Genomic DNA, 72089 nt, shown 5'->3' on the forward strand with positions numbered 1-72089 from the left:
TGATTTTAATTGAATAAAAAAAATTTCTGAATACCTCAAGTGCACTAACGAGTTAACTAATAATCTTACTTTAGGAAAGGATCCTCTAACAAGGAATCTCCTCCCGAATCAATCTAATTATTTAAACAAGAAGACAAAAGAGCAGGTTCAACCTCTAATTAAGGAAGTTAAGGACGTTGACCTCGGAACAAAAAAATAATTTCTAAGAAATTCAGATTAGAACTGACTTATCCCCAGAAGAACACGAGGAGATGATGAATCTATTCAGAAAACTCAAAAGACTTGTTCGTGTGGTCCTATAAGGATATGTTGGGTAAGCTTGGGTGTTGTCCAAATAGATACTTACTCTATGAAATAGAAACATCACATATTAAGCCAGAATAGAATCACATAATTGGAAGATAAGTTACGTTGGAATAGCAAGGTACCCAGAGTGGATTACTATTGAGGCAACTAACAAGAATTTTGAAACCATTATCATGAAAACGTATGAGGCACATCGAGATTGGCATGAGAAATTATCGTTCACACCCTCTACATGTCAAACTTCGACTCGATTTTCTATGTGGATTACTCAGGGTTTTATGTTATGTGGCATGAAAGGAAGTTTGAAATGGAAAGTTCATTTCTTAAAGTGTGAATAAAAAATCAATCGTCAGAAGTGAATTTGATTTATGGCAATGAATCATTTGTGTTTTGATAGGAAACCGAAAATGCGGGACATACACGTTGAAGATTAAGCCTTTAAAGAAAATTGCAAATCCAACAAGGAAGGTCATCTCGTTACTAAGATAAGACTATTTGGAATAGCTGTCAAACTTCAAAGATCATCATGACGCCAAAATGCTAGAAGCAATCAACCTTGACCAGATAAAACGGTACTGCATTTAAGGAGGCAATCTTTGGCCGAACCAATTTTCCTGTTACCCAGTTAAATATCTCCTTTCTCAGACCCTCGCAGTCCTTTTCAAAAAAATATATAAATAAAAATCTTGCATTTTTCTTTCTCAACCTGATCATCCAACCTAGGGGAGGGAATATACTTGAACTACGTTTTGGTCTGATCCCAAAAACAATTGGGGTACGTAGGCAACCTGAGAAGTTACTTCAGGCACGACCATATCAAAATAAAAAATGGATTCCCCCACAAAGAAAAAATCCAAAAAGAAAAAATTTTAAAAAGGATACTATCAAAATGGGAAAAAAATTCAAAGAAAAAGAAAATAAATTAAAAAAAATACCACACAAGGGGCATTTGGGTTTTGAGCCTCAAAATTCCTTTCTTTTATGCCCAGTCCTAAGCTTACCTATGAAAGTCCTCTTAAGTACCGTGTGAAAAAGTCAAGGAAGGAAGCAAAGCATGATTAGACAATAACTCCAAAAGTTCAAAAGGAAAGAAAATGGAAAATAAAGCCTGCTAAATTGAAAATCCGAAAGGACGACTTAAGCAAAAATCAAGGCAACCTCACAAGGTTGAAAATGAAAAAGGATGGCTTTGGCAACAATTAGAGCAAAGAGAAAAAAAAATAAAAGAAAAATGGTAAGCTCGCTAGATCAAAAACTTGGAAAGGCGATTTAGGCAAAAATTAGAGCATGCTCGCTAGATTGAAAATCTGTAAGGACAATCAAGGTAAAAATCAGAGCAATCAAGGGAAAATCTCAGTCAAGTTGAGAATCTAAAAAACGGTCTGAGACAAAATCTTGAAAGTCTGAAGGGCCAACTGCATCGACTTTGGGACAAACAATTAATCATCGTACAATCAATACCCAGTTTGAACCAAATACAAACTCAATGGATACAAGTGTCTCATCTACGATTGATTTAAAGAGCTTCATGTCCCAAAGTGAACCGATGGAAAGAAAGAACAGATTCTGTGATGAATTTCAAAAATAAATATTTTTTTCCAATTTCTTCGAGCCTGACTCAAAATCTTCAATATAAAAAGTCAAAATTAAAAGTTAAAATTTTATTGCGCTTGCGGTAATCAAAGATTTCAAACTTTCATAACAGGGGCACTTTTTTTTCTAAAGAGTATAATTCCTCACTTATACAAGGGGCATTTCTTTCAAACGTGTTCGATTATCCCCAATGCAACATTTCCTATCAAACTAGGGACATTTTGTTTTGAAGTCTGATCAATTTCGATCCCAAAGGATAAGGTTAATCATGAATTAAAAAGTATCCTTTTGATAGTAACTTTGAAAACCCCTGAGGTTCAAAGAAAGTTAAAATGTTGACCGGACCTTCATAAAACCCAACTCTTTCCGAAAGTGTTGTTGATTTCTTGTTTGTTTTGCCCAGACAAATAATTCATTACTCTTTCACCCCGAGTAGGTGGAGAGGGACTCCAAGACAAAATAGTTCATTACTCTTCTACCCCGAGTAGGTAGAGTAGAACTCTTAGATAAACAGTTCATTACTCTTTCATCCCGAGTAGGTAGAGTAGAACTCCTAGAAAATAGTTCATTACTCTTCCACCTCGAGTAGGTAGAGTAAGACTCCCAGACAATAATTCATTACTTTTTCACCACGAGTAGGTAGAGTAGAACTCCCAGAAAATCGTTCATTACTCTTCCACCCCGAGTAGGTAGAGTAGGACTCCCAAATAAACAGTTCATTACTCTATCACCCCGAGTAGGTAGAGTAGAACTCCCATAAAATCGTTCATTACTCTTCCACCCCGAGTAGGTAGAGTAGGACTCCCAGACAATAGTTCATTACTCTTTTACCCCGAGTAGGTAAAGTAGAACTCCCAGAAAATAGTTCATTACTCTTTCATCCCGAGTAGGTAGAGTAGAACTCTTAGAAAATAGTTCATTACTCTTCTACCCCAAGTAGGTAGAGTAGGGCTCTCAGACAACAGTTCATTACTTTTTCACCCCGAGTAGGTAGAGTAGAACTCCCAGAAAATTATTCATTACTCTTCCACCCCGAGTAGGTAGAGTAGGACTCCCAGATAAACAATTCATTACTCTTTCACCCCGAGTAGGTAGAGTAGAACTCCCAGAAAATCATTCATTACTCTTTCACCCCGAGTAGGTAGAGTAGGACTCCCAGACAACAGTTCATTACTCTTTCACCTCGAGTAGGTAGAGTAGAACTCCTAGAAAATCGTTCATTATTCTTCCACCCCGAGTAGGTAGAGCAGGACTCCCAAACAACAGTTCATTACTCTTTCACCCTGAGTAAGTAGAGTGGAACTTCCAGAAAATAGTTCATTACTCTTCCACCCCGAGTAGGTAGAGTCGGACTCCCAGACAAATCGTTCATTACTCTTTCACCTCGGGTAGGTAGAGTAGGACTCCCAAAAATATCGTTAATTACTTTTCCACCCCGAGTAGGTAGAGTAGGACTCTCAGACAAATCGTTCATTACTCTTCCACCCCGAGTAGGTAGAGTAGGATTCCCAAACAAATCTTTCATTACTTTTTCACCCAGGGTAGGTAGAGTAGGACATTCAACTTTTGATCAGATTATGCTCAAACTATGCTTAGATTACGCTCAGACCTTATACTCAGTTATGCTCACTGTACGCTCATATTTTACTCAATTTTTAATTCATAATTTCCTCAGGTTTTCCTCAGATTTTATTACACAGTTTTCTATCAATAAGTTTGTTATCATCTCATCATGAATACGCTGAATAGAGATGTGCCTTTTCAAAAATCATCACTACACTATTGCCCACACATGCACTTGCATCAATCAAGGAGAATTCTTAAAATTCAAGGATTTGACATTTTTAGTCCAATGAGAGGTTACCCTCAAGGATCTGGACATTTCAACAAATTACCGAATCAGGCTGTAAAATGAGCTATCACTGGCTTTGGCATTCGGATGTCGCAAGATATATCACAATAGATTGGCCATCTAATTTTCTTCCACCCTCTGCCAAAGAGAGGCATCTGTAGACACCCCATTTTTGCATCTGTTTAATTCGACAATTCGTCACCTGGTTACCATGAATTCTAATGATGATCACAAAGAACTCGAAAGCTTATGAGTATTGTCCCTAATTCCTTTCATTTCCACTCTTTTTATCTCCCCTATTCGTTACGACTCGACATAGAAATTTACACACGCTTAGGATCGCTACACCTTACACTCGATTTAACAAGCACGTACACTTTAGGTTCGATACACAGTTCGATAACTTAGAGAACTTGCTATGCTAGGAAAATATGACTTTGAAACTTAGAAATAATCACATTGGAACTAAAAGAAATCTCACGTTAGAATTCATAAAAATCCACAAAAATTGACAAAATGATAAAAATACCATTCATAAATTTTGGACCTCCGAAAGACCTCGAAAGTACCTCCAATGCACTCAGAACATGATTTCGAGTCTAACAGGACCCAAATCGACGAAAACTTTAGGAAAAATCCTAAAAATGACCGAAATGCCCTTCAACCTCCAAATTCAACTTAGAGATCCCGATCCTTCAGAAAATGTAATAAAAATTGAAATCCAATTAAAAATCCAATCTAACTAAAAATAAAACTCAAATTAAAAATTAAACAATTCAAATTCAAACGATTGAAATTAAAAATTAAACAATTAAACAGTTAAAATTAAAATCAAGCAACAATTAAATTAAAATTAAAACGCAATTAACAAATTAAATCCAATCAAAACTTTTTCAAATCGATCAACTAAAATTCCAATTAACCAATCATCAAAATTAAACTCAAATCTAATCGACAAATTTAAAATCCAAAATTAATCCAACCCAAAATCAAATTCGATCGATAAAATCAAATTGAAATTAAATCTTAATTGGATAATTAAAATTAAAATTCAAAATAAACCATGAACTTGAATTTAAAGTAAAAAAAAAATTTAAGTACCAAATCAAAATCAAAATGTCGATGAAATCCTGTTAAAAATCAACCCAAAACGAAAATCTTCAACCAATCACGACGCATTAATAAGGCACAACAAACGCTACGAGTAGTGGGGGATCACCCCACCATCATTCTCTAAAAGGGAATTAAAAAAAAAAAAAGAAAGAAACACGTTAAAAAAAGAAAGAGGAAAATTAGCAAGTTTTCGTATATATAAAACAGAGAGATGTTTCTCTTTAAATGGGTCTTCTTCTCTAACGCTAGGGGCTGGCTGAACGTCTTCTTTTCCAGCAGATTGAAGGACGTCTTCTTCTACCTCTCTCTGCCTGCAACACCTCAACCTTCTTCTTCTCTAATGGATTTGAACCTCACACCCCCATAGCATCAACAACCCTCTACAGCACACCCAGCCAACTCCCTCTCTACATCTTCTCCTATAGACTCTGTTCCTCTCTCTCTACTGAACCAACGCCCCTAACCTTTTCAACACTTCATCCCTTTCCCATCTTAACCCCTTCGTCATGTTCTTCTTTGGCTGAACCTGTAACAAGCTCTCTCTACCACTTCTTCTTCTCCCTCTACCCAGCCAACCTTCCCAACTGTAGACACCCCATTTTTGTACTCGCCAGATTAATCAACTCATCAACCCGATCGCAACGATTCCCAATGATGGATGATTATTCCAATGTTTTATTTTGTTACCAAATATATTTCAGAAATCCGGATGAGGTATCTCGAATTGACAAAACTGTAGAAACCATGCTACGCTAGGAAAATATAACCCTAAAAGCTTAGAAATCATCATTTTTCAGATAAAAAGAAGTTTCACGATAAAAATCATTAAAAAATGATCAAATTATCAAAATACCCCTAACCTTAAAATATCCCTAGAGCCTACATTACTCTTAGGAAAATCTTTTCGAACACATAAAACAACAAATCAAAATCAAATAAACCATTTCGCCAATTTTCACATAATTTGACAAAATTACAAAAATACCCCTCATAAAGTTCACGACCATTTCGTACAAATTTTTTATAAATGACACAAACCAATATTCTCATTGAATTTCTTACAAAAAATCGATTCCAAAACATCCTGGAATATTGAAAACTGACTTAAAACACGAAAAGTCCTCTCCGAGTGCAAAACGGTAATTTTACAATTTTAATAATTTAAAATTTTGAAATTAATAAATAAAATATTAAATAATGTAAAGTGAAATATTGATAAAATTAATTTAAAAATTTAAACCTATAAAATCGATCAATCAAACTCTCAGGCAAAATTATTGATGGTTGCCAAGATATTTATTCAAGGACCCCTCCATCTAGGGGCCCAAAGAATTAAAGATATAATAAAGGGGGTTCTCCAAAATATTAAATTCAATCAAGTAAGACTAAAGTCAAGATCTCAAAGTCACTCAAGTAAGACTAAAGTCAAGATATTAAAAGTCAACCAAGTAAAACTAAAGTCAAAATCTTAAAGTCAATCAAATGAGACTAAAAGTCAAAATCCTAATAGAGTTATAATTAAATAATAATTCTATTTAATAGAATTCTAACTAAATAATAACTCTATTTAATAGAATTCTAACTCAATAATAACTCTTTCTAAAAGAATTATAATTAAACAATAATTCTATCTAAAATAATTATAATTAAACCTTAACTCTATCTAAAAGATACTTTAAAAAATCTATAAATAGGAGTCTCCACACCCTATTTTCGTATCAAATAATAAACCCTAAGAGAAGTAGGTCAAAAAGCTTTCTTAGCCTCCCATAAACCCTAATTTTGAAGTCCCAACTCCTTACCTAAAGCCCAAACTTCAATTTTAGCTTGAAAAACACCTAGAAGCCCTTCAAAAACACCCTAAAATCCGAAGAATTCATATCTAAGAAAGAGATACCCCAACTTGGAGATCAGAAATCAGATCCGGTGACAGAACGAAACGAGGAATACTGTACAAGAAGTTGTTCTATCAGATCTGAAGGAAAAAAAATATTACGTTCGAAAAAGGTAAGTATTTTTATTTTTTTATTGATTAGGTCTTTTTAGCAATGTAGTTCTATTTGGGAATTAGTAGAGACCGGCGTCTGTTAGGTGGGGTTGGTGCCTAACACCTTCCAACTCCGTAACGTGATCATCGGACTTAGTTTCTTATTTTTCGTAGATTAGTTTCTTTTGTCTTTTAGAGTCAATGTTCAATTCCTAGACTATAATAACTAGGTGGCGACTCCCAAACCTTAAGGGTTAAAAGCGGATCCGCTCACCCCGCGGATCGAGGGCGCTTTCACCAACACTCATCTCTCTCTGCCTAGCCCTTTCTTCTTTTTCATTACCACTCACATCCCCCATTTCTAACGCTATTGATGTTGCCCCATCATCTCCATTAAACCTACAATTCATCCATAACGCCCTAGCTCCTCTCTTTCTCTGTTGGTTGTTGTACCAACACCTCAGCAATTAAGCCTGCTCTCTCTCTTGCACCCACGTTTTGCCCAGCCCCTACATGCTATTGCTACAACGTCACTCTTTGGCTAACTGCTACAGCACTTACGAGAACATATCTCTCTGCCTGCGCTTTTCCTCAGCATCTCCCCAAACGACTCTCTCACTACCCTCATCTCTCCTCACAACAGCGAATACTCGCAAGCCTTTGGATCGGACCTGAAGGAATCGACTCGGCATTATTTCATTCTATAGGTAAGTCATTCTTTAGTTTTTTGTATATTTTTTTATTACTTACTTTTGCACGTAGGTAGGATTGGAAGAATTTATTTGTTTATTTATTTATTTTTTTGTATTTTTCGTGTTTTCATCTATTGTTGCATGTTTGTACGATTAAAATAATTTCTCTTATTTGCCTTTTCCATATATTTGTTCGTTGTTGCATGTCATTAGGATTCGTAGAGTATTTATTTTCTATGTTTTCTTTAGGTTTTTATTTTATTTTATTTTTTTATTTTTTTATTTTTTATTATTATTATTTTGCATGTCGATAGGATTAGAAGAATTTCCTTTTTTTATTATAGTTTTTATGTATTTTCTACATTTTTATTTGGTTTTTTAGCATGTTGATAGGATTAAGGGTTCCTTTATATTTTTTTTTTTTTTGCATATTGATAGGGTTAGGAGAATTTATATATTTTTAGGTTTTTTTATGTTTTACTCATTTTTTTATATTGATAGGATTAGAGGAATAGTTTTATGCGTCTCTCTTATTTTTATTTCATCACATGTTAATAGGATGAGGGGATTTTTGTTAGAATGTTACAACTATTATGCTTGAATTGGATTTTCATGATTTGTGATGATATTCAAGCTATTTATGCTCTTTTAAGATTATTCTATGGGGTTAACACATTCCCTAACTTGACGGACATGAATGTCGTTAAAAGATAATTGTTTTGGAAAAGTTGATAATTATGTATGCATACTCGTTCGGGTCGATTTACGAATTATATGAATTTCTTTGACTTGAAAATTTTGTATGCATTGATATTGGTTGATTTCCAATTTGACAAGTATGATGATGCGGAGTTTTTCATTGTTATTTTGTTAATGTCTAATTTGGTGATTTTTCATAACTTCATAGTTTTCTAATTCGAAAACTCTTATTCATGATTTTATTGGGGAAAATTGTTATTTGGAATGTTCTAATCTGAGAATTGCATGATTTTCTATTTTGGGGAAACACATATTTATAAGTTTCTATTTTAGAAATTTAACGTTCTGACAATTTCCTAATTTAGAAGATTTTGTATTTTTCCATTCAAAAGTTCATAGATTTGGAAATTTATAATTCGAAAATTTGATATTTTTTGAAAACTTCTATTTTAGGATAATTCAGTTTATAAACTTCTAATTTAAGGGCTCAGCATATATTTTTCGAATTCTAATTTAGAAAATTTCATATTTCTAATTTGAAAATATCATAAGTCCCAATTTAGCAGGTTTCTGTTCGTAATCTTCCTATTTAGAATATTCTCATGAGTTTCTATTTTGGACAATGTGAAAAATACTTGCATGTAGAATTTCTTAATTGATTTTAGATCATGAAGCTAATTAGGGCTTTTTCAAACCCTTCTATATTTTGTAAAATTCAAAGAATGATCATATAATAATTTGGATAATTTTAGCCATAGGATTTGTTTAGTAAACCCAACATAAATTAATGATGATGATTGGACTGTAACCTTGACCGTAGTCTTTGTATATTGATCATAGGATGATTTTGGATCGCAGTAGAAATCGATCATCTTGATCGAGCGGGTTTGGTGCCTAACACCTTCCAAAACCCGTAATCTGACCCCTTACCCATATCTCTGATCTGTGGACCGACCCATATCCATTTGAAGTTAATTTTGGTTCCTAGACCTAAACTAGGTGGCGTGTCCCATTTTTCAAAATCCCCCATTTAATAAATCGAACCCCTATCCACTATTTAGTGAAGAAGGGTCGAGGTGATTTCACACCCTAGTACCCTTAGGGTAATAGGCAAACCAAAGCTACGAACAAGGTACTGCTAAACATTTTGAAGAAGAAATTAGGGGAAGCCAAGGGCAAGTGGACATTAGTCTTGTATGGAGTTTTGTGGGCTAACAGGACAATTGTTAGAACGTCCATGGGAATGTCCCCATTTTCCATGGCATACGAAATAGAAGCTGTGATCCCCACAAAAAATAAGTTTCCCATTGTAAGGACCAGGGTAGTGCAATCTGAGGGAAATAGTCAACAGTTGTTGCAAAATTGGACCTGTTGGAAGAAAAGTGAGACATAAGATTGGTCAGACTAGAGAATTACCACAAGAAATTACGGAGCTACTTCAATAAAAAAAAGTTCATCCCTAACATTTTAGGAAGGTGATTTAGTGCTGTGACGAGTATTCCAAAACATGGAAGAACTGAATAGTGGCAAGCTAGGAGCAAATTGGGAAAGGCCCTATAAAGTGACAAGAATGGGTCAAAAGGGATTTATTACCTACTCACAATGTCCGGTCAGGAACTACTTAGACCATGGAATGCATATAATTTAAAAAGATATTATTAATAAATGTTTTGTTGTGTTTGTTTTTCAGATGTGTTTGCAAGGTTAAGCTGAATGAGGGGATTCTGTCGGGATCCAAGCTTACGTAGGTCTTCTCTATTTTCATTAGCAGAGTAAGAAGTTGGTCAGGGCCCAACTCTAACACGAGTAAAAATAGTCGTGTCAATCCAGTTGTGATTTGGACCTACGTGGGTCTTCCCTACCATCATAGGTAAGGCAAAAAACTGGTCAAGGTCTTATTACGTCATGAGTTTCAAGGATGATTCTGTGGAATCCAACCGAAATTCGAGCCTACGTGGGTCTTCTCTACCTTCATTGGTAGAGCAAGAAGCTAGTTCGGGCTCAGCTCTAATATAAGTAATAATAGTCGTGTGGACCCAGCTGGGATTCGGACTTACATGGGTCTTTTCTACCCTCGTTGGCAGAGTAAGAAGCTGGTCGGGGTCCTACTCTACCACGAGTTCACTAGACTTAGCCGAATGATTATAGTTGAGAATCTAAGCAGAGTCAGAGCTTTCTTCAAAAACAGTAACTTAGATAGCAGTTGCAAAGGTTAGCTCAGTGCAGACTGTTTTATTGCTGAGAATGTAAGCAGAGTTAGAGCCTTTTTCAAGGACAATGACTCAAATAGCCGTTTACAAGGTCAACTCGGTGCAGATTGTTGCTGAAAATGTAAGTAGGGTCAGAGCCTTCTTCAAGGACAATGACTCAAATAGCTGTTTGCAGGGTTAGCTCAGTGCCGATTATTTTATAGCTGAAAATGTAAGCAGAGCCTTCTTCAATGACAGTGGCTCAAATAACCGTTTACAACACTAGCCCGGTAAAGGTTCTACCAAAAGTAAAATTTACTTTAGGTAGAACCTGGGGGGAAATAAAGTAAAAGAAAGTATGCTTGAGTAGTTGAGTAGTTTACAGTAGAGTATATTTGAGCAGGGTATGCTTGAGTAGAGTATGCTTGAGCAGTTTTGCAGTTGAAGGGGCTATTTGTTGAGTAAGATATGCTCGAACAGTTGAGCAGTTTCCAACAGAGTGTTTGAGTAGAATGTATGAGCAGTTTACAGTAGAGTAAGTCGATCAGTGTATAGTCAAAATAAGCTTGGGCAGTTTGTATCATGCTTGGACTGAATGTTGAGCAAAGCATACTTGAGTAGTTTGTAGCAGAGTGAGTTTAGAAATGTATGATTAGTGTATGCTTAAGCAATTTTGTAGTTGAATGGGCTAATTGTTAAGGCAAAGCAGTAGTAAGTCTCTGAAAGCTTAGTGTATACATGGGCCGTTTCAACCAGCATACATGTAAGTAATACAGTCAGCAGAATAAAAGTGATAAGAGAGAAGATAAAGAGGAAATTGCAAAAGTAACAGCAAGTGTAAAATTTTTTTCATTAATAGTTAAGAAAAAGTACAAAAGAGAGATCCCAAAAGATGAGACAGTACAGAGAGCACAAGTATAACAGTAGAAAACAAGTTATCATACAAGGGAGGGAGGTTGACTAGATGAGGAAGAAGGCTAAGTAGTGGAAGTAGGAGTGTCAACCCTTGAAGTAGGGACAACTGAAGGATCTACTTCAACAGTAGTGCTAACGGATTAGTGGCTCCATCTGGGTCCACATCAATGATAGGAATGGATGGTTGGACAGGGGATGGATCGATAGGCTGAGTTGAGGAATCCACTGTTTGAGTAAGATTCAATTCTAAGGTAGCATCAGCCTCCATAAGATCACCAGGAACTTGATTGAGGATGGCAATGCGATTCCCCTCTTCATCCAGTTGGAAAGGGGGAGTGCGCCCATAGCATCCAGTCCAAGGAGCATTCTGAATAAAAGCTACCTCGGGAGCATCGCCTAAGTCCTCTTCGTCATCCATTTCCTCATTTTCATCCTCATACTGAAGTCAAACAGTCTCAAATCCTTCATGATAGGTTTTTGTAGAAGACTCCTCTACCAGCTGAGAGTATTGGGCCTGTAGTTGCCCCACTAGCTTCCTTGTCTCAACCTCATCCTCTTTGGCCTGAGCAACCCTGATTGAATCAACACTTGTTCTCAGGGAGTTTAGCTCGAGTTCTTGTTGCTGAACCTTATCTAGAAGCTCTGTTGGCTCTACGTCTCTCCGTTGCACTCTCTCATTGTAGCTGGCCAACTCCAGTTGTAGAATATCTTGGAGATCTGCCATTCTCTTGTTGGATGTCTCCAAAGCTAAGTTGGCCTTGGAGAATTGGGCCAGGTTAGCCTCCATCTCCTCTCTAACTTCCTGGGAAAGTTGGCTAGAAGAGGTCAGCTCAGCTCGAAGCATAGTTATTTTCTCGTCATGCTCTCTAGCCAGGGCAACTGCTTGGTTTTCAGCCTCACACCATTTCAGGAAGATTACCATTCTATAAACATGAGTCTACAAAGTAAGAAAAAGTATGTTAGAACACAGATATCGAAAAACAATTGAGTAGGGCAGTTAGAGCGACCGAAGCTAGGTCAGCATTAGCTTGGTCAGCAACATCCCAATCTATAGGAGAGTAGGAAAACATGGGTTACAGGGTCCTTAATCCCATAACTTTTATTGTGGATGTGGCAAGAGGGTCGGAAGAGGTTGCCTTTGTTCCCATCCCAGAGATAAGCTCCATGGCCTATCCAAGCAAAGGCAGCCTCCTCATGGGGGTCTTGCGTAGTAGGGGGCCCTCACCCTTAGACCCCTACTCTTCCTGACCAATCGACACCTTTTCAGCGGTCGAATAGGAAAAACAGGGTTGTCCTCCCTAGAGGTGGCAAAACTCTGCCTTGCTTCCGCCTGAATCTCCTCAGGAAGCTTTGAGGAAGCAGTTGCGGCGCTAGTAGTAGCATCAATAACAACTGCAGTAGAAGCAAAAAAAAAATGGGAGTAAGGACAACAGGCTCCCAAGCATCACAACTAGCTGACCAGCCTCTCTAGAAAGGCCGGTACTACGAAAGGCATGGTTTCTCTTTTTCCTCCGCCTCTTGGCTTGGACAGTGGGAGGTGCAGCCCTGGTGGCAGTGGAAAGAGGGAACTCCGAGAGGTTGATGTTCATGGCGTCAGAGGACCCTGGCAGAACCCCAGAAGGAAAACTGTGCCACTCATAATGGATAAAATGATCTGAGCCTTTCACATTGGAGAAAGGAGCAGGATGACTGGGATCCCTTCGTTGTGGAGCCGACGAAAGTTGATCAGGACCCTCCATGGTACGGCCAGAAGGAGATCGTTGTGTTGGTGGCTGAGAGATGTCACCTAGAAGATCGTTCACTACTGCTCTTTCTACAATCCTGGTTTGGGGGTCTACTGCCGCTAGCCTTCGATTTTCGGATGCTCTGCGCTATATCTTCCTAGCCTCTGCAACCACCAAAGTAGAAGATTCTGCACAAAAAGAAGAAAAAATGTTAAGAAAATAATACAGAGCATAGACGAAGTAAAAAAGTGGACCATAGCCAGTTGCCTAAAGGCAGCATTACCATGGAAAGATTGGGTGACTCTAAATCCCTTACGGGGAGTGCTAGGGACGAATTCCCAGTGGATTACAGCCTGGGAAGAAGGGATCAGAGCCACTGCCGCATTCTTGGAGGACAGCGAGTAAAATCCCGACCAATGGGGGATGACCTTCAAGTTGTACCGGGAAAGGAAGTCATTGGGGGTGACGTTCATATTCTCCACAACTTCAACCAAACGGTAGAAGTTCACAGACATTTGACCAGGGGCCCAGTTTATCTTACTCAATACCTCTCTAAGTAAAGCAGAAAGAAGGAAACTAAGGTTGACCTTGATTTAGCTGTTATAGATAAAGATTTCTCTCTGGTGGCAGTCGTTAGGGGCATCAAAATCATCGTCAACTCAAATGTGCACTGAAACAGGAATGTACAGGCTTCGTCAAAGTTGGGACGTAGTAATAGCCATTGAAAGGCCAAGTGTGGAAAATAAAGTTAACAGAGAAAGAAAATGATAAATTACCTCAAAGCAAATAGGTAACTGCAGCAACAAAGTAGAAAGAGAGGAATAATGAGTCTTCGCAAGAAAACACAGAGACGAATTTACAGAGTTTCAGCATGATAGCAGATGAAAAATGCACTAAGTCCCCCATTTATAAGAAGAGGCAAATGAGTACATACGCTTGAGAGGATAGTTTGAGCCCAGCCGAAGCGTCGCAAATCAAGGGTAGTACGTAGACGGATACAGATGAAGAGGAATCCATCTGAGCCATCAGTAGAGATTCGAAGCGATGCTGCATTGAATGCGTCCATTTGAAAGTAGTAGGCGCAATTATGAAAGGCCTAAGTAGCTAGTAAGAAAGTAGAATTGCGTCTCGAGGAGATGAAGAGATCTTGCGCCTCCTTGAGAGGGGGTAATTGTATAGGAAAATAATTGTGCAACGATCTTAAACCTACATGTGTCTATGTCGGCTAAGTGGTACCTGACACAGATCAGCTTATGAAGCGTTGTCCAGCAAGTAAGGTAGGTCAGAGCGGAGATCTCCCTAGTCTAGCTAATAGGGCAGCGTAACGATAAGAGAAGTCAGTCTTGCCAAGTAGGGTGGGGCTGGCCTCTAGAAACCCGCGATACTATTGCATGCACGCCAATCCTGGAGGGGATCTCCGTAGATAAGTTTGATCGATCCAAAAGATCTCGATTAGGTAAACAACCCTGTAGAACCAGCAAAAATCCCATGATTGCAGCCTAAGAAGGGGAAACCCTAGGGTAAGGTAGGGGGTTAAATAACACTATTGAAAAGTGGGCTGGCTGGAGAAATTAAGAACGAACCAGTACTGATTACTGTTCTTCTACTTCTCTAACTTGAGCGTCGGAGTGTCAGTGGCAGGTACTAGGTCGCCACGATGAGGGAAGCGCTAGGAATGACTTCGGATCAGTGCGAGTTGGGACCATCAGAGCTGTCTACCGGATTCCGACCGCGGGTTGGGACCATCAGAGCTGTCTACTGTAGACACCCCATTTTTGCATCCGCCTGATTAATCAACTCGTCAACCCGATCGCAATGATTCCCAATGATGGATGTGTATTCCATTGCTTTACTTTGTTACCAGATATGTTTCAGAAATCCGGATGAGGTATCTCGAACTAACAAAACCTTAGAAATCACGCTACGCTAGGTAAATACGACCCTAGAAACATAGAAATCATCATCTTGCAAATAAAAAAGAAGCTTCACGATAAAAATCACTAAAAACTATCAAATTACCAAAATACCCCTAATCTCAAAACAACCCTAGAGCCTACGTTACGCTTAGGAAAACTCATTCAAACACATAAAACAACAAATCGAAACCAAATAAATCATTTCGTCAATTTTCACAGAATTCGACAAAATTACGAAAATGCCCCTCATAAAGTTCACGACCATTTCACACAAAAATTTCATAAATAACACAAAATAATATTTCCATTGAATTCCTTACGAAAAATCGATTCTAAAACATCTTAGAACATTAAAAACCGACTTAAAACGTGAAAAGTCCTCTCCGGGGGCAAAACGGTAATTTCACAATTTTCATAATTAAAAAAATTTAAAATTAATAAATAAAACATTAAATAATTAAAGTAAAACATTAATGAAATTAATTTAAAATTTTGAACCTAAAAAATCGATCAATCGGACTCTCAGGCAAAATTGTTGAGGGTTCGTGGGATATTTCTTTAAGGACCCCTCCATTTGGGGGTTCAAAGAATTAAAGAAATAATGGAGGGGCCTTCTCCAAAAATTTAAAGTAAATCAAGAAAGACTGAAGTCAAGATATTAAAAGTCAATCAAGTGAAACTGAAGTCAAAATTAAAGTCAATTAAGCAAGACTAAAGTCAAGATATTGAAAGTCAATCAATTAAGACTAAAGTCAAAACATTAAAAGTCAATCAAATAAGACCAAAAGTCATAATAGAGATCTAATTAAATAATAACTCTATCTAATAGAGTTCTAACTTAAAAACAATTCTACCTAAAACAATTTGAATTAAAACACAATTCTACCTAAAACAATTCTAATTAAAACACAATTCTACCTAAAACAAGTCAAACTAAAACACAACTCTAATTAAAAGATCTCTAATTAAACACTAACTCTATCCAAATCAACCCCTAAAAACATCTATAAATAGAGGTGCTCACACCCTATTTTCGTATCAACTCATAAACCCTAAGAGAAGTAGGTCTAAAAGCCCCCCTAGCCCCCCATAAACCCTAGTTTTGGAGCCCCAACTCCTTAGCTAACATCCCTCATTCAATTTTAGTCTAGAAAACACCCAAAAGCCTTCTAAAAACACTCCCAAATCCTCAACGAACTTGAAGAGTTTAGATTCAAAAACAAGGAGATACCTTGCCTCGGAGATCCGAAGTCAAATTCGGAAACAGAAAGAAGCAAGGGAGCACGGTACAAGGAGCTCTTTTTGTCAGATCTGAGGGAATAAAGTCCTTGCATCGGAAAGGTATTTTTTTTTATTATTTATTTTTATCTAGGTTTTAGCAATGTAATTTACTTGGGAATTTAGTAGAGACCGGCTTTGGCCGGGCGGGATTGGTGCCTAACACCTTCCAATCCCGTAACATGATCCCCGAATTCAGTTTTCTTGGTTTTAGATTAGTTTTTATCCGTTTAGAGTCATTGATCGGTTCCTAGACCGTAATAACTAGGTGGCGACTCCCAAACCTCAAGGGTCAAAAGCGAATCCGCGCACCCCGCGGATCGAGGGCGCTTTCATCTACCGAATTCCGACCGCACAATATTTAAGTTAAATTTTTTTTAAATAAAAATATTTCACCTTTATTTTTTTTAAGGAAAAGTTTTCTAATCAACTAAAATTTGAGTTGTATTCAATTTTGATCGACTAAAATGCTTTGATAAATGTAACTTGATTCAAAACCGATTGATCAACCTCTTATGCTCAATCGATCATAATGGGCTTAAAAACCAATCAATCGGCCTTAAACTTTGATCAATTAGGGACTACAATGAATGCTAGACCTAATTTTATTTTAAATTCGATTTTTGACTCATTTGTTTTCCACTCTTCTCTCTACTACCATCTTACTCTCTTTATTAGGATTTACTCATTTTTTCTAGATCTTTTAGAGGTTTCCTGCTTCCTTTATTTCCATCATCTGCTCTACTTGATTTCTTCAAGTTCACATATGTTTTTCTTGTCGTTGATCGTTGGGATACTATATCTCATGGCTAAGGACTCCTCCCACTAATGAGGGCACTTCTGCAATCCTTCTGATCAAGTTTATCATCAGGCCGCAGATACACGTTTTGTAGCTGCATGACATGCACACGACCAGTCAAGGAACTACACATGTTACTTCTTCTTTAGGATTGAAGAAGAGACCTAGTTGGCTAGGCGTCAAGAGGTTCATGACTTGTTTGATTTTTCTTATCTTTGACGTACATTACTTTCATAACTTCTAGGAAGCTTATTCTAGAGATGTTCGTGGCCTAAGTTGAGTTTCCTCAATTCATTATTCCTAGGTGAATTCATGATCGTAGATAGGAGCCCATTTACACTCTTGAGGGATGTGCTCATAGTCATTGCTTTTATGCGAACATACATGACATCGATAGTAAGACTCTTAGGTTCCGTACTATTAGAGAAAAGATGCGTTGTATTAAGATGCATGAGATACACTATATCATTGCTAGTGTATCTCATCACAAATGGAAGGTTGTGATGGAGAATATTCTAGAATATTTATTGATATTTATATTGGATAATGTTGAAGTAATATCATGGGAGACATTTCTGACATGGAAGTGTGTAGGAACCATAGATGCTTGTCATTGAGATATGAGTGAGTTCTTGATGAAAAGCATCTATGGTTCCTACACACTTCCATGTCAGAAATGTTCCCCACAATGTTACTCCAGCACGACTCATTTAGAATATATCAATTAGATATTCTAAAATATTTATATTAGGTAGTTTCCATACATCTTGGTTGATGTAAATGCTTATAAATTAGATACTTTATTGGGGTGTATGTAATATTCATTCAAGAATTCTCAATAAAATTCATGTTTCTACATGGTATCAAAGTCTAAGCTCTACTTAGAGCTCGATCTTAGTGTGTCTTTCTTCGGCGATGGCGCTACTACCATTGTTGTGCCATCACCAAACCTGAATCTCCTTTATTTTCTCCTTTGCTATTATTCTAGGGTTTTTTTTCAATAAAAAACACACCTCCTTCTATATCTCTACAAATCTCCCAATTTCACATATTCATTTTACACAATCTCATTTTTTTTTTATCTCTAAAATCTCTCCAATGAGAGATCAATATATATGGAAAGTACCTAATATAAATATTCTAGAATATTCTAATTGATAAATTATAAATATCTATAATTATTCTAGAATATCCTCCATCACAACCTTCCATGATATGATGAGATACACTAACAATGATATTGTGTGTCTCATGCATCTTATTCTCTAACACGTACTTATACCAGAGGATCTGCTGAGTCTACCTCTACACTTTTAGGCATTCATAGTCACTAACACTATTCGATTCTCTCTTGTGAGTGACATACATCTTCAAGATTGATCATCGTCTTTTGACTAAGACACTATGTAGTACCTTTATCTGATGGACATATCATGTTCTTGAGCAATATTGTCTACTCAACATGATTTGTTCATCAGATATTTTTCCCTTTGGCCACTCTATCTAGCTGACAACTGATCATCTTCAAATTTTATACTTGAGAGGTAATTTATTTCATTAGATCTACCAACGATTATCTTTACATTTATTATCGAGTGTGCCCATATTGAGGCCAAGAGAGATCAACTTTCATGTTACATATATACTTACATCTAAATGTAGTTATCCTAGCTAGATGATGGGCATATAGACAAATTGTTGTTAGCCTTGTGCGAGCAGGCGCAGACCTAGCAATTTACGAATTTTCAGACCACTATTATGCATTCCGAGAAGATTTTCCTTAATTCATTTAGAGATGAGACGCATACTTTTTGGACGGACATCAATTACCATTAGAGTAACTGACGAGGAAAGAGGATAATGTGCACCATATACAACCGGCTTTGGAGATTAATTCAGAGTTGTTGATTTGATCTCTCATCTAGATCAATTTCCTGACTATATATCCTCCTCCACTTGACTGCAGACCGATGACATTGCGACACAGCTCTAGTTAAGTTTTTTATAAGTGTATATTTTAGATAAAAAACTATCAGTTCTTGATTTCTCTCTTCTTGATTATGGACTCTGCTTGTTCCTTATTTGATATTATTTGTGATTACTTCTTCCTTTGTCAATTTATGAGAAAAAAGGGGGGAGAAATTTATGATTTGATTTTGAATTGACATGTGGATGAGGATATATGTGTGTGTGATCAAAGTTTATTTTGTTTTAATTTTTCTATAACACACGTAACTTGTGCATTGATGGGTAGTACTTAGTGTGTATATTGATAAAACGTTTCACAATTCTAAACCTCTCCAAAGTTAGAATCAATGTGTGTAGTTGAGTCTACCATATAATTTAGAGGGATAAAAATAAAAATTGGAAGAAGAGGTTATGAACAAGGCAAAAAAGGAAGTTTTATACAGATCTTTTGAGTCATTTTTATACAGTAAAAAAAAGATCACTCTCTTTTGACATTCACTTGCTCCCCTCCTGAACCTGAGGTGGTTGAACTTTTGATGCAATGAGGGGAATTGGAAAAAAGCTATCCATGTCCATGTCTATGCCAAGCTTATTATTCTCCACTGGAATCACACCGGTAAGAGTCTTGTATGCAAATTCAAGGCATGGGTCAGGCCATGAATCACCAAATGAGAACTTGATTGGGGATCCTGGTTTTTCATCATCCTTTTCATCACTTCCAATCAGCTCTTTTGGCTTCTCAACTGTCTTCTTTGCTCCTTCTTCAATATGCCCACCATCATTTACTGGCTTTTCACTTTCTGATGGCTCTTTCGTGTCAATTGAAGCAAGAGGTTTAGACTCTATTTCCGGCTCAGATGCCTTACAAGCCCAAGTACCCAAAGATGGACCAGCCTCAGCCTCCTTTACTAGAAGACTAGTATGGTCGCTGGACACCAAGTCTGGTGTGGGCTCGGCTTTGAGCCCAGCCAGCCGTTTTGAAGTTCGGCGAGGATAATTATTTGAGACAAGCTGGGACTTCCGGTTTCCATGTTTTTTTATGCCAACCCCAGCTGTAGGTGGAGTTGAAACAAGCTGTTTTTTAGCACAAACCTTGTCCTCCCTTTTCCTTTTCTTTGAGCTCTCAGACTCTGGAGGACCTAAGACACTCAGGTTACTACATTCCCCACCTGTAAAGTATACAGTTCAGATAAAATAAAAAAATAAAATAAAAAGTTAAAAAATTTGTTGAAACTGATAAATACTTCATAGCATATAACTATATGATCCTCTATATAGCTACCCTATGAATGGAGATTATTTGAGTTTTCAACACCTCAACCAGTTCAATAGAAAACATGAAGACCTCAGTATTTTCCCCTTGAACTTTAAGATTGTCCCCATCAAAATAACTAGAAAGAAATGGAAAAATGAAGGACAAATACGAGATCACCATTTTGATACTGATCTAAAGCAAGCAGCAAGTTTGAATTTTTTTCTTGTATCACAGATGGTTCCAGGATCTGCTCATCCTTTACTGTTTTATTTGACCTTGAGCTTTTGCCGATGACACAGCGTCTTCTCCTTGTGCTGCCACCTAGTTTCTGTCTCTTGGCTGCAGCAGGCAACTAAGAGAGGATAGAAAGGTAAAAAAGAATTTAAAAAACTGAATAAAAGTACATGCAATTATATTTAACAAAAAAAATAAAAAAATAAAAAAGATTATATATTTATCTGCAGAAGGGAGACTAGTTCTGCTTTTTTAAAGAGCTTGTTGCATACTCATAACAGTGATTGTAGGAATGGAAGCATTTTTTTATGAATAGTTTCAATCTTTTGAAATACCAAGAATCATAATCTTAATAATGAAAAAAAAATACTCAACTGACGTGGAATGTGCACAGAACCATAGATTTTTTGCTCGAGATACACAAGGAAAAAATCTATTGTTTAAGTATCTTTTTTTGAGTCAGTTTAGTATTATTATTCATAACAAAAATCTGGTAGGGAAAATCTAATGACAATACAGTTATAGGAAAACTAAGAAATCCAACTTAGGGACTGAAATTACTTTATAGGGGAATGAACGATTTGCACTCACTGAGATTTCTTCATCTATTGACTCCATGTGATTGATTCCTCTTGTCTTTGGTTTGATTACACGTCTTCCAACTTCTCCAGTGTCAAGATAACGAAGAACTTCCCTTTTAGAGCGGAATACATATCCAGTTGCGGGATCAATGTAATACTGTAGCAATTAAGTCCAAATTAAAATGTATACAAATTTTTTATTCTGAATGAAGTAATTAGAGTTTAAAGAAAAGAACTAATAGACAAAAAAGGTTTAAAAAAAAAAAACTTCCGACTGTATGAAAAATAATTGATGAATGCAGCCAAGCATCAAATGAAAGAAACAACTAGCTGTGGGAAAAATTATATAATAATAATATGGAACTTCAATATTGGATTCACAGGCCCATCAAGTAGAGATTAATGTTTGTTGAAGGCATAGTGAGAGATGGATACCGAGTCCCTTCTAGTTCGATCTCCATTCATTTTAACTTTGATTTCCTTGATCCATCCTGCAGGCAACCCTTCTGCTATCTCCTTGGTTTGAAGAGCCTAAGAATATATACCATGAAAATTAAACCTTGAATATTAAACATAGCTAAAGTAAAAAAAAACAAAGAACATGTGATTTGTTACAAAAAAAAATAATAGATTATGGAAAAACAAACATTTTCTGTGGAGTGCAGTTCAATTCCTCTATTCCTCAGTTGGGACGTGTAGTTATTGCGCTTTCCAGTCTTGAGATAATGGGAAACGGCTTTCATGGAATAGAATTTGTATCCAGTTAATGGATCAATGTAACACTGCAATAAAAACAAATAGGCATAAATAGACATAAAGAGCCTTTGTTAAAGCTACGAGAAAACAATTAAAATTTCCCTCCCTTCATTATTTGCAAAATTAAATGCTAGCGTGACCTTACCTCAGACTTGAAAGGGACAGGTCACAACTACTACACTGACAGGACCTTACATCGGACCTGGAAGAGACAGGTCATGACCACCCTGTCAGAAGAGGATACGACGAGAAATAACCATAGGATATCTCTCCTACCTCTGCCCCAATATAAAAGTGGAACGAAACTGCCCAAGAGGGGGTTGGACCTTGGATCAAATCTCTCTCTCTCTCTCTCTCTCTCTCTCTCTCTCTCTCTCTCTCTCTCTCTCTCTCTCTCTCCTCTTGTCCCAATCTTTTTTCTTCACCTTACTTTGGGGGGCAACAAAGTCCACACAGCTGTTCACAATAAGTTTAGTGGTGCTTTGGAGTCTTCGTAAAATTCTGATTGAATAATCTAAAAGACCTTATCCGCTCTTGATTACAATATCAGAAGAAACAACCTTTTAGAATAATGTATGCAAGATGAATGGTGTTTTACTGATATTAACACAACAATGGATAACTGATCTGTCTTTGCAATCTCTCTTTTACAAAACATAGTTGATCCCAAGCCTGAATAGAGGAGAAAGGTTACAATAGGCGTGCTACAAGAGTAAAAAACATTGTCATCTCTTGTAAACTTTGAGAAGAGATCAGGATTTAGGGTTAAACATCCAAGAAATAGAGAGAAGAATGAGGATAAAAAAGTGATGAGTCCTTTTTCTCCAACTCTTCTATGTTTCATAATCATAAGAAATTTCAGAACTGTTACTATTTAGTAAATAAAAGCAAAATACTCGAAACTACCTCTACTTTGTCACCATTACATAAACAATAGAGATTTCATTACTGGCCACTTTGTCACAAATGGAGTGAAAACTTACTCAACTATGCTTTCTTTCATGGAAAACTAGATAATAGCCATGTGGGAGGTAGCCTGAGTAGTGCAACACAAATTTCCATAGTCTCTACAACCTTGAACCCCATTTCTATCATACAATTCTTTAAGAAAATATGCTTACATGTGGCACATTCCAGGGCTTTGTACTTCACCTCAATACTCGATCTGCTTTTTTTACTCTTCCATGTAATAAACCTATCTAACGGAGATCGATACAGACCTATCGGAAGGATTCAAGGCCTCAGGATATTAAGTTAGCCATCTTAGCTCCTTTGTTTTTCTGGTGTAAATTGTTTGAAGAATTTTGGGGCATCTTTTTGAAGATTTTGTTGTAAGATGGGAGAAGGGTTTGCAATCTAGTCATCGACTAGTGTCTAGTGTGGGGTGTTTCTTTTCATAGGTCTTTTATTTTTGTACTCTTTTAGGTGGTCACCTTGACCCCGTTTTTTAAAAGAAATTATCTTGATCTTTACCTATATAAACAAAAAAAAAAGCTGCTAGCTCTGAGGTGCCCATTATACCTATGCATAAGACCACAACTTGGAGATCTACATGTACCTATTAGTATTTCATTATCATAAATAGGCGTAGTTTAGTCACTTGAAGTAGTTGTTAATATAAATGAAATCTCTGGGAGACATGAATTCAGTTCTTCATGTTCTCCATTCTTCTCAACTTTCCTCTTTCTTTTCTAACCTAGCACATACGTTGTTGGTTTTCTGCTCTTACATGTAGCACATTCTATGGCTTTGTACTTCATCTCAACACTCGATCTACTTTTCTTACTCCTCCATGTAGTAGAAAACCTATCTAAAGGAGATCGATCCAAACCTATCTAAAGGATTAAGGGCCTCGAGATATTAAGTTAACCATCTTAGCTCTTTTGTTTTTCTGGTGTAAACAATTTAAAGAAATTTGGGGCATCTTTTTTGAGAATTTTGTTGTAAGATGGGAGAGGGGTTTGTAATCTAGTCATGGAGTAGTGTCTAGTGTGGGGTGTTTCTTCTGATAGGTCTTTTGTTTTTGTACTCTTTTGGGTGGTCACCTACCCCCATTTTTTAATGAAATTATCTTGATCTTTAATCTATCAAAAAAAAATAAAAAAATTGCTTCTAGCCCGAAGAGGCCCATCATACCTATGTTTAAGACCACAACTTGGAGATCCTTTTCAGTACCTTAGAAAAGGAATCAGTGCATCCATAGCCAGAATCCTAGGAGAATGTATGAACTAACCAAAAAAATTGCATATGACATGCATGGCCAAGTGATGGTAAGGTAAATGAATTTACCTATTAATCTGTTATTTAGTGTTCAGGTATAGACTTCTCGTAAGTTGCCATAAACAAAAGCATGCTCTATATCAAACTGATAAAGAAGATGGCAAGAAAAATTAGCAACGAGGGATAAAATAACAAATGGAGTTAAGCTTCGCACAGGAGAAAAAATAGATAACTCCTCGGTTATAGTCTTTCTCTTAGCCAGTATAAAAAAGCTTCCTTGAGAGAATGAATATACATAGATGTCAAGATGCGAAAACATACTAATGGCAAGAAGGTGACACATAAACTGAGAGATGGAATGAGAAGAATATCTATATATATATATATATATATTATATATATATATATTAAAACTGTTGTGAAGGCTTGCACAAAACACTAGGAGTATGTAACTCCTTTGCATAAATCAAAGCCGCCACCTGGCCTGGGGCCAGCTCCGATCCCGATAAATAATGATTGGAATAGATGGCTCAGTGGATTAGCTGGGCTTCGAAAGGAATGAAGTGAGAAGAGGGAAGGTGGATTGCCTGGACTTAAGGTATCTCCAATCACCAATAGGGACCTTTCTGATCCAGGTCTTACCCAATCTTAACTTTATGGCCTGGGATTGATTAACATGAAAACAAGAAAAGGAATAGATAAAAGAAGAATCTAACACCTCACCTCCATTAGCAAAAGGGAAACTCAAAATAAAAAAAGATGGCATTAGTTGAGAAAAACTACTTATGAATGAGGGACTATAACAACAATACTCTCTATCTAGGAGTGAACCAAAGAAAGACACATTACATACACGAAGGACGAAGTTTAACAGTCTCATAAGTAAGAAACATGGATAAATCAAATACACGGGGTAATAGAAAAGGTTAGATGTTAGCATTACACTGATTAAATAGAAAGCAGTAAGAACAAAATATTCACAGGCTTTGACCATATCGTAGTTTGTTGACAGTGCAATGTAACCTCATGGTAGTGGGTTCAATTCCAGCCTACCTACCAAAAAGACACAATAACATTCCCCCAGAAAATGTTTGGGAACACATATTTCAAGCAAATTGAGTTCTTCTATCTCCATATGAAAGGTTCAGAAAATATATTGTACTTTAGAATGATCTTCTATGATGTATAACCAAGTCATTCTGGAAATATCATTCACAAAAGTAATCAAGTACATAAACAGGACCCAAGAATGTTCCCAAACCTCAATATGAACCAATGAAAAAGGAGGCAAACAACAGTTATCAACATGAGGTGAAAACAATGCAATGGTGCTTACCCAACTTACAAACTACATGTTCTAATACAAACACACAAGATAAAAAAAAAGTCCAAACAATGAATTATATTCAACATGGTAGAGTCCACAAGACTCAACTTCACTATCAATCATCTTCCCCAACCTTAGATCCTAAAACGCACAATAAGAGATAAAAAAGGTTATGGAAGAAGTAAACTTCCCCACCAATGGATCTCAGATAGTTTTAGACCTATTCTTAGCCCAGAAAGGAAAACCATAATAATATTTCGGAAGATGGCAGGTTTGCAATCCTTACATTCTGCCATCCATCAAATATTTTTTACCTCCTCCACACCCATCATTTGGATTTTCGCTAAATTAGTTACTAACTTGTAAAAGAGAATAAATCTCAAACCCTCCATTGGCTTTATGGAAGCTCTCGAATAGAATATACCATCATCCAAGAATTGAAGTGGGTGATATTTGGTAAGCCACAATAGAGATAATTAATAAACCAAGAAGTATTTTTAACATGATTACAACTTTTATAAGTTATTAGTTACTTGAAAACCCCTTAGCACCGTGTTTGTTTTCAACTAGGAATCTCACGGGAGTAAGAAAATGTCGAAAAAAAATTAAAACATAATTGTTTAAAACTCTCATCATCTATCTTATGGTTTCAATCTTGAACAATTAGACTTACAACATATTACAAGTGAACTTCAATTGGCCAAGCCATAAATTGGTAAAATCGGCCTAAATTCACCAAAAGTTCAATGGGTCGTGTGGTCTTAAGTATTGGACCCACACAACAATAAATAATAACTTTAATACTCCCCTTCAAGCTGGAGTATACAAATCTGACATGCCCAACTTAGTAGAAAAAGTAAGAAAGGAACTCCTGGACAATAGTTTTGTAAGAACATCTCCCAACTGTTTTTCTAACTTGATATAGGGAGTAGATATCTTCTTAGCCATCATCATATCATGAATAAAGTGACAATCAACCTCAATGTGTTTGGTTCTCTCGTGGAATACTGGATTACTAACTATATAAACAGCAGTCTGATTATCACAATACATACGGATAGGAGTAAGACTTCAATCCTCATCTCCTTTAGAAAACTCTAAATGCAAAGCATCTCACATGCAGTATGTGTTATCGCCCTATATTCTACTTCAACACTGGAATGAACTACAACTTCTTGTTTTTTACCACGCCAAGTAACCAAATTACCACCCACGAAGATACAATACCCAGAAGTAGATCTATGATCAATATGGCTTCCTACCCAATCAAAATTTGAGAAGCCAATAATGGATATAAGGGGTGAAGGTCTATACAATAATCCTTTGCCTGATGACCCCTTCAGATACCTCAGTATCCTAAACATAGCATCCCAATGAGTTTGTCGCGAAGCATGCATAAATTAGCTAACTACTCCCACAACAAAAATAATATATGGGCGATTGACAGTCAGGTAGACTAGTTTGCTAGCTAACCTATGGTAATGTCCTGCATCATAATAAATCACCCCCATGTTTAGCATCAAGCTTAGTAGTGGGATCTATAGGAGTATCAACTGGCTAAGAACCCAAAGTACCAGTCTCAGATAACAAATCCAGAATATACTTCCTCTGAGACAAACTAATACCTTCTTTGCAACAAACTACTTCAATACCCAAGAAGTAGCGAAGAAGACCCAAGTCTTTTGTGTGAAACTGTTTAGTTAAATGAGTCTTCAAATCTAAGATACCATTAAGATCACTTCTAGTGATGATGATATCATCCACTTAAAATATCAACACATTAATTCCACCAAAAGAGGGCCTCACAAATACTGAATGATCAAAAATAGACCTAACAAATCCATTGGCGAGAAGAACTAAGCTAAATTTATCAAACCAAGTTCTAAGCGATTGTTTCAGCCCATAGATTGCCTTCTGTAAACAACATACTAGTCCAATCTTACTAGAGGCAACATATCAAGGTGGCGGCTCCATATATAACTCTTCCAACAAATCTCCATGTAGTAAGGCAATTTTAATATCCAACTAATATAGAGGCCAAGCATAACACACTGCAATAGAAATTAGAACTTTAACAGAGTTCAAACGAGCCACTGGAGAGAAAATCTCACTATAACCAATCCTTTTTAACTTAATTGTATACACCCATCTACACCCCACAACTTGCTTCCTAGGTAGAAGCGGAGATAGATCCCAAGTATGATTATGATGAAGTGCTGCAATCTCCTCATCCATTACTAGTTTCCACCCAGAAGATGATAATACCTACGTATAAGAAGTAGGAACAAAAATAAAAGACAAGGAAAGTGCAAATTAGCAAAATGAAGGTGACATCCAGTGAAAAGACATAAAATCAGCAATTGCGTGTTTAGTGCAAGATCTAATACCTTTTTCATAAAGCAATAAGAAGATCACTAGAGGTTGAAGTAGATGCTGATGGATGTGGAGGAACCTTAAGTCAAGTTGATGATAGATTTGGGGTTGGCAAAGAAAATGAAGGTGCTCAGAAACGAGTGCGTTGATTTACTTTAAGAAGCACAGTGGAAGGATGACCTACAAGAAGAATTAAAAGCACAAGAGAGAAGAAACTGTAGGAAACAACTCCCCCTGAAGATAAGACACAAGATCCAAATCAAATGAGGTACCGATAGAAGAAAAATAAGGTGTAACCTCAAAGAATGCCACATCAACACTTACATAGTAGCGTTGAGTAACAGGACAATAACACTTATACCTTTTTTATGTACAAGAGTAACCTAGAAAGATGCACTTGATGGATCTTTGAAAAAGTTTACCCAATATAGACTCAAATTTGTGAATAAAACAAACACAACCAAAGATTCTAGGAGTAACAAAAAAATTAACTTGAGAATAAATCATAAAGAAAGGTGATTGACCATTTAAAATTGATGATAGCATGCAATTAATAAGATAACAAGTTGTAAGGACAACATCACCCCAATAAGGCTTAGGTACATACATCTAAAACATAATGGTGCGAGCAATGTCAAGTAAATGATGATGTTTTTGCTAAGCAATACCATTCTATTGAGAAGTATTAACGCAACTGGTCTAATAAACAATGTCATTATCTGAATAAAAAGATTGAATAGAAGATTGCATGTATTTTAAGGCATTATCAGAACATAAAATTTGCACAAGTTTGTCAAATTGGACTGAAATTTCTTTATAAAAAAAATGAACAAAACATGAGGTAATTTAGTACGATCTTTCAATAAGTAGAACCATGTCATACGGGAATAATCATCCACAAACACTACAAAGTAATGAAAATTAGATAAACTTTTTATTCTTGACGGACTCCAAATATTCGTATGAATTACATCAAAAAGACTTGATTGACGACTCTCAGTACCACTAGGAAAAGAACTACGGTGATCCTTTCCCAATTGGCAAGCCTCACATTCTAAAACTGACACTGAACTCAACTTAAGAATAACACGACGTAAATTAGACAAAGACACATGCCCCAACCGATAGTGCCATTGAAAAAGTAAAACGGAAGCACTCAAGACAAAAGTAAGCACATCGTGCATTAAATAATATAATCCATTTTTCTCATGTCCCAAACCAATCATCTTCCTCGTCTTAGGATCCTAAAAGACAGAATAAGAAGGGAAGAAGATTACAAAGCATTGTAATAATTTTGTAAGCTGACTAAAAGAAAGTACATTAAAGGGAAAATCAGGGACCAAAAGAGTAGAAGATAAGGAAAGAGATGAGTTTGAAAAAACATCACCTATTCCAACAATATTACGAGTGGACCCATCAGCTAGTACAATGTGCAAATTAAGAAAATGAAAATTAGAAAATAAACGAGATATACCAAACATTTAGGCACTAGCTCCTGAATCGATGATCTAAGATGGAGACTTAGCAACCATTAATGTGGGATTACCTAAAGTAGACATAGTAGCTGTGAGTAGAATAGGTCCCGCAGTCAAGGTAGTCAACTTTGAAAAATCTCTCCCAACTGTGTAGTAAGAAACGCAACGTTAGATGTAAGTGGAATCAATGTAACTTTGATGAAGTTCCTCTTGAGCCTGATTAGCCCAAACAGATTTACCCTATTTACCCCAACAAAATTGCTCCGTGTGGCCAGTGTAGCCACAATATGTACACTTTAAATTACCATTATGGCCTCCTATACCACGGCCACCGCAAGCTTCTCTACCACGATCATGAAGAGAGGCAGATGAACCACTAGAAACCAATGTTGGTGACTCTTTGGGAGTTGTAGTCAAGACACTCCCAAGAGAAACACGTTAAAAATGAGAGAAGGCATTGATAGCAGTTAGTAAAGACTAACTAGCAAAAATCTGACCTTTCAAAGAAGCATACTCTGGATTCAGGTTAGAAAGAAACAATACAACCTGAAATTCTTCTCGCTACCTTTTCTGAGTCTCAAGGTCTGCAGTCAAAACCTGATATTGCTGAAGTTCTTCCCACATACCCTAAAGAAAACTATAATAATCACTTAAGGATTTGTCTCCTTGTTAGTAGTAAACATGGCCTTAAATATATTATATACCCTAGAAACGTTCTTTTCTTGAGAGTACATCTCTTGTATGGCTAGCCAGATCTATTTTGCTATATCCAAATACATCACATTGGAGGAAATAGAGGGCTCCATACTGTTTCACAACCATGTTATAACCAAAAAATTATCCTTTTGCCAATTTTCATACCGTTTGTCATCTCGAGGAGGTGGATCCGTAATCAAAAACCTTGATTTCTTCTTAGCACAAAGTAATACTCAAACAGAGTGTGATCATGGGAGATAATTAGTGTCATTGAGCTTGACAGAGGTGATCTGAGCATCTCCCCGGATGGCAAATTTGAGGATTTCCACCACAAAAGTAATAAAAAAAAATCTCAAACAAATATAGAATATCCATTGGGATATTGCTAAGATTGAGAAGCCAATGAAACAATGATCAGAATAAAATCGCAAAACCCAAATTGAGATCCGGACAAAATTTCAAACTATTAATCAAGAAGTCGAGTTTTTTAGTAGAAAACACTATTCACGCAAAAAACATTGTCCACATAGCACTGTTCACACATAAAACATAGTTCACACGCAAAAAACATTGTTCACACATAAAACATTGTTCACGGGACACTATTCACAATTTTTTTAAAACTAAATTTTAGACTTCAAGATTGTCCACCAATTTCCCAATCATTCATAAACACCTTGAATGAACACAAAAGAAGCCCTAGATAAACATCTAGGTGCAAATAAACAAACCTCAAACATCCAATCCCTTTATGGAACCAAGGCCTTAGGATTTGGAAGTACCAGATTGAAGAGGAAAAAGAAAGGGATTAAGAATTGATAGAAAAAAAAGGAAATCAAGCAAGTCTAAAGGTAAAAGTACTCTGAAACCATGTTAGAAGTTAGGGTTAAGGAAAGGAGGAACATGGAGAAGAGGATGAGTAGGTCATTCCCAATATGGTTCAGGCTCTTTTTTACATTAAAAATATGTGGTTGATTGTGTGAACTTAAGTATTGGGCCCAAACAACCTTAAATTAATGAGAAATAAGACATGGGTCGTGCGGGCTTAAGTATTGGGCCCACATGACATTAAATAAGAACTCTACCAAATCCCATGCTCACAAAGAGTAGTTTGGTAAAAAAAATTGTTCCACCAATTATGCCTACTATTTTATTGCTACAAAATGTAATACAGACGTAATCAAGGTCTCCAAGGGAGGCTCTGAGGGTCCCAAATAATTTCAATACAACTCTATGACATTGATTTGTAGAAGGGATTTCCCTATTATTAAATAAATCAATCCTTCAATTTGTTAGTTTGTTTCTCCTAGGGGCCTCTTCCATTCCTCCATTGTCTTTCAGGTTAGTTGGATTTTCCATGTACAAAAGCTAACCAGATATAAGTACCTTGACATCAGTGAGTCTGATAAGTATGAGTCGTCTTAGAGATTCACTAGTTCCTTGATGTGCATTTTATTGTATCTTTGTGGGTGTTGACATTATCAATTTTTTCTAGCAGATTGCAACAATAGAAAAAGCTTTTCATTTAATCCCTCAAGTCACGCCATAAGAACCCAAAACCAAACAAGCAAACCATCTCCCCGCTATCATTATTTTAACATATAAATAAATGTGATAAAAATGCTTCTTACATTCCTTTCCAATTTTTCCCTTCACTAGAATTTTCAATCCAAAGAAAGATTGTATAGCCTGTTTTTTTAAGTATAATTTCAAAAAGGAGGTCGAAAATACCTACCTAGATACAAAGAAACTGAAAAGTAATAAGAACTTGAACACATAAGGAGTATACATCATGCTTGAAAATAATTAAATAGTCATGTTTATAAATCATGCAATTTTCTTTTACAAGCTTCACAATCCATTTTAATGTCCATCAAGTGTCATTTGCACCCTTTCATCTCCGACAAATGTTGGATGGAATGGCTCATACCAAATCTTTGAGCTCAACTCCACTTTAACATTCTTGAATCAAACTCTCATAAATATTTTGTAGAGAAGATTAACATTATGAATCCATAGTGGAACAGCTAAACCTATGGAAAAACATGGTATATATAAACTAGATATATTTTGACCATTGACAAGGATTAAGAAGCCATCTTTTAAAAAAGAATTTCCTTGTTATTTATCTTTTACTTGATCAATATAACACTAAAGTCTACCGTGATAACATTCAAAACATCGAAGACTCATTCCTAAAATATATCCATATTTCGACCATTAACAAGGATTAAGAAGCCATATTTTAAAAAAGAATGACATTTTGATTATGGTACTTAAAATTTTACATTGATTACACCTGATGAAAAAACGTTTGAGAACCACAGCTAGAGAATGGTATCTCTTAGAAATGACCACCAGGCGTAGTAATAGGTATTATTAGGTACCTTGTATTGCATTCCAATTTGTGAACCACACTTCCGGGTTCTGATCTCCACAGTCCACCCTTTAGGTAAGCATTCCAGTGAATCGTCTATTTGAATTGCAAGCTAATGATGAATAGAATAATAGCAAATTAAAACAAATCATATTGTTTAAATAACTAAGAACCAGATATGTAGAGGAGGTTCAAACTCACTGGCATATTTTTGTCTCCTGAGCACAAATTAATGTTGCTTTTAATTTTTTGGCGTGTAAGATCACGAGACATTCCCATTTTTTGATAGCTAATGACTTCATTCTTGGAACGAGCTTTGTAGCGATTATTTAAGTGAATGTAGTACTACGAAAGCCACAAATGCATAGTGGTTATGATTGCTCAGCTAGCAAATAACATGATAATAAAGTTCAGTAACAATTTCCATAAATAGTCTAATTTTTTGAAATTTCAACTAAACCGAACTCATCATTTGGTTTCAATAACGCCAGTACCCATATTTTTGAGACAAGGGTTTGATGATAATTAGGATGAGAATTGAACATTAAGTCATTCAGATGGGAATTGAAGGTTAACCTTTAGAACAAGGAAAAAAATGAGTTAAAGTAGCTACAAACCTGACCCTTGAGGTTGTCCTTTTTTTCTTCATTTACTTTTGATACTTGTTGAAGGTTTCGTAAAAATGATCAACTCATGAAATAGAAGGTTAGCATATGCCCACTCGGAATCAGTGGTAATCAAAACTCAAAAGTACTAGGGAACCATGTAAAAAAGTTTGCAAAAACTGTGATCACTTTGAGATGATCAGTTTCCCATTTCATAACTTTGAAATTCAAATGTCCTATTTACAATTAGAAACCACTTATTTATAACAGCTTTACAACATTCAAAATATGCAGTAATAGGACACGTTATGTCTAAAGAAGAAACCACTTATTTATAACAGCTTTAAAACATTCAACTGTCCTATTTACAAGAAGAAAACACTTATTTTGACCAAAGAATTGCACTCCTAGAGCCAAGAAGTTAGTGTCTAAATAACACCACGTCTAAAGATTGTTGACACAGATGACGCCAACAAATATTAAGACTAAAAAACTACAAGAAATAATAATAGCTTCTTGATGGCCACCATGAAGTCCAAGAGAATAAGATATTCCATAGTATGGGAGCTTATCAGAAGTCTAGAAACCCCAAAGCACAAAGTAGTCCTGACCAAGAAGTGAATTCTCCTTGATTCTAAGAAACAACTTCTTGATTCCGAGAGACAAATGTTACCATCAAGATTCAAAGAATATCAGCCCCATTCAATTCTAAGATGCAAGGAGTACCACAAAGATTCCAAAAAGTATAATTCCCCTTGATTCTATGAAACGGGTGCCATGGAGATTTCAAGAAGTTTAACGCTTCTTGATTCCGAGAGACAAGTGGATCCATCAACATTCCAAGAAGATTATACCCATTCAATTCTGAGAAGCAAGGAGTACCGCAAAGATTCAAAAAGTATAATGCCCCTTGATTTTGGGAAGCAAGGAGTACCATGAAGATTAGCCCCCTTTCAACTCTGCGAAGCAAGGGGTACCACAAAGATACTAAGAATTTTTATCACCCCCTAAATTCAAAAAGCAAGGGATTACAAAATCCCCAAGATCCAATAAGGGGTAAGGAAGTTTTTAAGTTGAAAAACCCTATAAATCCGAGAAAGAGGTGACAAAGAATACAAAGTTACTAAGAGTTTAAAAGTTAATGAAGGTTTTAAGAAATTTGTCAAACCTACAAGGTTTAAAAGTCCAAAAGTGAAGTCCCAATGAATTTTACTAAATACCTAAGGAGCCTACAAATTTATAAAGTCTTTATGCAGTCAATAAGTTTCCACAGTTCCAAAACATTTCTACTAAAACTACGAAGCTTAAAAATTGGAAGGGCATTAAAGCCTGAGAAGTATGAAACAACCATCCAAATACGAAGTTTAATATTAATGTAATCCTTCATATGACTTAAGTAACAAGATAATCAACATCTCTGCAAAAAGTTTCTTAAAGCAGAAATCTCTGTGAAGAATCCATGAAACACATTGATTTCTTAGTCCATGTAGGAAAAAGCTAGTGAAAAAACTAGTGTTGTATTCATATATGAAATGGAAGCAAACGCTTTTTATAGTGTCCAGTGAAGATAATTGACATTCTCGGAGGTGGTGCACGAAGGTCAAGGGAGAAAAATCATTTCACTGTGTTCTACGAAGAGAATTGACTTTCTCGAAGGTGGCCACGGTTACTCTATGCTCCACCTCCGAGTGGAGGCTTGGTGTAAGGACACAAATGGGCATTTAATCGTAAGATGCCATGCAACACTTGAAGATGTGCAGGAAGATTTAATTTATCAAAAACAATGTGTGGGGAAAATTTACAAAGATTGAGGATGGTCGCCATGAATCCAAGGTCTATCAACATATGTTGTGGGGTCCGATAAAACATAGCCCGAGGTCGTGGCATCCCACTTTCCAATCAAGGATGTCCATTTACAATACAAGATAAGGAAGAAAATCAGGAAATTAGAATACATTTTAATACAGGGAAGATGACCAGGTAATCAAATTGGAAAGGAAATTCCCTTAATTGAAGGAATGAATGTTATTTATGGAGCCATTTATTTTTCTATTAAATCTCACATGGAGAAGGGAAAGGCCAAGAAGCCACAGCTTGTTATGAAAGGTCTCTATTCCTACAACGATTAGTGAAGTGTGTGTCTCTATCTTGAGCCAAGGGATATAGTAACCAGTTTGGCTGATCAATCATTAACAAACATAACCCTCTTCTCTTGTTCTTCTTTCCCTCCTTGACTTTTATGCATGTATGATTGAATATTTGAATGTACATCTTTGAACATTGAGATTTGATTGTGGGAATATATATTAAGGCCTATAATGAATCCCAAACTTTGTCCCCACAGTAGCCATAAGCAATACTATGAAAAAAGATACAGAAAATTGTTGCCAAATTGAAGGGAAACGTTGGTCAGCTAAAAGACCACATTTTGTGTTTGTATTTTACTGTCAGATGTCAAGTTGGCTAAGAAAACCAAAACTGTTTGAATCATAATTAGTCACCGAGACTTTGCTTACACAAAGTTGACTCTTACCACTTATCTTACAAAATTATAGGCACATGTAATGTCTAGACTAGAGGAGTTAACTTGGTTAACTGATTTGAGAAACAGTTTATCATCCAAGAAGGGAAATATAGACACAAGAAGTCTCAAAAAAAATAATAATAATAATAATTTATTGCTCTAGCACATCCTCTAGCACATCTTCCTCTGTTTCTAACTTCCACAACAAAAGCCCAAATACTTCAATAGCAATATCCTTAGTAAAATAATGCCATTAGTCCATTCCAAAGCCATCCATCTGTCAGTATCAATGTATATCCCTTAAAACATTAAGAAGAAATTATTGATAGTTAAGGAATACAAAACTTCTTTTTACTGTAAATTCTTTGAGACACAGAAATGAACCATATGTTCAATAGTTTCCTCAAGTGGTGTTGTCGAAGAGATGAGAGAGGGAGTCCACAGTCCACACAAAAAAAATTACTTTAGAAAATGGATTTGGTTCCCAAGGACTTCAGAATAAGTATTGCCAAGACAGTATATGTAGTATATATATATTTATGGGTCCTGTTTGGCAGCCCACATTAGCGAGACCACGTTGGGAGCCAAAATTTGTCTTATATGGATTAAAAGTTCCAGATTGGACTGATTTTTTGTGAGGATGATCTCTATGGTTAGGAGATCATCCTTGCAAAAACTCAGCATATTCTAAAACCTCTAAACCCATCAAAAGTGGTTTACAAATTAACGTAAAAATTGACAGTCCACAATTCTTCAACTTTGTAAACCACTTTTGATGGGGGTTACAAGTTTCCGATTGGACTGATTTTATGTGAGGATGATCTCCTCACCATAGAGATGATCCTCACAAAAAATAAGCCCAATCCAAAACTTTTAACCCATATAAGAAAATTTTTGACTACCAATGTGGTCTCCCTAATATGGGCTGCCGAACATGTCCCTCTCTCTCTCTCTCTCTCTCTCTCTCTCTCTCTCTCTCTCTCTCTATATATATATATATATATATATATATATATATATATATTGACTCCAATCACGAGATTGGGCTGATCGAGACTTGAGTTAATTGGATTTGATATAGTCTATTTGGTTGAAGAGAAGATACATGGTGGGAAACCCCTTTCCCTATTTTTTTAGTTAGTTATCCTTTTCACAATGAGCTCTCTTCATTTTTGCTTTCTTTTTTGTTGGACAAAGGTGTCGAACAGACATAAGTTTTGGGGAAAGTGTCCTATGCTATCTTGACAGATAAAAAAAAATCCTCTAGCACAGATCAAGCATACATCACCTATATCACAGATAAAGCACACATCAAACTTACAAAAGAAATAGGTAGGAAAGGAAGAAGAAACATGAGTGACCTGAAAGGGCATTAAGCCCATTGAAACATTTAGTAAAGAAGGTACCCATTCCCGCATTCTCACCATTTTGAGCTTCCATAGTGATAACTAACCGAGAAGAGGATAAAAAACAGTGAAAACAATGCTCTAATTAAACTAGGAACTTTTATTAACCGAGAAGGACATTGTTAAATAAGTCTGTAGGGTTATTTTAGTCTTTCACTTCTTAGTTATCTTATCTAATACTTATATAGCCTAATTAGGGCTAATCAATCTAATAACTTTTCTCTCCACTGCTTTTAACTTGGTATCAGAGCCTAGGCTCCATCGGCCCCTCCCTCTCTCCCATCCCTTCCTTCTTGCTACAACCTCATAGTCCTCTTCCTCCTTAAACCTATCGTCAACAACTCTCGACTTCAATAACTAGATCACCCCTATGGGGGTTGTTTGCTCCACACCCTAATCACATCATGTGATAGGGCCTTGAAATCTTCTTGAAGCCTTATGGCAGCAGTGTAGACACCCTTAATCATATTAGTTGGCTGTTTAGTGGGCTGTGGCAACTGCAGTTGGGTGTTTAGTGGGCTACAGCAACAGCTGATGCTGTTTATTGGGCTGCGGCAACAGCAGGTGCATGTTTGGTGGGCTGCGACAACAGCAGGTGGCTGATTATTGAGCTACGTACAACAGCAGGTGCTGTTTAGAAGGCTGCAACAACGACAGTTGCTAGTTTTTTGTGGCTGTCAGGCCATCTTTAGTGGGGTACAACAACAGCAGGTTGCTGTTTGGGAAGTTCTGGGGCACATAACAGCACCTGGACCCCTAGTTGAGGCCTACGACAACGGCAGAACCACTCCTTGGTGTCCTACCATTGATTTGATGGTTGTTCGGGTCCCATACAATAGTGTTTAATCATCTTCCACGCCTCTTACGATCGTGTATTGCCACCTTTAGGGTGCTGCGATCAGTTTCTTTTTCAAACTCAAGCACATATAATCTTTGATGGCTTCCGAGACGTCTTCTTCCTCAATCACTGGTACTAGTAATGGATCGGGTGGTCTTCCCTCTAACTCAACCGATTTTCCAGGTATTCAGATCACTACCGTAAAATTAGATGGTCCTAATTATCTCCTTTGGGCAAGATCAGTTGAAATGTTCATTGGTGGAAAAGGGAAAATCGGTTACCTCACTGGGACAGACAAACAACCTGCACAAACTGACAGTTCTTACTCCCATTGGTTTGCTAATGATTCTATGGTCCGTTCTTGGTTGGTTACTTCTATGCAACCACACATTGCGGCTGGTTTTATGTTTTCCTTGACAGCAAAACAGATATGGGATTCTGTAAAGAGTATTTACTCACAACGTCAGAACAATGTCAGGATCTTCAATTTGGAGCGTGAGATTTCTCGTCTTTCCCAAGGAGACTCTTCAGTTACCACTTATATCTCACAACTACGTGCTCGGTGGGAAGAGCTGACTTTCTATTCCTCATCCTATGCTTGGAAGGACCCTCTTGATGAGACATTATATTCGTCAATTCTGGATAAGAATCGGATTTTTCAGTTTCTAGCAGGTCTCCGGGACAAATTTGAGTATGCGCGAGTTCATTTATTGAATATGGATCCCTTTCCGTCGCTACAGACTGCTTATTCATATGTCTTAACAGATGAGAGTCGTCGTGCAGCTGTCCTACCTCATTCTTCAGGGAATCATTCTGCTATGCTTACTCGCCTATCTTCTACACAACCCCCCAGTGGGTCTATGCTTACCCGTCAACGACATAAGTGTGATCATTGTGGAAAGTTGGATCATGTGAAGGCTCGATGTTATGCACTTCATGGTCATCCTAATCAGCAACGTAAACAATCTCAACGATCTTTAGCTCATATAGTTTCTCGGTCAACTACTGATTCAGCACCTCTTTCAGTTACTACATCCTCATCAGACTCGGTATCTCTATCCCAAGCGGAGCTTGACAAGTTCAGAAAATTCTTCAATCAGATAGAGACTTCATCTCAGCCGGTTTCTACCTTTGCTCACTCAGGTACCTTTGCATCTGCACACAGTGTTTCCACCACTTCCTCACCATGGATCATTGATTCTGGTGCCTCAGATAACATGACCGGTATGTCCTCCCTATTTCAAACCTATAGTGTTTGCTCTGGTTATCGCAAGGTTCGCCTGGCTGATGGTTCTTTGTCTTCCATAGCTGGTCAAGGTCTTTTACCTGTTACATCCTCTTTATCCTTAACTAACACACTACATGTTCCTCAACTTACTACTAACCTGATATCCGTTAGTAGTCTTACCAAAAATTTGAACTGCAGTGTAACCTTTTATTCTTCTCATTGTGTCTTTCAGGATCTGGAGTCGAAGAGGACGATTGGCACTAGACATGAAGTGAATGGATTGTATCTCCTGGATGTTCCCAGTTCCCCTAGCACTCATTCTGCTCATCAGCTTAGTAGTATTAGTTTGTAATGCGTTGGCATTTACGCTTAGGCCATATTTCTTTTGGATATTTGAAACACATGTTCCCTAATTTATTTAATAATAACAATGTGCTTGATTTTTCTTGTGAAACTTGTCAATTAGCTAAACATGTGCGTTCTTCTTATCCTATGAGTATGAATCCTACTATACCTGCTATGTTTGACTTAATTCATTCTGATGTGTGGGGTCCTTCCCCCGTCACATCCACTCTTAGTTTTCGCTATTTTGTCTTGTTCATTGATGATCACAGTCGTACCACTTGGGTTTATCTTATGAAACACAAAGAGTGAGGTTTATGGGATCTTCAAGCAATTTCTTACTATGATTCAAACCCAATTTGGTCGTACCATCAAGACCTTCCGTTCTGATCATAGTACTGAGTACACCTATAGTGAGGTCTTAAAACTTTGTTTAGAGTCTGGCATTGAGCATCAAATATCCAATGTTAACACCCCTCAGCAAAACGGCCGATCAGAAAGAAAAAATCGCCATATTCTAGAGTTAGCCCGTGCCATTTCGATTGGCATGAACGTGCCCCAATCTTATTGGGCTGATGCAGTTCTTACTGCTGTTTACCTTATTAATCGGACCCCCTCCAGTGTTCTTCAGTTTGTCACACCCCTCTCTAAGTTCTCTCCAGATCGTCCCGTGTTTCCACTTCCTCCGCGTGTTTTTGGGTGTGTCTGTTTTGTTCAAATTCTTGACCAAAATCGTTCTAAACTTGACCCTAAGGCCGTCAAATGTATCTTTCTGGGTTATTCCTCTACCCAAAAAGGATACCGTTATTACCATCCTCCTTCTCGACGACGTTTCATTTCTCGAGATGTTTCCTTTTTTGAGCATACTCCTTACTATAATGGGTCCGTTGGCATTCAATCTGAGTGGTTTCCTCTAGATTCACCTGATGATCATTTTCCTTCTTTATTTCCCCTTCCCATGCCTGTTCCTCCCTCTCCACCCCCCGTCAGTTCGTCATCTCCTCCATTGCAGGTTTACTCTCAACGTCCACGTGATACTACCATCACTTCTATGTCCGACCAGCTCGCTTCCTCGCCTCCAGCTCTGCCTCCGTCTGTTCCCTATGATGATCGTCCTATTGCCACTCGTAAGGGTAAGCGCACTTGTACTTATCCCATTTCAAATTATATATCTGACTCTGCACTATCACCCTCCTATCGGAGTTTTCTTGCTTCTGTTTCCGCTGTTTCTCTTCCTACTACTGTTGCAGATGCTATTGCTCATCCTGAGTGGTGCGCAGCTATGATTGATGAGTTGACTGCTCTTGAAAAGACTCAAACTTGGGAAATTGTGCCTCTTCCGTCTGGAAGGAAAGCTGTGGGTTGTCGCTGGGTATTCACGCTTAAGCATAATCCGGATGGTTCCATTGCTCGTTATAAGGCCCGTCTGGTGGCCAAAGGTTATGCTCAGACTTATGGGATTGATTATCAAGAAACTTTTGCTCCGGTTGCCAAGATGACCACCATTTGCATTCTCCTTTCTGTTGCTGCTATCCGAGGATGGCCTCTTTTTCAGTTAGATGTCAAGAATGCTTTTCTCAATGGTGATCTTCAGGAAGAAGTCTATATGGTCCAACCTGGGTTTCTTCCTTCTGCTTCTCCTACACATGTTTGTCGTCTTCGCCGATCTCTTTATGGTCTGAAGCAGTCTCCTCGTGCTTGGTCTGAGCGCTTCACTAAGGCCATGCATCAGTTTGGTTTCCATCAGAGTTCTGCTGATCACACCTTGTTCTTGCGTCACTCCCGAGGCAAAATTATTGCTCTGATAGTGTATGTGGATGATATTGTTCTTACTGGAGATGATGCTGATGGCCTTACAAAGGTCAAAACTTACTTAGGACGTCAATTTGAGATTAAGGACCTTGGACATCTTCGCTATTTTCTGGGTATTGAGGTTGCCCGGTCCCAGTCTGGTATATTTATTTCTCAGCGTAAGTATGTTCTTGACTTACTCAGTGCCTCTGGTCAGCTTGGATCTCGTCCAGCTGATACTCCTATTGAGCAGAATCACAGGTTGACTGATTCTGAGGGGGAGTGTGTCAGATATTGGCCAATATCAGCGTCTTGTGGGAAAATTGATTTACTTGTCTATGATACGCCCTGACATTGCCTATGCTGTTAGTGTTGTAAGTCAGTTTATGCACTCGCCTCGAACATCTCATCTTGCTGTTGTTTATCGTATTCTTAGATACCTTAAGGGATGTTCTGGTCGATGTATTTTATTCAACAATCATGGTCATCTTCGCATTGAGGCATGGACAGATGCAGATTATGCTGGTTCAGTGACTGATAGACGGTCTACTTCTTGGTATTGTACTAAAGTTGGTGGTAACTTGGTAACTTGGCGTAATAAGAAGCAGGATGTGGTTTCTCGGTCGAGTGCTGAATCAGAATACAGAGCCATGGCACTTGGAGTATGCGAGTTGTTGTGGCTCAAAATCTTACTAGCTGATTTATGTCTTCCTGTGCCAGTCCCCTTCTTACTATATTGCGATAATAAATCAACTATTAACATAGCTGCAAATCCGGTTCAGCATGACAGAACGAAGCACATAGAAGTTGATCGTCATTTCATTAGAGAAAAGATAGTTTCTGGACAGATTTGTACTCCCTTTGTCCCTACCTCTCAACAACTTGCTGATGTTCTTACTAAAGGTGTTAGTAAAACCTCCTTTGAAGATGTCTTGTCCAAGTTGGGCATTATTGATATCCACGCACCAACTTGAGGGGGAGTGTTAAAATAAGTCTGTAGGGTTATTTTAGTCTTTCACTTCTTTAGTTATCTTATGTAATACTTATATAGCCTAATTAGGGCTAATCAATCTAATAACTTTTCTCTCCATTGCTTTTAACTGACATTCATGTGGTATCATGCTTTGACTAATTTGAGATGGTTGGGTCTCGAAAGTTCATTGAGCCAATTTTATTAATCATCAAATTTGCTAAGCTTGGGTTACGACCCTACTATCTATAAGGAATATGACTAGAATCATAATAGAATTCTAAAATCCAAATCTAATTGAACTCTTAATACCTAAAGATAACTATGATAAATCCTATTCCTAATATCACTAAAATAATGATAGGAGATAATGATCAAAATTAAAGAAATATCTATTAAAAATAGGAATAAAGGTTGTGAGCCTTATCAAAAGCCCTTCATTTTTCTACTCAAAAATCCATTATTCTATTTCTCCAAAAATCCAATCTTGTTCTTGAGGTTTGAAGTTCAAGGAGATAGACTTAAGGTTGAAGATGTGGGTAAAATGTTTACCCTAAAATTCAATCATCTTGATGTTGTTAATATTTATGGTAAATTACTTTAATGTGCTCAACCTCGTCTTCAATGTCTTCTAGAAATCCTTGATTTTTCTACCAAATATTCCTTCTTTCTACTTCTCCAAAAATTCTATCATGTTCTTGAGGTTTAAAGGAGTTAGAATCTTAAGGTTGAAGATGACTAGTTTTGGAGATAAAATAAAGGGGTTTTTTACTACATCTTGAAGATAAGGGCACTTCGATCATTTATATTGGTCTCTCATGGAAGACCTAGGGTCAAGGGGTATGTCATCAGTTTGAAACACAATGGGTGCATCTCTAATATGGACCATAATGAGGAGGGGCATGTCTAATTCACTCCCCCCAAAAAAATATCAACAAGCTGGACATCACTTCTTGTAGATTAGATACTAACAGTAAAAATCGACGGACCACAATTCTTCAACTTTGTAAAGCATTTTTTATGGGGTTATAAGTTTCAGATTCCACACAAGAAATCAGCCGAATTTGAAACTTTAAAGTTAGATAAGGCAAATTTTGGCTCCCAACGTGGTCTCCCTAATTTGGGATGCCGAACATGTCCCGATATATATATATATATATACATTAACTCCAATCACGAGATTCGGCTGACCGGGACTTGAGTCAATTGGCTTTGACATAGTCTGTTTGTTTGAAGAGTGACAGGTGGTGGGAAACCCCTTTCCCCATTTTTCCAGTTAGTCAACCTTTTCAAATTGAGCTCTATTCTTTATTTATTTTTATTTTTATTTTTTTGGTGGCCGAACAACCATAATTTTTGAGGATAGTGTCCAATGCTATCTTTACAAACAAAGGAAACTCTTATAGCACAAATCATGCACACATCAAACTTACAAAAGAAATGTGTAGAAAAGGAAGAAGAAATGTGAGTGATTCGAAAAGGCGCTAAGCTCGTTGAAACATATAGGAAAGATGGTACCCGTTCCCGCATTCTCACCATTTTGAACTTCCAATTAAACCAACAACTTTAACTAACAGAGAAGGACATTCATGTGGTATCATGTTTTTACCGATTTGAGATGGTCGAGTCTTGAAAGTTCATTGACCCAAGTTTATTAATCATCAAGCTTGTTAATCTTGGGCTACAACCCTACTATCTATAAGTAATATGACTAAGAATAATAATATAATTCAAAAATCCATATCTAATTAAACTCTAAATACCTAAAGATAAATTTGACAATCCTATTCCTAATAGAAATAAAATAAAGATGGAGTTAATGATTAAAATTAAATAAATATCTATTAAAAATCTGAATAAAGGTGGTGACCTCTATCAAAAACCCTTCATATTTCTACTGAAAAATCCATTATTCTATTTCTCCAAAAATCCAATCTTGTTCTTGAGGTTTGAAGTTGAAGGAGATAGTCTTAAGGTTGAACATGAGGGTAAAATGTCTACCCTAAAATTCAATCATCTTCATGTTGTTAACATCTATGGTAAACTATTTTTAATGTGTTCAACCTCGTCTTCAATATCTTGTAGAAATCCTTGATTTTTCTACCAAAAACTCCTTCTTTCTACTTCTTCAAAAATTCTATCGTGTTCTTTAGGTTTGAAGGAGTTAGAATCTTAAGGTTGAAGATGACTGATTTTGGAGAGAAAATCTAGGGGGTTTTTGACTACATCTTGAAGATAAGGGCACTTCGATCATTTATATTGGTCTCTCATAGAGAACTAGGATCAAGGGGTGCATCATCAATTTGAAAACACAAGGGCTGTATCTCTAATATTGACCATAATGTGGAGGCGCATGTCTAAATCACTTCCCCCAAGAAAAGACCAGACATATCGGTTAGTAAAATCTGTTGATTTAATTAGGGTACTGTTTTTACTATTCTTCATCCTTTTCGCGGTTAGTTCTTATTAGACATATCGGTATTTTATATCTGTGACATAAGGTCATATGTGTAATTTCATTTGTTTTCTAGTTTTATATATACCACGGCTCATAGTGAGATAGTATAGTCAAGTTCGACTCCTCCCTCTTTCTCCATTATTTTCTTCTTCTCTTCTTTTCTAAACTCTAAAATGATCTTCTACATGGTATCAGAGCTTATCTAGTGGTCAGATTTTGGTTCTCTTCTTACTTCTTCCGCATTTTTCACTCTTCTTTTCTCTCTTGGTATAAACCAGATTTTTTTTTATCTGATTTGTACCCATAATTCTTGTGGTGGTTAAAATCCTCTATTTGGAGGATTTTTTCTATGGTTGGAAAATAGCCCTAATGTGATCATAGATCAAGAGATTTTCGTCAATTATTATTGGTTGGTTTTTGTACGATGTGGTGCTTAAGTTTCAAAATGTGTTTCTAGCCTCAAGGTACCCTACGATTTCATCTTGAGAAGTACTGGAAATCTACGATTTTATCTAGAAAGGGTTTTGGAGTCTTACAATTTTGTTTGGAAGGGTTTTAAAACCTTGCAACTACACTGGGATAGATTTCTCTCTGTTTTTTGGAGGCTTTTTGCAAATCTTGGCTATAAGAAATTTATGCCGAGGAGATTTTCTACTAGTAGAAAACGGTTCAAGAAAATTACAGAGCAATTTTATTGATTCTTTGGCAATCAATTGTTTCATCGTGGAGCAAAAGAATATCTTGGATATATCTACTGATTTGGTTGGAACTCAAATAACTTTTATTCACTTAAATGGAAGTAATTACATACAGTGGTCGAAGGATGTGGAGATTTTTTTGAAGGTCAAGGGTAAGAAATCTCACGTAACCAAAGTGAAATCTGATTTTCTTGATGAGAAATCCATTAAGTTATGGGAACAATAAGATGCTCAAATTGTTACTTAGTTGTAGAATAGTACGGAGCAGCAGATCAATGTTAATTTTATATTTTTGGATACTACGAAGGAGATTTGGGAATGAGTGTGGCACATGTATTCAAGATCCAACAATATAACCCCAATTTATGAGATCACTCAACAGTATTTCTCTTTACAACGGGATGATAAAACTCTGAATCAAACCTTCGCTTCATTGATGTGTATACGTAAAAAATTGAATAAACATCAACCTATTTCCAGTGATATCCTTCAAATGCAAAAACAAAGAGAGGATATAGATGTTATTCATCTTCTTTCATCCTTCCGATCAGAGTATGATGCAGTCAAGTCTCAGATTTTAGGAAGTCGTGATCTTCTTTTCTTAATATTTATTTTCTCCAAGCTAAAGAGACTCACTCTATCATATAGTAGTCAATCTACGAGTGATCGCTCTACTTTAACTACCCTTGGAGATCATGGGGGACGTGATGGTGGTCATGGAGGTAGATGTGTGGAAGTAGAAATTCAAGGGGAGGCCATGGAGTTTTTAGAACCCGAAAGTGTACCCATTGTGGCAAGGATGGGCACACTATTGACTTTTGTTGAGATCTCATGAGAGACCAGTTATCCCTCAAACATCATTATCTTTAGTTCACGATGTTGTGTAGCCTACTATTTCATCTTATTAAAGTACAGAGAAGAAATCCATTGTCCTTTCTTGAGAGGAGTATGACAAACTAGTCTTCAACTCATTAGCAACTGCTACTTTATCCCAAACAAGGTATCCACTTGTTTATTATCTTCTACAAGCCCCTGGATCATTGATTCAGGTGCATCAAATCATATGACAAGTAATTCTTACTTGTAATCATCTCTTCTTACATCTTCTTGTCAAAACGTTAAATTTGTTGATGCGTTTTTTTCAAAAATTGTTGAGTTAGGAATTTCACAACCCAATCCTAGTCTTTCTTTGTCCTCGGTTTTTATGTTCCTAAATTTTCATTTAGCGTTCTTTCTGTGAGTAAACGTATTAAGAAATTGGATTATTTAGGGATACTCTTCCCTTTTCACTATGTGTTTCATGATCTAAAGATGAAGAAGATGATTGGTAGTGGGAGTGAAGTAGATGGTATGTATCTTCTCAACAATGCTCCAATCCCAACAGCTCTTCATTCATCTTTTAGCACCTTTTAGTGGCATTGTCGGCTTGATCATCCTTCTCTTCGTGTTTTACGGAGTCTAGTTCATGCTTTAAATAAAAACTTCACACTTAATTGAGAAGTGTGTCAGTTTAACAAACACTATCGAGTGTCTTTTCCACTTAGTGTGAGTCGTAGAAAGTCCGATCATTTTCGTTTGGTGCATTCTAAGGTATGGAGTCCTCCCCCAACTACTTCTTATTTAGGTTTAAAATATATTGCAATTTTGTGGATGACTATTCAACGATGACATGGTTATTTCTATTGAATGATCATTCTGAGTTGTTTAATATATTTCAACGGTTTCATATGGAAATTCGAACCCAATTTGGTACTTTTTATGCATTTATGTTCTGATAATGCAAAAGAATTTTTTTCTGTCATTATACTACATATTTACAGTCTCACGATATCATTCATCAATCATCTTGTGTTCATAAACCTCAACAAAATGAGGTAGTTGAACGTAAAAACCGTCACCTTCTTGAAGTTGCTCGTACCTTCATATTTCAGATGAAGGTTCTTAAAATTATCAAAATGAGGCTGTGCTTACTGCTTGTCATCTCATCAACCATATGACTACTACCATCCTTGATAGTACTTCTTCACATCAAATTTTATTTTCTAATCGTCCTATTTTTCATTTCCCTCCTTGTATTTCTAGATGTATTCATTTTATTCACCACTTGGGTCCTACTTGTGACAAGTTAGATCCCAAGAGTTTGAAATGTGTGTTTCTTGGGTACTCTCGTACCCAAAAGAGTTACCAGTGTCATAGTCCCATATTAAGCAAACACTTTGTCTATGCTAATGTTACATTTTTAATTCTACGCCATACTTCTCTATTAGGTTGTCTGTTGATACTACATTTGAGAGTATTCCTTTACTTGTTCATGTTCCTATTTCTAAACCAAGCCTTGCTCCACAACTTCAAATTTATCACAGGAGGATCACTACTGCACCGCAAGCACCAACTTCTTTGTCGTCTAAAGATTCATCTCCAGCTTCTGTATTGGTACCTCCTTCCGTTCAGGTAATAGATGTTGCTTTATCTTCTAGCGAATTACCTATTGCTATTCACAAAGGTACCCATTATTACATTACTAGACATTTTATTTCTAATTTTGTTTCTTATGCTTCATTGTCTCTTTTATCTCCACTGTCTCTTCTGTTTCTCTTCCTAAGAATCTCCAAGAGGCTTATTCTCACCTAGGATGAACAACTATGGTTGATGAAATGGATCCTCTACATCATAATGATACTTGGTATCTGGTTTCTCTTCCTCCTGGGAAGTATGTTGTTGGTTGTAGGTGGGTCCACTTTGTTAAATTTCATCTTGATGGCATAGTTGATAGATTGAAAACTCGTTTAATTGTTAAAGGATACACACAGACTTATGGAGTTGACTATGCTAAGACTTTCTTTCCAATTGCAAAAATTACTTCGGTTTGAGTGTTGATTGCATGAGCTGCTAAGTCTGACTGGCACTTGTATCAATTAGATATTAAAAATGTCTTCTTACATGGTGATTTACATAAGGAAGTGTAAATAGAGCAACCATCTGGGTTCGTTAGTTGGAGGGAGATTGGGAAAGTGTATAAGCTTCAAAAAACACTCTATGGTTTGAAGCAATCTCCATGGGCATGGTTTGGTAAGTTCATGATGCGGTTTTTGCATTTGGAATGATGCCGTATTAGATAAATCATTCAGTTTTCCATCATAAAATTGAAAAGGGGTATGTGTTGCTGATAGTCTATGTTGATGATATTATATTGCCTGATAGTGATGCCAAAGGGATACAAAGGTTGAAGTCTTATCTTTAACAATAATTTCATACTAAGAACTTGAAAAAATTGAGGTATTTCCTTAGTATTGAGGTGGCTCATTCAAGTAGTGGTATTAGTCTCTCAAAGGAGATATCTGCTAGATTTGTTAGAAGAGATAAGGTTACTCAAGTCCAAACCAATGAGTACCCCCGTGGATCAGAAGTTCAAACTTACAGTTGAATAGAGAGATATGTTTGACAATCCCAGTAGATACAGGAGGTTAGTTGGAAGTTAAAAAATTAGAAAGTTCAATTACCTGACCATTACAAGACCAAAGATCTCACATGATGTTAGCATTGTGAGTCAGTTTATAAAGACACCTAGCATGCCATACTTGGTAGTTTTTCAACGTATTATGAGCTATCTGAAGGATCACTAGGATGTGGTTTATTGTACAAGCCTAATGGCCATAGTCAAATTGAAGGATATACAAATGCAGATTGGGCTGGTTCTCCATCAGACAAAAAATCTACCACAGGCTATTGTACCTTCATAGGAGGTAATCTTGTATCATGGAAAAACAAGAAGCAAACAGTAAAACTGAATATAGAGCCATGTCTCATACTTCTGGTGAACTTATTTGGTTGAGATATTTTCACCAGGAGATCGGTTTCACAATAGAGAGACACTTATGAGTCTTTTATGTGATAACTAGACAACCATGCATATAGCTTCCAATCTGGTGTTTCACGAGCGTACAAAACATATCAAGGTGGATTTTCATTTTGTTCGTGAGAAGCTTCTGAGTGGTGAAATTGCCAATACATATGTCAAGTCTAAAGATCAACTTGCTGATCTATTTACTAAATTGTTAAAGAAGTGATAGGGTTCATTTTCTATGTAACAAGTTGGGATTATATGTGCCATAAGGGTATATGTTAGATATATCGGTATTTTATATATGTTCCATAAAGGCATATGTGTAATTTCATTTATTTTCTAGTTTTATATATACCATGGTTCATAGTGAGAGAGTCAAATTCGACTCCTCCCACTTTTTCCATTATTTTCTTCTTCTCATCTTCTCTAAACCCTAATATGATCTTCTAGAGTTATCAATATGGAAGCTCAAAATGGTGGGAACATGGGAACGGGTACCTCCTTTACTAAATGTTTCAACGGACTTAATGCCCTTTCAAGTCACTCACGTTTCTTCTTCGTCTCTACCTATTTCTTTTATAAGTTTGATGTATACTTGATTTGTGCTATAGGTGATGCATGTTTGATTTGTGTTATAGGAGTTTCTTTTTTCTGTCAAGATAACATAGGACACTATCCCCAAAAATTATGTTTGTCCAGCATCTTTGGCCACCAAAATAAAAAGAAAGTAGAGAAGAGAAGAGACCTCACTCTGAAAATGGTAACTAACTAAAAAAAATGGGGAAAGGGGTTTCCCATCACACTTAAATTTTAAAAAAATAAATAAAAATTAAGATGATACTAATGTCACCTATGCTTTTGGAGTTGACGTCGGGTAATTAAGAACAGAAAATGTTCATAGATAAAGCATAAAAGAGATGAGAATAATGAGACTCATGAGTGGAATGTCTACAAAAATATAAATTAAAAATAACGCATTCATAAAAATTTGAGGTAGGCCTTACAAGTGATTAACTATGAGAAGTCAATTGAGATGATTGTGCAAGGAACACAAATAAGAACCCTAATTAGAAGGAACATGTAAGGTAAAGGTCCTGAAAGAACGATAAGAAGACCAAAAAGGACATTGATTTAATTAGTGAAAGAGGACATAAACCAACAGAAAACATGTCTTTTAATAGGCTGAACGGAGGAACAAAATTCGTTCAAACAACCCAATTTCCAAGATATGTTTTTGATGATAATGATGATGATGGTTTTCACTAATGATGCCGAAGAAATTTTTTGTACGAACCCACTAGTAGATGTTGCAAGCCCATGAAGTAGCCAAATTGAAACAAACCTATGAGAACACAAAGTCACATTCTTTTAAAAAATTATATGGAAAAACCACACTAATCTGATTGAATGTCACATATAGTCCACCAAAAATAACTGAATCTGAACTTCAATAGGTACACATAAACATTAATTTTTTTTTTTTTTTGGAAGATTTAAACATAAACATTAAGATGATCCAATTCTGGTCTCTGGAGATGAAAAAAAAAATAGCGAGAAATAAGAATAAATTGGAGTTGAAAAGTTTGGATTACCTTATCTTTGCGACCGTCCTTCCGTACTCTAACCTCCACAATCCATCCTGAAGGAAGCCAATCGGGCAATTTCGCGCTCCCCATTCTACACAACTTCTTCCATCTCTTTCATTCAGTTTTTCTACTTCTTCGTTATCCAACTCAAAGACATAGAAAGATAGATAGACGACGTTCGCTGTCACTGCATCGGACAAGAGGCCTCCAAATTCCCAAGCCACGTGTCACTGCATCGGACAGGAGGCCTCCAAATTCCAAAGCCACGTGTACCGACTGGAGAGACGCGCAACGTGTCGGATACTAGATTTATATATATATTTTCTGGTAGTGGAGATTTTGAACGAGGAAACGAAGTTGGGATTACGTGGTCATGTTGTTGGAGATTGTCTTAGTGTGAAGTTGGCAACTTGGAATTAGTACAGTGCGCTGTGAGAAAAAAAGACAAGTGTTTCACTCAAATCCACCCACTTGGCCACTCACTAAGCGAAAATTATTAAAAGAGAGTTAAATATTTTAATATTCATAACTCAAAAGCATTTTAATATTTACAACCCAAAAGAAATTTTTTTTTTTTTAATTACCAAAAACGAATTAAGTTGGATAAACCAACATTTTAGTAAGTGTGTGTTTGGTAATATTTCAGAACTAAAATTCAAAAGTTTTGAACTAGTAATGAAGGGACGCTGGACGAAACTTTTGAAATTAAAATTTTTTTTTTATTCCTAAAATACCCTCCTCAAAACTCTGATTTCTATCACTTACATTTTCTTTATACAAACCTTAAAATTCTTATTTTTAATTTTTTCATCCTTTTTTTCCTCTACAACTGTATTGTCAAAGTCTCTCATATTTTTCTCGTTTCGTATTCGAAAATCCTATATTTTTATACGAACCTTAAAACCCTATATTTTTTAACTAAAAAATAAATTATTATTTATTATTTGAGTATTACCTTGTTGGAATATAATTTCTTAAGTATGAATTCAAATTGAAAACAATACTTTTAGGATGTTTGATGTGTTAGAAATCGAAATTAAATGTGTGAATAATTTCATTATGCCATAACATGTTATGTTTTTTGGTTAAGAATTTATTAGAATTACAAAAAGGTATTATTGTCAAAATAGTCATTATGTTTTAAAATTCTATTTGTAACTAGAAACTTTTAAAAATGATAAACAAACAACTTTTCAAGAATAAGATTTCAGATTTCAGAAAACAGACTTCAGACTACAGACTTCAGAAGTGTTACCAAATATACCCTGAGAGTCCTGATAATATAACTTGCAAAGTGACATACTCAATAGACTCCCTGACGTGGACAAATTCTACTGCCATAGATTTGTACCCTTTGGGGTACACTTTTTATGGGGAAGTGCAATCGTGTATCCCAAATCGTACAGATCTATGATTCCCGAATTTGTCCACGTCAAGGAGTCAATTGAGTATGCCACCTAAAGAGTCATATTATCACAACTATTTTAGTAACTTGAAATGCTAGACAGTCCAACGTTTTAATTATTCAAAGGGCATATTTAATAAAGCAATGTATTTTAATACATTACTACGTTGGACATTCCAACGAGTTACTAAAAGCTGGACTGTCCAGCAATTTAATTTGTTTTTGGTAATTTAAAAAAAATTAATTAATTAATTTTGTAAATATTAAATATTAATTCCCTTTCAGTAATTTTCTCTAAAATAAGTGGCTCTATTTTCACATACACCAAAATGTATGATTGTATCCACTTTAAGTGAAAAATATATATAAAAAAGGTAATTTATTTTTTTACCCTTTCGTGTTTACTCCTTGTACACACCTTCGTCTTTTGTTACGTAGCTTGGATCTTTTAAAGATGTATGGATTTCTTAAAGATCGACCTTAGATTTGTCTTTTGTTTTGTAGAATCGGATCTCTTAAAGATTTTTGGATCTCTTAAAAGTCAACTAAGTTCCTTAGAATCCTATCAGTTCTACTTCTTAAAGATTTATAGCTGGCCATCTTAGATTAATTCTATTAGGTTCCTACAAGTTCCAATACTTTTAGCATCCATAAAAAAAAATCGAAGTTTGCAATTAGGGTTCTCCTTCCCTCATTCAATTTCATAAGATCTCCTTCGATCCCACCACAAGAGGGGTTTGCTTTGACTTAAACTTGTAATAAAAAAAGTTGAATTATCAAGATGTTGATAATATTGGTCCATTTATCTTTTTCTTACCAAGGTACCACGATATTATATCTCAAGCGTGTCACTTCAAAGCTACCACATACCAATATGTTGTGTCTCATTCAAGGACTCACAATAGATCAAGGGATACTGAATTTGAGCAAACATTGGACCACCAAGGAACAAAAGACAAAGAAAGAGGATTTTCACACATTATCAGTATTTATTAAGGCCTAGAGTGGTTACAATGGGGTTCACAAAGTAGTCAATAGCTCCGGCTAATGAAGATCCGCCTATGACTTATAACCCTACAACAAAGCGACCAACTACCGAAGAAGCTTTCAACAAGTTAAGTGAACAAGTGTCCACTATTAGTCAAATGCTTTCAGCATAGGTCAATATTCCCAAAGTAGCACAAACTCTTCAGAATCAAGCTTTTAGCTCAAGTCAATCAAGTCAACAAACTCCCACTGTTGTAAACCAAACCATTATGCCCCATATGGATCCTAATCTCAATCCTAAGTCAAAGCAAGCTCAAAACAACGTACCAGAATTAATATCTCATAATAGTAAAGGTCTTTTCTTAGGTCTTATGAGGGAGTGATTTGCCTTGTACAAACTTCTTGAGGGAGTGATTTACCTTCCCTATGCTTGGTACACCAATCTGAAGTGCCCTTGGTTGTTCTCAGTAATGCCCACGCTTACAAAATTATCTCTTATTTTCTAGAAAGAAATTAGAAGATATGTTTCTCTGATCCTTGTAACTAAGCCATTTGCTTTGTTTGGGCAAATCTTCATTGTTCTCTTCATGTGCTGCCATCTTTTCAGTTATGCCATTTTCCCTATGCAGCTGATTATAGACATGAGAATGTTCATCTTTGAACTTCAATGCTACATTGTTTGGAGTCGCCACCATTTTTTTTGGAAATAGGTGTGAATGGGCACCCGGATCGATTTTTAAGAAAAAATCATTTTTCATGACTTCTCTTAATCGACTCATAGCAACAACGACTGCAAGTTTTTTTGTTCGGTCCACCATAGTAGCCGCAGCATCTAGATTTTTCCTTCTTATAGCCAACGACCCAGTGATTATTCACAAGCTCTTACAATTACTTCTAAAGGAATAAACATGTTGTTACTTCGTCGTCTAGGTAAGTTTTTTAATTTGCTTCTTTCTTACACTAGTCCTTATGATGAAAATTTTTCTATTGTTTTCGTGACTACGTTTGTCTTTCATCAATATATTATGTTGATTTTAACATTGTGATCATCGCAAGGTTTATTAAGGGAGAAGTCCGATTTTATTTATTTATTTTAATTTATTTATTTTTACTTTTACTAGCAGAATTATGAAATTTTTTGGCCTCATAATCATCATGTTTAGGTCAATTTACGATGGGAGAAGTTTATATTTTATTTTTTATTTTATTAGGGTTAAGAAAGTATTTGTTTATTTTTATTTTTTGATAACTCCATGATCATCGTGCTCAAATTCATTTCATATGACTTATGATAGTGATGGGAGAAATCATTTTTTATTCTTTTGATAGGTAGGGTTTAAAACACAAATTTCTACTTTTTGTAATAATTTCATAATTTCATGTTTGAATTGATTTGTGTGATGGGTTTGTGATGACTTGCATTTTGTGGCTAGGAATTTGTGGGGATTGGAGAATGGTTTCATATAATGATGCATTTTTTTCACTTGACGAATATGCATATTTTGAGTGATGACTATTTTTGAAAAATAAAAAATTGTGTATATGTGCATGTTTGGTTAAACTGGAAATCAGATGAATATGAAAATTTTCACATATGAAAATGGTACATGCATCATTATTTTGTTAATTTTTCAATTTTGTAATCTGTCGTGCCTTTATGATTTTCTAATTTAGAAACTCACATTCATAAATTTTCTATTTAGGAAAACTCTTGTTTATAAGTTTCTATTTTGAAAAATTTATATTCAGAGCTTTCTAATACAGAAATTTCATAATTTTCTATATTGGAAAAATTCATATCCATCAAGTTCTAATTTTGGATTTTTTTTGTAATTTTCCAATTTAAGAGGTTCACGCTTTTCTATTTAGAAATTTCATGTTGGTTTGTGATTTGCTAATTTGAAAATTTCATGTTCTTTTGAAACTTTCTATTTTGGAAAAAATTTGTTTTGCAAATTTCTAATTTGAGATTTGTCTATTTTGGCAAGGTTTATTTTTATAAATTTCTATTTTGGAATTCATCATATATTTATAAATTTCTAATTTAGAAACTTCACAAGTTACCCATTTTTGAAATTTCACATTCCTAATTTTCTAATTTGGATAATTTTCACAAATTCCCATTATTGCTGATTTGGAAAATATTTGCATATATGGATTTTTAATTGACTTTAGATCTTGTATTTTTCTGAAACAAAATAGAGAGTAAATGAATGTCGGTAGAAAATAAAGCAATATAAGATAAAGCCATTAGTGATTAGAGTAACCTAGGATTAGCACATAAAACTGTTTTTGAGTTTATCCTTATTTGCATTCAACCTCATGAGCTTGATGTGAGCCTCTTTGGGTTGGAAGATATGGTATGAAGTTTTTTGAGAAAACACCATAGTTAGGACTCCTTCACTCACTGTATGTGTGAAGTTCCAACCACCAAATATCTAGTTCAAGTATGTTCTATCTTGATCTTATATAAGCATAAAACATCTAAGTTAAGCATATGATGTGTAGAGATTCATCTAAAGTTTTGGTCCATTAGAGTTGGATAAAACTTTGAAGTAAATCCTATAAACATTATAAAAAATATAAAAAAATAAAGAAATTACACAAAATTAAAGCTTGTTCCTAGGCTTCCTTCTCTTACTAATGGAGGGAGTCTAGCCTATAGTCATGACAAGGATACAAGAAGAAGTAAATAAAACAATACTTGTATTCATGGTAACCAAGATACACTATCTCTTTGAGAAATTACAGAAGTTCCTGAAATAAAACCTAACTAAAAAATGAAAATTACAGAGAAAATTTCAAGGACATTAGGGGAGAAGAAGAGGAGGGACAAGAACTCAGAGACTCTTTTCTAATTGGGAAAAATGCATTTTATAAACTTGAGGTGTTCTCGAAAGATCCAAAAAGAGTCGTCATCACTCTTGCGTATAATCTAACGTGCGAAGCAACTTAGAGCAATTCTAGAGCGATCCAACTAAGGTGGACTGCACCACATTCATATTTGACTATGCCACATTGATTTAGAAACATTCAGATCTCAAATATTGACTAGTTATTTGATTTTTCTTTTTAATTGCAGTCCACTCTTGCTTAAGTGATTTTGTATTCTTTTGGATGAGTTGATCATTGACCTGTACAGTGAACACACATGATCAATTTTTCGATATTTATAATTATTTTGTTCAATTAAGCCTAATTAACATGGTATAACATGAAATGTGATAAATTGAGGCTTAACATGCTTATTCATCTAATCTAATAAAATAAGGACAGAAATCGAGATAAATGCCTAGGAAAAGTGTAAATAAATTAGTATTTTGAGACACTGATTACACCCCCAAATTTATCTTTTTCTAGTCCCTTAGAAAATAAATTTGTCAATTTCGTAGGCATCTCGACTGCATTTAGCGAATACAACAAATCATTAAACCACTAGGTTACCCCTAGTAGACGAGTTTGACTCGTGAGGATTTGCAGAGAATATACCCACAAAATTCGAAACTACTTTTGAAATAATAATGGTTAAAATCAAAACTTCTATCTAAAAACACAAGTTTTTTTAAGATTTGTCAATCATTTGAAAGTACTACTTGGAATGGAGTCTCGACTCTTATTTCTCTATAACAAAACTTCGACTTATATTGACCTTTAAGATATAGTAATTCTAACGTAGAAACTTTAGAGATTCGATTTCCTAAAGTGAGTTTCAATCTTTTAACTAATCCGAAATAATTGGATTAACTTATGGTTTAATTATAAACTTAGCATCCAGTCTGGGGTAGTGAGAAGTGTGGATGTTCACTTTAATACCTCAAAGGGACTTCATCTGTGATATTCCAGCTCACTCACATTTTTACACTTGATGGCTTTCACCATATTGAAATTCTAAAATTTTCTACTTTGATTCTTTTGAATCTTTCTTTCTTTTTCATTGCAAGGGATCTTTTTCTTTATTTTTCTTGCTCTTTTAATTTTTCTTTTTCTACTCCTTTTCACTCTTTTTTAAGAAAAACAAGCAGTCATTTTCAAGGTACCCAGTCTAATTCAATGGTTGTTGTTCAAGACATATTCAACCTAGTTCTTTTTTTTTTTGTCTAATCAACCAATCAAATGAATAACGAAGTAAAAGTTTATCAAACCCTGATTTTTCTTTATACTTTAGATAGAAATAAGGTAACAATCTTACTCAATTCAACTTAGACTATTGATAATCTTATTAGAAGTAACTATAAACAAAAAGTAACTTTGTTCTGACTTTTTTCTAAAAAAAAATACAAATGGAGACTTTAAATCAAAGCTTCCAACCAAAGATTGATTTAGTATTTTTAACTAAATGCTTAAAGATATAAGCTAAGATCTTGAACAAAATAAAATGAAGTTGCCAAAAAAAAATTTCAAAAATTAAAATTTTTGTGATTTTTAAATAGAAAATAATAGAAAAAAATAGGTGGAAATCTGAACCTGCTCCCACAAACTTAAACATAATATTATCCTTAATATTTTAGTATGCACATGAAAATATAAAACTAAAAGTGACAAAAGGAAATGAAGTGGGTTGGATAGTACCTGAAAATGATCCTACAGTCTTATAATATTAATACAATGTCTCCTAAAATGAGATAACACACTACTCACTATCATCGCAACGTCGATTGTATCTGTCGTATTAATCGTGATCATGTTGTATGATGTTAGAAGTACCATGAAAGATATTGTGCTTATGTTTTAGGTAATTAGTTTCTAAGCTATATCGGAAAAACACACACCAGTATTTTCAACCTACATTGTGTAAACTAGCATAAAGCAAAATAATTACAAAAAGGAAAAGGATTTGTGAAAAATACAATAATAAGAAACTGTTTTTGAAACACACATAGATAATACAACATTCAAATAAAATGTAGTGCCCCACCAAACACTAACGCAAATCCCAATGCCAAACCTCAAGGTACTAGGTGGCACCTCAAAATTTGGACATGGTCCCCTCTATTTATGTTAGCGTTCCACGGAACTCGAAGACCTGATAATTTACTATACAACAAATCTTGTATATAAGAAAATGCAAATATGAGATAACAACGGAAGGCTAAATGTATCTAACACGTGAGTAGATCAGAGTACGGAAGTTTAACCATATACAGGATTACAAAAAGTACTCTCACTCTAACATAAACCTAACACTCAACTCCAAAATCTATATACATCCTAGACGAAACTGACAATACTAAAGGTTGCAGCCCTAGTGCTCACCATGCAATAGACTCTGATCGTCGATCTAACCAACCATATACTCCTCACTAGTCGACTCCGCAATTACCTCGATAACTATAAGATCTGAAACTAAAAAAATAGGAAGGAAAGGGTGAGTAACAATGGTTACCCAGTAAACCCTCTTTCGAAATTTTTCTCAAAATTTCACCATTTGATTTCTTTGAGATACGAGTTGAAAATTCGGGATATTACATAAAATAAAAATAATTATTTAACAAAGAAAATACTACTAAAAATAAACTCCTAAAATGTCTAGTCAAGCATCTAATCCCTTTGAGATATGCCTCTAGTAGTGCTTGTCTTGAATTCTCATACTCTCTCATGTTGTTCAGTTGTATTGAGTCGTTGCTCTAACATCTTCTATCCACTATACAACTTACCTATCCCCTTAAAATTTTTTGTAAATGCCTTTTATAAGGGACATGGTTTTACATCATCCAAGAAGGATGTGTCTTTAAAATCTGGACTAGAAGATCTAGCTTTCTTGCTCTAGCTTCATTAAATTTTTATCTTGGGCGTTCATAACCATGAGGACTTCTGTGCTCCTCAAAATACTCTGGTATTGGTTTCCATAAACCTGGGGCACATTCTGTAAAATATAATACACCCTTAAATTCTAAAAGTTGGATCATCTTGTCTTGGGGTGCTAGTACTGTTATTGGTACTCCTATTCGCATATTAAAGATTTTGATAAACTAAGTGTGGAAAAACTAGCGAACGACCCTTCTTTGGCTTGACACAGGCACATGGTTTTAAAAGTCGATTTTGCATCTTGTCTCATCCAGGTCCGATACCGAGTCATCTTGGATGAGTTTTCCGACACATTTGAGATGTTTCGTGAAATAAATCAAAAAATTGAACATGAGTCCTAAATCTCGATCAAAAAATGACATTGTGAGTTGGTCTCGTTCAACTCCGATACCGAGTTAACTGGGGTAATACGTCTCGGTTTCAGACAAGTTTAAAAACCATGCACAGGTATCGATAATGATGAGTGCCAAATATATGAAGAAGCCAAAAGCTTATGAGAGGCCCTCTTCCAATTCCCTCTAATTCTTTTTCAATCTTTGTAAATTAATCTCTCTTTTATTTGACACACTCGATGTAGAAATTACACATGCTTCGGTTTGTCTTTGTAATACCCTGAGTTTTAATTCATATCTTGAGGAAAATTAAATAAGGAAATTTTAAGAAAATTCTAAAGGTGGGGGACATAGGGTAAAAGTTTTAGATTTTTTTAATCACTTCTAATGAAATATAACTTCACCATTGGATTTTAAATAATAGAAAAACATACTTTAGCTTATAAGCATGCTCAAATTCGAGTTCGAATAGAAAAATGACGAAATCCTCGATTTTCATGTCAAACGAAGCCTAAAAAGGTAAATTTTTTTTAAATTAAGAATTTGTAAAATTTGATTGCACCATCAGGTATGTGACAAAACATCATAAAGAATAGAGTATTCACTCATCAATTTTCAAGCTCGGGAAGTCGATCTATCGCCAAAATTGAATAAATTAGAAAATACCAAGTTTGTCCTTCAAATCCCTTATGTAAAGAATTTATAATTCTTTTTAACTCATTATCTTCTCCAAACAAAACCCAGCTGACAGAGATGATTTGGAATCCAAGGGTTTCAACCCTCTTTGCCTCGAGATTTGTTGCGATCGAAATCTCGTTGATCATTGACAAAGAAGATAAAGTTGTTGGCATTGGCAAGCTATACAACTTCATTGTTTCCGATTCTTACTTTCCTTTCTCTTTCTCCATTTTCTATAAAAAAAAACTAGCCATACCCTTGAGTGGGTTTCAATGTGTTCCACTCGAGATTTCATTTATTTAAAGTTCGATTATTCTCCTTCGAAGAAGGAAAAGAGAATGTCATCATCAAGATCTTCGCAAACCACCAGACCTTTTTGCATATTAGCCACATCCAACCTCATCTTCCATGCCATTCATCTCAATTCCCACACTGATTCACCTCGATTGTCATGTTATTCCTTCAATTTCAAAAATTACGAATTTGGTAGGGGACTTATAATTCTTATTGGTAATGTAGATTTCAAAAATTGTATTTAAGATTTTTACCAAACTTGTGATGTGTTTTTCAAAACGTAGATTTTTCTTTTTTGATTTCAAATTCATGTGAAACATAGTTTGACATGTTTTAATTGTGTTTTTAATAATTGATAAGTGGATGGGGATGGTGTATTGAAAAATCGGCGAAAAATTGAAAAAATTGGATGAAAATCCAGTTTTTGGACAATTTGTCCATTGTTGTAGGTATCACTAGTGGTGACACCTCCAGACTCAGTTTTGGCAGATGATTTCGTGCCTCTGCAAGAACCCCGTTTTGACTAAAATTTTGGTATTTTTTAGTTTGAATGATCAAAATGAATTTCACAATTTGAAAGATGATTTAATATTTAATGAATGTATATAGAGTTAAGAAATATCGAAAAAGGAATTTGTGTTCAAAAAGTTGAAAAGTACCAATATTGGAAAAAGGGGGAAAAATGATGGAATGGTCAAATGTTAGAATCACATCCAAAAGGTGATGTCTGCATTTTACATTATTGTATTATGTGTGGATTGATGAATGGATATCCAGGGGTAATTTATTTTCTGTCGCATGTTTATGTATTTTCTGTTAGCGTGAAGTGTTGGTCTAATTTCTGTACTGTTATTTAAATTAAATCAGGTAGTCATAGTTTCATGGTAGGAAATTGGATATCCCTTCTCAATTCTGTAATGTTAATTTCTTATTTGTTTTCAAAGAAAAATGATATATATATATATATATATATACATGTAGTTATTTTGTGAACTATTAAAGAGTTTGTGAATACTTGAATGTATAGTCTATCATATCATTCGGAGTGATATATTATTCCGGGATGTATGGTGGGGACAACAAAACTCATACGTGGTACGGGACGCGTATGAGAGTATAGTCAAAACTAGAATCTGGATTTATTCATTTCTTTCTTTTTTAGTAAACTTGTAATGTAAAGGTGGTCATATATGAATGTGGATGTATAATGGGAATCACATACACGTCTAATAAGTATAGATGAAGATAGCTAGTCAGTGATCACTTACATTCTATAGTAGTCGAACATCTTGACAAGTCGAAAAAGTATTTGAGTGCCTTGGAATGCTAACATAAATAGAAGAAACCATGTCGAAGTTTCGAGACACCACTTAATACCTTGAGATTCGACATGAGGATTTGTGTTAGTGTTTCCGGGGAACCACAGAGTGGTATCAGAGCTTAATATTAGGTCTATATGAGATAGATAATTCTGTTACATAGACATAGTTGATATCATAGAGTGATACCAGAAAATCTGATATTCGAGCTCACTAGTAATTTTATATTGGGATTATGAGTTCTTCTATGTCTAGAAATCCGTAGAGCCTACTATGCCTAAGACAAGATTTTATGTTCAATCTGTTAGTAATATAAATGGTGTACATTACTAAATTTTGGGTTGAGGTAGTAATTAATATTTCCATAAGAATGATTATTGACCTTATTTTAACATGTGCCTTGTTGCTGATAAATAAAGGCGAGACGAGTGGACGAGGTAAAGGCTAAGGAAAAGGTAGAAATGCAATTAGAGACGGGACAAACTTCGGATTAGACCATTAACCCGATAACACAATTGATGTCATTCATGGGGACAGATAACTGAGTCTCAGACCACGTCCAAAAAAGAGATACTCGAGTCACAGGCCAGGATAGTCAAGGAGATGGTGGAGTTGAGGGAACACCAAGTTTTTTTTACAGGGGTCGATCTTATTGCACCCCAAGAACCCTAGTTACAAGCTGTGTTTTTGAGGGATGAGAAAATTCCCCAGCCCAATGACAGGTAGATCTGGGGATGTGGTAACAGAATTTCCAACAGCTACGTCTGCCAAGATTTATGGGTTCTTTCGATTCAATTGAAGTCGAAGAGTAGGTATTAAAGACCCGAAAGATTTTGAGTGCCATGCAGTGCCTGAGAGATCAATGAGTGATAATGACGACATTTCAATTAGACGGGGATATTAGTTATTGGTGGCGTTTCAAGATGAATGTATTAGGAAATGGGTCGTTCAAATGGGTAGACTTTGAGAAGATGTTTCTCAATAGATTTATATCCAAGTCTGCTCGAGAAATCAAGCACCAGGAGTTTTCGAGATTGGTGCAGGGTAACCTGTTAGTTACCGATTGTGAGTTAAAGTTCACTCGGTTGTTACGATATAGGCTTTAGTTCATGCCAACAGATCTGTAGAAAATCCGTAGATTTTTCAGAGGATTGCTACCCTATCTAAGGGCCAAAATGTCAGTGATTGAGATTACCAATTACATAGATACAATGTGTTGAGCTCAGAAAGTTGAATAAGAAGATATGGTGTTACAAACTTCTAGTGGGCAGATCAGTCGATTCCAGACCTCTTTTCCTCCCAGATTAGATCCAACAAAGAGGCCAATGTATTCGAGGCCGAGTACCTCTTGGTTAGCATGTCTGCAGAGAAAAATTCCTTCACCATCGAGTTACAAAGTTCTTCTCTCATCGAGTTATATAGCAGTTGGGGCTCTAGTGAGGCTATCAAGGCCAAAGGGGACCAACAAGCCAAATTCAAAGACCGCAAGCTCCAGTTTACCAACCGTTTGCTTCCCCAAGTCCTATACAGGCGGGACCGCCAACATGTTTCATGTGTGGTTAGGTGGGACATTTCAGTAAAGATTAAAAACTTAATTTGGACACTAGAAAATACTTCTAATTATAACCTAAAAAATAAAAACGAATTTTAAACATAAAACAAAATAAAAACAAATTAGAAAAAGAAACTTTCTAAATTGAAATAGAAACTAACTAGAGCTACTTAAGCAACTTAACAAATAGAAACTCAATAAAAGAAAGAGCTCTAAGAGAAATTGGACTAGATCTTGTGGACTGATCAAAGAAGGGATTGAGTTGACTCAATCGAACTAAATTTACTCAATTTTGATTAATTTGACTCAGTTAATGTTGTTGATTTCTTTCTTCAACGCATCTTAACTCGGTCATAGGCATTGAGATAAGTGTTGGTAAGTCTATCTACATTACTATCAATTGATCAGGTCTGGATCGGATTAGGGTCGATTTCATACTGATCCAATAAGGCTCGGATTTGACCTTATCCGATCGAATTTTTTATCAGAACTCAATAATAAAATCCAGACCTGATCCATTAACAACCAGATTGAGCCAAACCCGATTTTATATATAAAATCTAAATAAACCTCACACATCTCAACAAATATATAATATAATTTATATTCATTCTAAAATATTATTGGATCGGGACATGATTGATCCATATTCGATCCAATAAGATATCGGATCAAAACTTATCTGATTGGATCCTTATCAAAATCCAAAACATCGATCCAAACCTGAAGTTATCATATCAGACTAGATCAGATTTCGAAGATGATCTGATCTATTGACAGCCCTAAATTTACCTAGTGGTGTGCTCGTCGCCTGAGGAAGTATCAACAAGAAGAATACTAGGATCAAAACTTAAGCTCTAATTAAGATTATCCAACACTAGTCTTATTCAGAGTGTAATGTTTTATCTCATCATCCATTTTTCTAATATTATACATTCAAGTATTTCATGAAGATCTATTTAGTAGCAAGTTCATCTCTTCCTAATTTTTTAAAGCGATGAGCTCATGTTTTATTAATTTTTAAAGCAATGAGCTCTCTAGATAAATCTTCACAAAATCCATATGTACAATAATATCGAAATGAACACACGGATCAAAAGTTACACTCTGATTAAGATTAGAGTTAAATAATCTTATTAGGGGTATAACTTTAATCAAAATGTATGTTTCACTATTATTGCATAGGCATTTTGGGTATTCTGTGATGATCCATCCAATGGTGAGTTTGTCACTTAAAAAGATCTATTAGCTAACTACAAGCTTATAGCTTGTTAATTTTTAAAGCAACGAACTAGTCGCTTACAGATTTTTAAAGCGAAAAGCTCTCTAGTAGATGAATCTTCGTGAAATATCTCAAATGCATATGTAATAATAGCAAAATAGACAAAATAGACACTCTGATTAAAAAGTGTGCTCTAATCAAAATTGTAGTGGGATAATCTTAATAAGCACACAACTTTTGAGAAAACATATTTTCGCTACTTTAAAACTTTTGTTAAGGTGGGGAAGCATTTAAAAAGAAAAAGTTTTCAAACTAGGTCATTAAGTCATCATAATTTTCCCTTAAAGTGAAGATTCTTATGGATGCACAAGGCACTGCCCAGGTACCTCCTTATCAAAGCCAATTTGATATGTAATATTTTGATACACACCATTCATGGATCTAAAACACATAATGTAGTACTTTATATATATTTTCACGTATTATCAAAATTCAAAAATCAATCAAACAGATTATCAGATTGAATTTTTATCGGATTGGGTCCTTATTAGAATCTAAAACCTAAGTTGGATTCAAACAAGTCTTTTCCAACCCATTGGCAACCTTATCAGATTCTGGGTAGGTAAAACCCAGTAGGACCACTGGAGATATTTGAAAAATAATTAATGTTATGGAAGTATCTCACATGTATTTTAGGTTTCAACTATGCTATTCCCTGATGTCTTAAACACCTTCCTCTCTTTCAACAAGTTCCTCACCATGGCTACATCATCCCATCTCTTAGCACTTGCAAGAATATTAGACAATAAGACATATCTCCCACTATGATGCGGCTCCAACTTAATGAGGTGCTTCCCCAGTTCTTCACCAAGCTTAATATCTCCATGAATCCTACATGCACCAACAAGGGCACCCCATAAGCCGGGATGAGGCTCCAGTGGCATTCCCTCCACAAAATCCAAAGCTTCCTTTATAAGCCCTGCCCGACCAAGTAAATCGACGATGCAACCGTAGTGTTCTAACTGAGGTTTAATATGGTATACTCTAGTCATTATATCGAAAACCCATCTGCCTTCTTTGACCAAGCCCGAGTGACTACACCCACTTAACACAGGAATGAAGGTGATATCGTTCGGAGTAGGACCAATTTTGAGCATTCTCAAGAAGAGTGATAATGCTTGCTTTCCACGTCCATTCAAGGCCAAACCAGCTATCATGGAGTTCCATGACATTACATTCTTTACCGGCATTTCATTAAAGACGTTTAGAGCTTTCTTAGCATCCCCACACTTACCATACATGTCAACAAGAGCTGTCCCTAATGTTACATTAACCTCGAACTTATGTTCTTCTATATAACCATGCAACCACACGCCTTGCTCCAACTCTCTTTGCTGCGCACAAGCTGATACTAAACTAACCAATGCAGCCTCATTCGCGGCGATTTGTAACTTAATCATCTCTTGAAAGAGGCCCACAGCCTCTTGACACATGCCACACTGCGAGTACCCTGAAATCATTGTGCTCCATGAGGCCACATTTCTTTGGGGCATTTCATCAAACAATTTTCGCGCAATATCAATCTTCCTGCATTGTGCGTAACCAGCTATCATAGCATTCCAACTGACAATATTTCTACATGGCATGAGATCGAAAAATTGACGCGCCACATCTATCTCACCAGAATTCGAGTACCCAGTAACTAATGCAGTCCATGAAACCACATCCACTACACATAAGGATTCATGGAATAAGCGACGAGCATCATTTAAGCGTCCGCAATTGGAGTACATGCTAATTGTATTGTTAACGATGAATACATCGGAATCTAACCCGAATTTTAAAACATGGGATTGAAATTGTCGTCCAAGAACAAATAGTGTGGAGACGGAACACGATCTAATTAAAAAAGGGTAGGTAAAATTATCCGGTGAGACTCCAGAACGAAGCATCTCAACATAGAATTCGATGGAATCGAGAGGTTGGTTGCTTTGAGAGAAAGCTCGGATCACGGTGTTGTACATGAAGAGGGTAGGATGTTGAACATTTTCAAAGAGAGTTTTGGCGTAGTTGAGATCAGCATAGTCGGAAATTGCGGCAAAAACTAGGAGTCTAGAAATGACAAAGATGTCTTTTGAGAATCCGGAGGTGATGATGAGGGCATGGGTTCGTTTTAGATGGGAGATGTCTGTGAAAGCAGAGAGAGATTGAGAGATTGTGGAGCGTTGGAGCAGCGCAATCTTTCTGGCAAGGTATCCATACACCATTTGGATTATACACGGATTGGAAAGATCTTTTACTCTTCAGCATTATATGTATATATTATATATATAAAAAAAGCAAGTAAAACTTACAGAGGATTAGCAAGATGGTGCCCAAAGGAAGCTGAAGTCTCGAGTAGGGGTATCAGTCTTAACATGTTCATTATGAACACGGACACAAAGCTAATGACTTTTGGTCATAAGCATGTCTATCTGTCTAATCCGATAATTAAATGAGTCGTAAGTCGTAACGCCGTGAAAGATTGGAGTTCAAATATCAATAATTATTTAAGGAGTTCTAAAAGAAAAATGATGAATGAAGGTGGTCTTAATAAAATATCAAATGATTAAGCGTTAATCTTATAGTTCAGGGAACACTCTCTAACAACTAATTTGAACGCCAAAAATCCTAAATTATTATTTTCTTGGTTGTGATTTTTATGATTTTACCATTCACTCTCGTCTTTTTCATTTTTTGCAATTTAAGAAGAAGAACAACACATAATTTGATGGGCCTCTCTCTCTCTCATAATATCTATTATTTTTTTGTCATAGATGGAGATATGCAATTTTTGTGCTAGATTTTGGACACGTTTTGTTTTTTTTTTCCTTACTTTTCCATCACTTCAATTAGGGGCGCAACTTGGTCCAATTCTGTGCAACCCATCTGTAAAACTACATATCTGAGAAAAATGTCGCAACAAATCTGTCTGGCCAAAAGATTGGAAAGTTTATTTGAAAATAAGTTTGGAATAAAATGTCTTCGAAAGAAGTGTTAGAAGAAGAAATGCATTTAAAAAATTAATGAAGAAATAAAAATAGGTGGGATTACAAAAGATGTGAGTGGGAGTTCTAGATAATTGGTAGTATCATTAAATAAGTCTTAGAAAAATCATTCCAGATGTCATATTCGCACAACGAAATTCGACACAAAATGGTTCGACAAAGAGGAGGCCTCAGACTTAGATTTTCCCTGTAGATGTCATCTCGAGGAAATAAATAGTGATATTTTGATAAAATTCTAAGAGTGGGACTTAGGGTAAAATACTTGGATTTGGTTGTGTTTATTTCTAACAAAAACTGACTCTGCCATTGGATTCAAAATAGTCAAAAAACATACTTCAGCCTGTAAGCACACTCGAATTCGAGTTCGGATGAAAAAGTTGTAACAGCTTCGAACTTCATATCAGGTAGGACTTAAAAATGGAGAATTTCTGTTAGAGCGAAAATCAGAAAAATTCGATCGTACCATTAGATCCGCAACGAAAAATTATTCAAAATGAAATACTTAATTGTCATTTTCCGAGTCCGAATAGTCAAGTTACTGCCAATAATATATAAACAAAGGAAAATTACCAAAATACCCCTCCAACTTTTTTTTAAAATAATCAACTCTTTCTTTTATTTCATTATCTCCTCTTCAACTCATAAAGAACCAACCCATTCCCAATCCAAGGGTTTTGACTCATTCTCATCAAGATCCATTGAACCTCGACGAAGAAGGAAAAGTTGTCGACTTCGATAAGATTTACAATCTCACCAACGTTGATTGTCCATTTCCGTTCTTTTTCCCCATTCTCCATAAAAAAACCAGTCGCATAGTTCAAATGGATTTCAACACATTCTATTTGAGGATTTTATCAAGTTAGAGTTATATCCATCTTTTATCATAGAAGGGAAAAGGAGACTGACATCATCGAGAAGCTTCACAAAACCATCGTTAGTTCACAACCAAACCCATTCAACCTCCAGTTTCTCGCTTTGATTTTTGAGTTAGTTCATCGTGTCTGACAACTACAAATTTAGTAAGGAACTCTCAATTCTTAACAGTAATCGTAGATTTTAAAAACTTACATTTAGAATTTTAACAAAACTTATATGTTTTTAAATCATGGAATGTCGCTTCGTTTATTTCAAATTCACGCCAAGACTCATGTTTGATGTGTTTTGATTTTATTTTAACAATTATAAATGGGTGGGTTTGTAAAATCGAAGAACAAGCGAAAAACCCGAAGAATTTGACGAAAAACCAGAAATTTCGTGCGGTTTGCAAGTAGCTGCTAGTCTAAAAACTGATCCTATCGGTCTATATCACCGGTCCAAAAAACCAGTCTTATCAATTTTTGGAAAATGTTGACAGAAACTATTTTTTGTTTTGCTTTGAACTCCTCTTCACTTATATGTGTTTTTTACCATTTCATTAAAATCATATAATTTTTACCCCGCATTTCAGAACAATGGGAATGGTTTCAAAATCCAAATCGCAAATGATCAAAATCAAATTTTTGGTTTCAATAACAAAATATAAATTTCGACGTTTTCGTCAGATTTTCAAAAAGTGAATATCTTTTGCATTACTTTAAATTAAGCTATAAAAATTATATGATGCCGAATCTTATATTCAAGGCTTTCATTTCCAAAAACTCATTTTCAATTTAAAGAATTTTGAAAAATCGCGTTTTCAATACTTAGCTAAATTTTAACAAATTTTTCTAATTTTGATAGTTTGAATTTGCGCATTTATTAAGACCCCATTTTTACTAAATTTTGATAATTTTTTGATTGAGCGATCAAAATGAATTTGAAATTTTGTAAAAGGAATGTTGCGTTCGAAAAAACGAAAAGTGAAAATGCTAGAAAAATGAAAAAATGGATGAAACAGTAAAATGTAAGAGTCACGTCCGAGGGGTGATGTTTGCATTTTACATTGTTGTGTTGTATGTAGGTTGGTGAACGAATATCTAAGGATAATGATATTAGTTGCATGTTCATTTACTTTCTGTAATGCGAAGTGCAGTTTATATTTCTTTTATGGTAGGAAATTGGATATCCAATCTCAACCTTGCAATGTTAATTTTTTTTTTTTTTCAAAGAAAAATGATATATATATATATATATAATTATTTTGTGAGCTATTAAAGAGTTTGTAAATGCTTGAAGGGATAGTGCGTCGTATCGTCTGGGGTGATGTACTATTTTGGGATGTACGGTAGGGACATCCAAGCTCCACGTGGTATGAGACGCGTATGAGAGTAGAGTCACAACTGAAATCCGGGATCATTTCTTTATATCTTTACTAGTAAACTTGTAATGTATTTTTGGAATCACATGCACGAATTGGGTTATATTTTTTGGAATCACATGCATGCTTGATAGGCATAGATGAAGATAATTAGTCAGTGATGACTAACAATTTAGAGTAGCCAAACGTTCTAACACATCGAAAAGAGATCCATTACTTACGATCACATCAAACGACTAACCTGAGTCGGATAAATGGTCTTACAAGTGTGGTAAACAGTAACCAACTACAAAAATAATAACTAACACTTTATTATGAAATATCATATCCCGACTGGGAGCGATTCAGTCGTGAATCCTAACTCTTTAATTATACTTCTCCACTATTGTGTATTATGTATCTATTATTTTATTTTGATTTATAAAATGAAAAACATGTCTATTATTTCAATGTTGTCCATTAGATCTGTATAAAAATGAAAAATGTATAGTGAGTATTGATAATTGATGCAATGTGAATCTTTTAAAATGTTTAGTTCTCATCCCTAGCTATATGTACATGTTAATCGTAATTTACTTTGTAAAACGTCACATATATTAAAATGTTCAATATGCTTACTCGATCATGTTTATGAGAGGTTATTAGTAAGAATTGGTTGTGAACTTAATGGGTAACTATTGTTACTCACCTTTTCCTTCCTATTTTTTTTCGCTTCAAAACTTGTAGTTACCGAGGCGAGTGCAGAGCCAGTGAGTCAAGGGCATTTAGTAGGTCAAATCTACGACCAGAGTCTGTCACCTAGTTAGCACTAGGGCTACACCCATTAGTATTGTCAGTTTCGTCCAGAATGTATATAAATTTTGGGATGAGTGTTAGGTTCATGTAAGAGTGAGGGTATTTTTTTTGTAATCTTGTATATTATTAAACTTCTACATGTTGATCTACTTATGTGTTCGATGTATTTAGTCTTACGCTGTTATTTTCATGTTTGATATTTCCATTAAGGATATTATGTTTATTTTCAATCAAGTTTTTCGAGTGCCTTGGAACACTAAAATAAATAGAGGAAACCATGTCAAAATTTCAAGGCGCAACATAGTACCTTGGGATTTGACATTGGGATTTGTGTTAATGTTTGACAGGGCGCAATAGATGGTATCATGGCATAACATTAGATCCATGTGGGATACAAATCTACTATGTTTTGAGGAGTTGGCTAATACCACAGATATTAGAGCAATAATCATAGAATGTCAATAGGAATCCAATATCTGAGCTGATTAGTAGTTTCGTATTGGGATTGCGAACTCTTCTGTGTCTAGAAGTTTGTAGAGCCTAGTAAGCCTAAGATAAGATTTTAGGTTCATTCTATCAATAATGAAAATGGTGTTCATTACTAAATTCCTTATTATAATAGTAGTTAATGCTTCCATAAGAATGATGTTGGCGTAGTTTTGAGAAATGCCTTGTTTCTGATATATAGAAGATTAATGAACTTGCAGGTTAAGAAAGATGTAAGAAAATAGATATGCAACTAGACTCGTGACAAGGAGTTAAACTAAGGGAGGAGATCTACTTAGGTCTAGTAAACTTACCAAGATAGAGTAGTTGATAGAAGCAATCTTTGAGTTATCCTAGAGTTAGGCTCGCATGAAAATGAAACAATCGAAGATGTTGAAAGCTCAAATGATCATGGTGGGTCACTAACAAAAAGATTAAAGAGGATAGAAGAAAGGCTTAACCACCATTTTAAGGATAAATCCCAAAAGGAACAAGGAGTAAATATCTTACCATAGGGAGAACTACGAGAGGAAATAGGGATAGTACAATCATCACCTCAAAGCCTAGTAGAAGAAAGGTAGTTAAGACCCAATAAGAGGCAAACAATTATGAAACTAGCAAAGTCACGGGGAAGACAACCATACATAAGAAATGATACTATAGAAATACCTGCTCAAGAGAGGGAAAATTTTTATAAGAAACAACAACATATACTATTAAATCAGTTAAAAGAAAAAGTAGTGACATGTTAGGAATAGATAAGTTGGGACATAAAGGGGAGCAATGATCGCGTTGACATCAACCGATTAAAGTGTGTGGCTCAAAAAGATGTCAGATAGGCCAATTTAAGGAACAATAAGGCTACCAAATTTTACCAAGGTTGATAACGTAGTCATACCACCCCAAACGGACCAAACTAGCAATCGAAAGTAAGAGAGAATGGAATTACAACTGTCCCAAGGACAAACTAGTCAACCCCAAACCTCTCTTCCTTCCAAATCAGACCTGACCAAAATATCGATGTATTCGAGGTCAAATGCCCCTGGATTAGTGTATCCACTGTAGACACCTCAATTTGAACGGGCCACTTCTCGAAAGGGCCCAAAAATATCGATTTTTCAAATAAATGGGCCAGCGGGCCTTAAGGGCCCAAGTCTTTGAAAAGGGACATTTTGACCAAATCGAAGCCCCTAAGACCTCTCAATGGTATAGGAGGCCACCAAAAGGACTCGGCCTACCTTACGCTTTCCCATTATTCACCGCTCCGCTTCCAAAAATTAAAAACACCAAATTTTTGATAAATTTCACCAACGGGC

The 72089-nt window shown here is 35.7% G+C and overlaps 1 protein-coding gene and 1 pseudogene across 9 annotated transcripts; both read right to left on the reverse strand.

Annotated features, from left to right (window-relative positions):
* Positions 1-19440: 19440 nt before the first annotated feature.
* LOC147391187 (methyl-CpG-binding domain-containing protein 13-like) lies at positions 19441-50991 on the reverse strand. 9 transcript variants are annotated; one of them, XM_086458609.1, is made up of 10 exons: positions 50622-50989; positions 50324-50371; positions 50034-50123; positions 32527-32670; positions 32336-32437; positions 21749-21883; positions 21537-21632; positions 21082-21258; positions 20464-20638; positions 19441-20200 (listed from the first exon to the last, which is right to left on the reverse strand). In XM_086458609.1, exons 4-10 carry the CDS (start codon positions 32602-32604, stop codon positions 19527-19529), a joined length of 1437 nt encoding a protein of 478 aa, XP_086314735.1. In that variant the 5' UTR covers positions 32605-32670; positions 50034-50123; positions 50324-50371; positions 50622-50989; the 3' UTR covers positions 19441-19526. The 9 variants fall into 9 exon arrangements, with proteins under 9 accessions (XP_086314735.1, XP_086314737.1, XP_086314734.1 ...); XM_086458611.1 differs by lacking the exon at positions 50324-50371; XM_086458608.1 differs by lacking the exon at positions 50034-50123.
* A 13660-nt stretch (positions 50992-64651) lies between these two features.
* On the reverse strand, positions 64652-66680 carry LOC147391188 (pentatricopeptide repeat-containing protein At3g29230 pseudogene; annotated as a pseudogene).
* Between the last annotated feature and the right edge of the window lie 5409 nt (positions 66681-72089).

Source organism: Akebia trifoliata, chromosome 11 (assembly GCF_017979445.1).
Source record: "Akebia trifoliata isolate Shusen 1 chromosome 11, ASM1797944v1, whole genome shotgun sequence".
Taxonomy (NCBI): Eukaryota; Viridiplantae; Streptophyta; class Magnoliopsida; order Ranunculales; family Lardizabalaceae; genus Akebia; species Akebia trifoliata.

Bases quoted from the DNA above. Each gene is read 5' to 3' on its own strand.
- LOC147391187 (XM_086458605.1), bottom strand. From the start codon at position 50,705: ATGGGGAGCGCGAAATTGCCCGATTGGCTTCCTTCAGGATGGATTGTG. The intron at 32,438-32,526 runs GTGAGTTTGAAC...ATTCATCATTAG, and splicing joins CAGGAGACAAAAATATGCCA to CTTGCAATTCAAATAGACGA. The intron at 20,201-20,463 runs GTGATCTCGTAT...TATACTTTACAG, and splicing joins TTTAGATCAGTATCAAAATG to GTGGGGAATGTAGTAACCTG.